The 70,741-nt window shown below is 41.3% G+C and overlaps 5 protein-coding genes across 6 annotated transcripts in view; all 5 read right to left on the bottom strand.

The window, feature by feature from the left end:
- The window catches only part of LOC144519953 (sulfotransferase 2B1-like), a 9,669-nt gene extending 4,185 nt beyond the window's left edge, over positions 1 to 5,484 (bottom strand). Inside the window, exons 1-5 of one of the 2 annotated variants that reach the window (XM_078253498.1) lie at positions 5,138 to 5,484; positions 2,631 to 2,839; positions 2,395 to 2,521; positions 2,105 to 2,199; positions 868 to 1,048 (exon numbers count right to left, since the gene is read on the bottom strand). In XM_078253498.1, coding sequence (XP_078109624.1) covers positions 868 to 1,048; positions 2,105 to 2,199; positions 2,395 to 2,521; positions 2,631 to 2,839; positions 5,138 to 5,276 — 751 coding nt within the window. In that variant the 5' untranslated portion in view covers positions 5,277 to 5,484. Of the gene's footprint in view, positions 1 to 867; positions 1,049 to 2,104; positions 2,200 to 2,394; positions 2,522 to 2,630; positions 2,840 to 3,234; positions 3,439 to 5,137 lie in introns of those variants that run through there. The other variant, XM_078253499.1, reaches the window with a different exon arrangement.
- A 7,752-nt stretch (positions 5,485 to 13,236) lies between these two features.
- LOC144519954 (sulfotransferase 2B1-like) lies at positions 13,237 to 18,282 on the bottom strand. Its single transcript, XM_078253500.1, has 5 exons — positions 18,077 to 18,282; positions 17,841 to 17,967; positions 17,101 to 17,195; positions 13,861 to 14,041; positions 13,237 to 13,575 (listed from the first exon to the last, which is right to left on the bottom strand). The coding sequence occupies exons 1-5, from the start codon at positions 18,272 to 18,274 to the stop codon at positions 13,460 to 13,462; spliced, it is 717 nt and encodes a 238-aa protein (XP_078109626.1). The 5' UTR covers positions 18,275 to 18,282; the 3' UTR covers positions 13,237 to 13,459.
- A 14,764-nt stretch (positions 18,283 to 33,046) lies between these two features.
- tmem147 (transmembrane protein 147) lies at positions 33,047 to 37,158 on the bottom strand. Its single transcript, XM_078253502.1, has 8 exons — positions 37,074 to 37,158; positions 36,404 to 36,506; positions 36,050 to 36,119; positions 35,839 to 35,904; positions 35,576 to 35,712; positions 35,401 to 35,485; positions 34,911 to 35,032; positions 33,047 to 33,871 (listed from the first exon to the last, which is right to left on the bottom strand). Exons 2-8 carry the CDS (start codon positions 36,478 to 36,480, stop codon positions 33,751 to 33,753), a joined length of 678 nt encoding a protein of 225 aa, XP_078109628.1. The 5' UTR covers positions 36,481 to 36,506; positions 37,074 to 37,158; the 3' UTR covers positions 33,047 to 33,750.
- Positions 37,159 to 37,968: 810 nt separating this feature from the next.
- Positions 37,969 to 40,987, bottom strand: LOC144519039 (C-type mannose receptor 2-like). Its single transcript, XM_078251920.1, has 4 exons — positions 40,901 to 40,987; positions 40,318 to 40,499; positions 39,581 to 40,217; positions 37,969 to 38,547 (listed from the first exon to the last, which is right to left on the bottom strand). The coding sequence occupies exons 1-4, from the start codon at positions 40,985 to 40,987 to the stop codon at positions 38,350 to 38,352; spliced, it is 1,104 nt and encodes a 367-aa protein (XP_078108046.1). The 3' UTR covers positions 37,969 to 38,349.
- Positions 40,988 to 42,861: 1,874 nt separating this feature from the next.
- Positions 42,862 to 58,542, bottom strand: gapdhs (glyceraldehyde-3-phosphate dehydrogenase, spermatogenic). Its single transcript, XM_078253503.1, has 11 exons — positions 58,492 to 58,542; positions 48,714 to 48,773; positions 47,119 to 47,215; positions 46,673 to 46,779; positions 44,907 to 44,997; positions 44,657 to 44,775; positions 44,468 to 44,549; positions 44,181 to 44,332; positions 43,909 to 44,071; positions 43,494 to 43,591; positions 42,862 to 43,350 (listed from the first exon to the last, which is right to left on the bottom strand). The coding sequence occupies exons 2-11, from the start codon at positions 48,740 to 48,742 to the stop codon at positions 43,281 to 43,283; spliced, it is 1,008 nt and encodes a 335-aa protein (XP_078109629.1). The 5' UTR covers positions 48,743 to 48,773; positions 58,492 to 58,542; the 3' UTR covers positions 42,862 to 43,280.
- Between the last annotated feature and the right edge of the window lie 12,199 nt (positions 58,543 to 70,741).

Below are 70,741 nucleotides of genomic sequence, written 5' to 3' on the forward strand. Positions count from 1 at the left end.
TTACCTTCCGCTTTCTTTGTGTTAGTATTTTAAACTCCGGTGGATTTATGAGGACTATGGTTAACTGCTCCTCAGATCTCTGCAGGGTAAATCCAGACAGCTAGCTAGACTATCTGTCCAATCTGAGTTTTCTGTTGCACGACTAAAACAACTTTTAAACGCGCACGTTCCACCTACTTTTACATCCCGAGGCTATTTTGCAGCGGCACCGTGGCTCTGTCTGGCGCTTAGTAGGGGTGGGAATCACCAGAGGCCTCACGATACGTTATCATCACAATACTTATGTCACGATACGATATTATTGCGATTTTAAACATATTGCAATATTCTGCGATATTTTGCAATTTATTACCGTTTTTCCAACTTCAAATTTTTCCCAATTTCATATTATGTCTCCAAAATGAAACTTTGTCAACATCTGTTTTATCTAAAAAGATCTATTTATCTATCTCTGTTTGTTCATCTCACTTCACTTTTATTGCTGCAAAATGGGATTGTCAAGCAGACAAACTGACCAACACATATATAATAAAATACTTGGCGTCTGTGTATCGATACACTATTGCCATGAAAAATATCGCGATACTATGCTGTATTGATTTTCCCCCCACCCGTAGTGCTTAGCGCCGCCCATGACGATTGTAATTGGTTTAAAGAAATGCCAATAAACCGGAGCACGTTTTTCTCCCATCCCGGAGTGCTGTGTGGACTAGCCAGACCCTCTTCCGCAGCGCTGTGGAGGAAGGTCTGGCAACGCAAGACTAGTGTTGTACTAAACTGACCTGATCAGCTTCAAGTTAAATGCAATTCAAGGCAAACTGACGAAAGCAGAGGAAGTGAGGATGGACACACGGCACGGAGCCTCACCTTTCCTGAAGAAGGGAGATTTGTCGGGGTTCATGTACTCCTTAGGGACCAGGCTGAAGTTGGACATTTTGTTGGTCTTCATGGTCTTGAAGGAGCAATGTTCTGCTATCTTCTGAATGACTTCTTCACTCAGATTACGGCCCAGGAAATCTGAGATACGCCTGACAGCTGCAGGGAGGTCCTAAAGAGGGTCACATGGACACATGTTCTTTCATTTATGTGAGGCAACAGTTTGCCTTTATCTTATAATGTACCTTCTCTCATGAAGAACTTTATTCATGATCCATTGTGAAGTCCTTGACAATGAGCTTAAGTGTGGCTGGTCATATTTAAGCAGCTTTAGTTACGGCTGGTCTACACAGGAGTCGCAGCTTTTTTCCATTCGTCACGTGTGTGATGGAACACACACTAATCAATCAATGGTTGTCTACACAGCCTACTCAGGTAAAGTTTACTCTTGCAATGGTTAACAAGACATTTAATTTTGCAATTGGCTGGTAACACTGTCAATCTAACTGCCACATTGGCAGGTAGCCAATGTAAAGAGGCCAGCTGAAACGAACAACCAACAAAAAGATGAGGATGAGTCAAAGAAAAGTAAAAGAAGACGTTTTAATTCAAAGTGGACAATTGGTGACAATGGCAAGGTTCGTGAGTGGCTGATTTATGACAGCAGTACAGAACAAATGTACTGCAGTGACTGTCGTGTGTATGGCTCAGAGAAAGCGAAGTCAAATGTAATCGGGACTAAAAACTTAAAATTAGAAGCAATTAAGGACCACGAGTCATCAAAAAGCCACCTACACACGATAAGTTGTAAACTATCAAAGACTGCGCGTTCCCGGAGGAGACCGCTGCGGTCAAGTCACTGACGTCCATGAAAGCAGCACAGTTTGAGAGAATGCGACTGCTGTTTCGGAACGTCCATGCGATCGGAAAGAAGATGAGGCCCTTCTCTGACTACGTTTGGATGTGCGAGTAAGTATTAAACTGTTGGTGAGATGGGATAATGGAATGGTGAGACTGTTGGATGATGAGATAATGCAACGCTGACGTAGGCTACAGTACAATGACTGTTGCACAGATGTGTGTACGTGTGCATGTTGGGAGTTGGGAACCGGTGAGAAAATGTCCGGTACCCGGTAACTTTACCAGTAATAATAATATAATATTAATTTTTTTCTACAAAAAAAAAAAACTCAGCAGTAGGCCATGAAAGTTCTGGGGAGAGTTTTACCTTAGCCATTTCTTCATATGTGATGTACATTATTCTGTCTCCCAGCTCTGTGTCTCTCCAGCCCTTCACATGGTCTGTCCATTTTCCAAACAATACTGCAGACAACAGACCACAGTATAAATGCAAACAACCACTGAGCTACTTCAGCAGAAATGACATACAAAGATGACTTTGTCTTTCACAATCCAAAATCGGTTCACATGGTAATACACCAAAATGCTGAACCTCTCTACTGCCGAAGTTCATACATTTTTCAGAGTAAACTCTTTATGTGGGATGAGACCTCTGACCTCTGCCCTCAAGAAATTTATCCATGAATTCATCAAAGGTTCCTGGATCCTCGAGGAATTCGGCCATCTGATGGAAGAAATATGAAGACACCATGACGTCCTTAGGGTTCCTCATGACATAGATCACCTGTGGCAGAGACACGAGAGACTAATTCAATACCATAACAGGGTAAATGTGTCTTATTAATTATGGAATGAGACCACGGGACTATCACACAAAGCCTCCACCCTTTTACCTTGGCTTTGGAGGTATGGAAGGAAGGGGGCATGAGGCGGTAAGGAAAATGTGTGACCAGCGCCCGTGGAGATGCCAACTGATCCACAACCATTGCTAATCTTTTCTCCTCCAGCCAGGGGACCCTGTCCCAGTTAGGAATGGTTTGGATCGGCGTCAGATCCCCCCCATTCAGCACCAGTGGGAGGATCTCCTGCATCCAGATTGTACCTGCAGATAACAATAGAGCATCAGATAATACATACCAAGACTGCTGCACGGATAGGCCTTGGTTCCCATGACCATGAATAGTAATAGGGAGGTATGGAAAGTAAATTGATAAATGAGCAAAAGAGCACATTCCATTTCATGCAGACATCACCCTCAATGACTGACAAACACACACACACACACACACACACACACACACACACACACACACACACACACACACACAATGTGCTAGTTTTACCATAATAAGTTCTAAACCTTGGAAACATTTCTAAGTCTGCAACTTGTTCGGTTTTTTGTTTTAATGTGAGAACTGATCATAATAAATACACTAATTTTATTTTTTACCATGACTTCGGTGAGCCCAAAACAACTCGTCTTACAGAAACACTGACCTGACTTCGGATACACGACAGCCGTGACGTCTTCGTCTTTAAACGTGAATTCACGCGCAAACTTCAAGCTCTCCAAGGAATGAGTCTCTTTAGGAAGCATAAGTCCATGATACAGCAGATACATCTCTTCAGAAGACATTATGTTGCGAGGATTAAATCAAAGTAGCACCGATAAAACACGAAAAGAGGAAGCGCCCTGCTACATTCATGGTATGTGGGGAAAATCTCAATTGAGACATAAACGCAAATAAAAAATTAATATAGGCCTACTGAAACTTCATGACCCCCAATCTTGAGCCTCCAAACTCCTCTCATTGTTGTATTGTTTTTTTTATATGGTAAGTTGTGTACTTTTGTAGGCTACTACGACTACTTCAAGTAGCCTAAGTAATTTGCTACTGAAGCACAAGTAGCCTACTTTAAAGTTTTGCCGCAACTCTTTAATGAATAATCAATTAGTAACGCGTCTGTGTCGTTACTATACCTGAGCAAAACCAACTGACTGCACTATTACCATTTTTAATCAAACAATACTTTTTAAAACTCAACTTTCCGAGAGCGACCTGAAGGTAGCACAGTATTTTTTTCTGGCCAGTGCACAGAGACTGATTTAACCTGTTTAACCCGTTTTCTGTTTACAGCTAAATACTTTGGTTCAAGTCCCCATGAATAGGTCCTGAGCATTTGTGTGTGTATTTCAGGCCTGTGTGTAGTGATTTCTAAATGTAAATGTACATTACATGTAAATTGTAATTTCCCCAATGGAGAGCAATAAAAAGTATATTAAAAAAAATGTAATTAAATATGGAGGGGCCAACCGCTAACTAGCTTAGAAAACTGTAGGCTTTGTGAACCAGTGGTTGTCTCTTTCATTATTATTTTATTTACAAAAAGAGACAACGTATTTAAATAAAAACAATAGCCTTATTGTTTTAGCAATTCAAAGGGATAATTAAAATGAATTAAAAGAACATTTGTGTATCCCCTTTGACTAATTTTCTTTATTAGTCCCTCCGTGGGTGCTCCGGGGCTCGAGCACCCACGGAGAATACCGAGCACCCACGTGTCAGACTGCCAGTAGGCTACATACCTTTAAAAAAATAAACATTGCAGTTGGCGCTAAGGAGCGTCTGTCATAGTGTGATTGGTTATGTCGCTGTCAGTCCCCTGCTCCACCAATCACAGCGTTTCTCGTATGAAAACGCCTCTTTAGTGACCCCGCTCCATCGGGCGTTCGATAGCACCTGTATGAGCGTTCGATAGCATAGTGGCGGTTCGCCACGGTAAAAAATGTATCAGAAATAGGGCAGACGCACAACAGGGTTTCGGCTATGTACACTGCGCACCACCGCTCCTTCAGCTGTTTATGAAAAGTCATAAACTCGTAGCGCCGTCTGCTTAACTGAACTCAAGCGAACTGTCATCCGCTCTCTATCCCCCTAGGGTGAGCAGAGCAACTTGAACAGTGACAGGACGCCATCACTCGCGAAGTTATCTCAACGAAATAAACGACAGGGCGAGTACTACTTCAACGGCGTGCGCCCGTGAGCACCCACGGAGGAAAACATAAAAAACAAAAAAATCGGCGCCTATGAAAGCCACACCAAGTAGCCACAGAACCAGAGCTCACAGAAATAGTTCTCTTCCTCAGGCAGCACTGATGCTTATCAAACACCTGATGGATCTGTATTTTTTTTGTGCTCTAAGCATCTGATGTATAGTGCAAAGGCACCATAACATGGCCACTAATTTTATCTATAATTTATTCAAAACATAAGGCCTAAAGTCTACACAGACTTTGATTTCATGATCAATTGACATCATGCTCCTTGTATGTGTAAACAGGGGGAACAGATGAAAAGAGACAACAAACAAATATGAGAATTAATACTTTGTACTGTACCTGACTTGGGGTAAGTCACAGCAAATACATCGGTGTCTTTCACAGAGAAATTTTCGGCGTACTCCAAGCTCTCCTTGCTGTGAGCTTGAAGGGGCAGTAGAATTCCGTGGTACTGAATGTATTCAGTTGAGGACGTCATGATTGTGCCTGGCTCAGGGTTTTAAAGCTCTGTTAGTCTGGTAGCCTACACGTTGCTCCTTCCTCTCTCTCTCTCTCTCTCTCTCTCTCTCTCTCTCTCTCTCTCTCTGAGGTATTCTTGGAGTTTCTCTGGTTACCTATAGTCCCTTTTCTCTGAGCTCCTCATTGTTGGCCAGCTGGCAGGGCTGTACCACTTTCTTTTCCTTGTACAATTTTTTGTACAACTCTGTCCTGCAAATCATCAGCTGTTTTCTAATTCAGGGGTGGAACTTCCATATAAGATGAGGGCTGGGTTTAAAGAAACAGTTTGCCTCATTACCTAACCCTACCTTGTGTCATCTTCCCGTCAACCTTGAAAAAAAACCACTTTGTTTTTTCCAACGTTTTAAATTGTAAAAATTTTTCTTCTACACATTTTCAGCGCTTATTTCTACGTCCCATTGTTTCTGATATAAAACAAAAATTAAAAATGGGCCAGTGTGACCCAAAGTCAACACAAGGGTTAAGAATCCCCTCTGTGTAACCCTGGGTTTCCAGGATAAAAAAAGAGGTGCTAAGAACCCTTTTCTTGACACAAAGCATTGCAGGGTTGGTGCCACTGACCCTAGAGTCACACTCCACTAATTCTATGGAATTGACAATGTCAGGCTAATGTCAGTGTGTCACGGCAAATGTCTCACTCTTACAAGCAAGCAGGATTTCAGCAACCACACACAGGCAGCAACCGTAAACAGAGAAGGTAGTGTTCATGTGTATTAAGTGACAGCAAAGCCTATTGTGGCATTTCAATAATGACAGCTTTGTTGGACTCCAGGGACCCCAGCCTACATTCACACTACTACATTTTTATTTTAAACCAGCGTTTTAAACCAATCTCTGTCCTCACAAATGTTTTAGCACTGTTTCAGAACTAATCTCTGTTCACACTAACATGCCTGAAAAAACATATCACAGACCGCTGACTTATACTGGGCATGCATGTGCTGATAAGGCTGATTACGCTGCTGGGCATGGGATTTGTAGCAAATGGATTGAATAATAGCTTGTCTCCTGCTCATGTAAGCAGTAGTAGCACTATAAAATGCAGAATTTCACTGCACAACAGCTGCTACCACCGATAATTAAATGTCGTTTGTATTCTTTCAGGAAAAGGATCACGTAATGGGGCATGATGAATCAGGGAAGGACACATCGTAATTGACAAGACTGAATCAGGGAGCAAGCGTGAGAGTCCGTGTCATCATTTCCAAAGCTCTCCATGGCAGAGTTGTGTGGAATTGAGGCGTAAACCTAGCAAAAGATGTGTTTTAAAATGAAAACGTAGTAGTGTGGACATCCACGTTTTCGAGAGAGGAGGAAAAGAGAAGCAGAGAATGCAGGAAGTGTTGCCAGAAAAACGGGGTGAAAAACATGTTCATTATTATATTAGTATTGTTCATTGTATGGAACGTTTTATATCTATGGGGAAAAACATGAGGTGTGATAACACAGGAGGTGTGTTGTGTGAAGAGAAGGTAGAATATAAAATATTTGGAGCAAGACCCCTGTGAAAATAACTAGTTTTATTCACTGCACATGACTCAGATTTAAATTAGTTTCTTTCAGAAATGAAGATTTTTGCAGCATCCCCCCTCTGTTGCGAATATTTTCTCCTACTCTAATAATTGTAACAACTCACACAACACAAACACTTTTCACTGAATTGTAAATTTTGTTAGACTAGAATAGTGTTATTTCACACACCATAATTCGCCGCCTCAAGTCATTTCAATACAGGAGAAGGCGGCAGAGGGGAAACAGTTTTGATCATGGTAGTAGAAGCGGTTAGCTCTGTCTCCCAGAGTTCATTGTGCTGAATTTTTGGTGCAACCTCCGCGCGGTAGGAAACATTTTGAAAGAGCTTGCGTTTTGGGAAAACACTCTTGCAGGTAGGTGGTTGTCAGGGTGGTTGCCAGGGGGCGGTGTGAAACCAGCTTAAAGTTTTTTCGAAACCAAGTTCTCTGACACACCTTAATCTCTTTGTCTCCCTTTTATTTAATACTTCTTTTAGGTGTTTTCATTCCCTCCTTACCTCAAGTGTAATAGTAGTAGTGTGAGAACTGTTTACCATCCATCTGTAAATGGCAGAAATACATTAAGATGCAACAGTGAGCCACACTTTTTGTTAATACAGCCTATCTCCACTCTTACCCGGCGAAAGAGAAACAGGCTGGATAGTCCGGTACACTGTTGTTTCCACAACAACAAAAACACAGCAGTCTCTTAACAGTGAGCCACACTTTTTGGAATTTTTTTTCGATGAAAGCATATTTCAGTGGATTTAAGGGACAGGAGAGGGATGGGAATACTTTTTAGTTAACATACAGGGTGGGTCGCTGAAAAGCCGCCCCAGAGCGGAGGTTGACTCCACAAGGGAGACACCAGAGTTAGCAGGCCTTTAGTAGCGGTGTGTCTGTTATGAGCCCAGGTTAGCTTAGCATTGTAACACAATAGAGTAACGTGAGGTATATAAATTAGCTGGATAGATGGTTAAACGTAATTTGCTCTTACCAGTGTATCGCCGTGTGTATTTTCTACATAGAAAATCCCCCCCAAAACATCCCAGTCCCAAGACTTTTTGTATTAGGCCGAAGTCTTATTCCTGTGTTAAATGCTCTATCAGATTATATTGAACATTTCAGTTAACCTAGTCTCACCAAAACCAATAATTTTGTCATTTAAGTCAAAGTGATTTCACAAAAGATTGTATCTGATCTTTATCTCATATAAAACACTGTGCCAAACGACTTTAACTTCTTCACTTCACTTGTTCAACTGACTTTAGCAGTTTAGACCAGTCACTCAACTGTTCTGCTGTTATTACAGATAGGTGAACTAATCACAGACATTTGCCTCATTCATGGTCTCATGGTGATGTGCCGCTGCAGAATGAAACACTGGTGAGTAACTGACCATTATATTAATTTACATATTAATGGGAGGTGCCAGAGTACAGTTCTGGATTGTTCCGGCCCACTAACCCCTGGTTAAATGATTAAGAATGCAGCTTTGCAGTTACTCCGAGTCCTCTCAGTGATGCATGCGTGGTTCAGTTGCAGCTCCCCCTACCCCCACTTTGTGAAAACACTCTTGCAGGCGGTTGCCGGGAGGCGGTGTGAAACCAGCTTAAAGTTTTTTCGAAAACAAAATTCTCTGACACACCTTAATCTCTTTGTCTCCCTTTCATTTAATATTTCTTTTAGGTGTTTTCATTCCCTCCTTACCTCAAGTGTAATAGTAGTGTGAGAACTTTTTACCATCCATCTGTAAATGGCAGAAATACACTAAGATGCAACAGTGAGCCACACTTTTTGGAAATTGTTCACAAGTCCGTGTTAACACAGCCCATCTCCACTCTTACCCGGCGACAGAGAAACAAGCTGGATAGTCCGGTACACTGTTGTTTCCACAACAACAAAAACACAGCAGTCTCTGAACTCGCGTTGGGAGTTTCGTTGAAGTTGGATGTAGTCCAGTTTTTGTCTAATGAGCGGACACTTGCAAGCAGGATTGATGGAACTGGTGGCCGGCTAGCGTTAGCTTTCCACCTAGCTAGGTTATACTCCAGCCCCCGTTTGCGTTTCACCGCTGAGGATGTCCCCCCGTGATCGCCCGCTCCGGCCGCCGCAGCTGCTGCTGCTCGCTCCGGCCACCACTGCTGCCCGCTGGTCAAACTAACCTGTACGGCGGGCCACAGCAACCTCTTATTTCTGAACATTCATCTCTCCCCCGCCCCCCAAGGGCCGGTGGTCTAGCATCACATTAACTGTACTACTATGCTTAGCTCCGTATGTGTTAGCTCAAGCTTGACGTGCTTCGGTGATATTTTGATTCAGGTTTACACAATGTGCATATGGCTTTCGACTTGTCTACGAGCCGTCCGGGAGTTTTGGAAAATAAAAAGCACCATTCAGGATTTCATTGCTGCTGTCTTTCTTTATCATGCCTGCAGCCTGCAGCAGCAGGATGTGTTACGAGGAAGTGACAGCTTGATGATAAGTAACGGTGCTGCAAAGGGTCAAAATAGTAGCCTGTTAGGCACGACGCAAAGCCGAGTGAAGTGTAAAATAAATTAATAAATGCCTGCATGCGATTAGGCCCTTAATCACATCGCGATTAACACGTTAATGCTGACAGCCCTAGTACAAAGATTATATAACATTTTACCCCACTCTCCCTGCGAACCCTCCCAGTGGTGGGAAGTAGTCCCACTCTAGAAGATCAAAGGCTTTCTCTGCGTCTAGAGAAAAAGACAGCACAGGCTGAGTCAATGTCATTTGCAGCATAGTCTACTGTATATCCACGACGTTCTACTTCCGGGATTGCTCCTGATTTCACTCTATTGGCTGGATGTCCGTTACCTTCTGCTTTCTTTGTGTAGGATTTTTAAACTCTTATGAGGACTATGGTTAACTGCTCCTCAGATCTCTGCAGGGTAAATCCAGACAGCTAGCTAGACTATCTGTCCAATCTGGGTTTTCTGTTGCACAACTAAAACAACTTTTGAACGTACACGTTCCACCAAAACAAGTTCCTTCCCAAGACGATTTTGTAGCGGCACCGGGCCTTCTGCCGATGCTTAGCGGCGCCCAAGACGATTGTGATTGGTTTAAAGAAATGTCGGGTGCCCGGATAGCTCAGTTGGCAGAGCGGGCGCCCAGGTTTCCTCCTCAACGCAGCGGGCCTGGGTTTGACTCCGCCTTGCGGCCCTTTGCTTCGTGTCATTCCCCCCCTCTCTCTCCTTTCATGTCTTCAGCTGTCTTGTATACTAAAGGCCTAAAAATGACCCAATAAATAAATAATCTTTTAGAAATGTCAATAAACCAGAGCACGTTTTTCTCCCATCCCTGAATGCTGTGTGGACTAGCCAGACCCTCCTCCGCAGCGCTATGGAGGAAGGTCTGACAATGCGAGACTACTTGCAGCATGGATGACATATAGCAGATGGCGCATGTTGTTTGGTGGTGGATTATGTGTTTGCCAAATTACAGGATATGCTTGGACAGACTCAGAAAAGATGGTGAATCTATTTCTTTTCGGTACATTCGGTCGGTAATTAGAGCCGCATTGTTGTGTTTTCTTATTTCCTTCTTTTTTTGACAGAGTTCTGCTGATACAGACACAAGCTCAGAGCGGGACTGTGCGGCGAGCGGTTTAAAAAATTAAGAAGTTCAACCTGTCAAAGACAATGATGGTGTATCATGCCATCATTGAGTCCATCCTCACCTGCTCCATCACCATCTGGCACGCTACTGCCAAGGACAAGGGCAGACTGCAGCGTATCATCCGCTCTGCTGAGAAGGTGATTGGCTGCAATCTGCCGTCTGTCCAGGACCTGTATGCCTCCAGGATGCTAAGGCGGGCAGGAAAGATTGTAGCCGATCCCTCTCACCCCGGACACAAACATTTTGAACCCCTCCCCTCTGGCAGGAGGCTGCGGTCCATCAGGACCACATATTTTTATTTCATACATATGTCTGTACATTTTTGATGCTCAACTCAGGGACAGATTGTCTGAACATGGGGTTTTTCAGCAATGGTGCACACTTGGAAAACCGTGTTCCGACTACTGTTGTTAATCTTAGCTACTATATAACTCAAATGAAGATAGCGAGTTAATACATCACTGGAAAGTATATCAGATGAGCTCCTGCTTTTGGAGTGACTATTGCAGTGCCAGTCAAAACGTGCCTGTTTGGAACGGGCTTGGCCTCTGGTACTGCTGCTTGCAGCTTTCTCCAAACCAATAGTACCCAAATAACTGACAGAAGGCCCTCAAAGCAACCCCACTGTATACTATACTGACTTCCTGTGTACTTCTACTTCAGAAAAAAACATTGTACTACTATATTAAGCTGAGAGAGAAATGTTACTGGTAAAGTTGCAGATTCAGATTTTACTCACAAAATGTCACAATATAAAAATATGATGCATTATTATTCATTTTAACTATCCAGCATTATATAAGAGTTGAAAAGGTCCACCTTTAACAGACATTAAGTACATTGCTGGATAACTCCACAGACTGTATATTAAATTCATATTATTATTAATAACATAATATATTAATAATATACAGTCTATGCTCCCGTCTCATGCCCTCCCGGCTGGTGCCATCCCAGATCTTCGGCTTTTCAAAATAAAAGCTCGCGTCTGGTCCGCTATGTGTTTGTACTTTGGTGTTTTGGATGTTTGTGAACTAAACAGTACGGCAATCATGCTAATGAATACAGTAACTTTTTCAGCAGATGTCTTACTTACAACACGTTGGCGTTAGCAAAGCAGTTTTGTGTTTATATGTGCGAGCGGGATTTATTCAGATTGATAAATCCCACGGTAAATTGGCTGGTTTACTAAACAGGGAGGGACTATAAATCCTGTTTGTTTTTTGTATTTCAAGAGCGAATTGCTCCGCAATATGAATACAGATTGATCACTTATTTTGTTGGTAACTGTTGTTGTATAATCACAATAATACACTTGAGGAGGCCTATACTTCAGTGATGCGCCTTTCGGACCTCGAAATTAAACCCTCTTGTGTAATATGGCTTAAACAAACGTCAACGTTAAACGCTGATGCAGTTTTAAATGTTTTATTACCACGAGTTTACAGACGTCTCTGCTGATTGAGTATCACCTGTGACCTGAGCCGAGACACACCCACCAAACGAGAGAAAACATATCTCAAACATAGACTTAATATTTACAGTCTATATGCTCTCTCTCTCTCTCTCTCTCTCTCTCTCTCTCTCTCTCTGTGGTCGAAAATCAAGCTGTTCCACTAGCTGCTCCCTCTAGAGGTCTGGAGAACTTCCGTTGTGTAATCTGGATGCTGCGTTTTTTATGTTGCATTTGTTTTCTGGGTTTGCGTGCTTTTCTTTTTGCATCGTTTCATATTTGCAGCGTGTTTATGTATTTGGTTGTGTTGTATGCATTTGCAGTGCTTTTGCTGAATGCTGCGCATGTGTTGTCAAATTAATGAAGTTTGTTTTTTTTTTTGCATCGCTTCTTTTTTCGGGGTTTGCGTGCTTTTCTTTTTGCATCGTTTTTTATTTGCAGCGTGTTTATGTATTTGGTTGTGTTGTGTGCATTTGCAGCACGTTTGCTGAATGCTGCACATGTGTTGTCAAATTAATGAAGTCGTTTTCTTAATTTGCTTGTGTTTTGTCTATTTGCGTGTGTTTTCTTAAGTTGCAGGGCGTTTGCCCCTATCGGCCACCGTAGAAAACACTGTTCACAAACTGCTCCAAACAGCTCTATTGTAGTCCAGCCTTTACTTCCGTGACGAATGTGTGTCACTTTGTAAAACACGTTATAATGCATTTCCTAGCTGCTAGCGTGGCACTCCCTCATACTCTGCTTCTTCTGGGTAGTAGTCCTTAACTAGGTACTGCGCATGTGCGACTCCCAACAAAGATTGAATAGAAGTGAGATGCCTCACTCTGTAGCTAAAACAGAGAGCTCAACACACAGGGTGAAAAGAGGAGCTGCAGCAATGTGCAGTACAACACAATTCTGATATAACCTCTAAATACAATTATGAACCTGAAAATGAGCATAACATGAGCACTTTAAGAGAACACCTAAAGAAAAAAATGACCAAGTAGATTCAACTTTACTCTAAGTATATACTTTACCAATGGATGATAACAGTGTACTGAGCCAACTAGGAGGTAGAGTAGGGCCCTACCGCCTCATATCTATGGTAGTGATAACAACTGATGACGGCCATTCAACGGAGTGATAACATTTGAAGCGGTGTTTGTGTGTAAGTATTTTTTTTTTTTTTTACATTTTATTAAGAGCATGTGCAAATTGTAATTACCTGTAGTAACAAACACCACATTAATTACTTGTTATGAGTAGTTACACACTAAATAGTTGGACAAATATTTGAAAGTGAACACAAGGCAATTATGCAATTATTAGCACAAAAACATATTTTCTGTTTAATAACATGTATGTTTTGCTATAATGCAAGTCATGGTTGTTTTAACCATATTCAGTGTTTTTAAAATCAATGAAATGCTTTTAGTCATATGCCTAGTATTAAAACCAAAAGTAAATTTTGGCCTAGTTATCACCGATTTCCTACTTGATTTTATTTCTACAACTCTTTCCCTCTCTCTTTGCTTTGGTTGATGGTCAATCCATGCTCCATGGCAGAGAGAAGCTCGCACTCTCCAGCTCTTTGCGAATGGCCGATGTGAATCTGGCCAGTTGCTCGGAGCTAAAATGGTTTTCCCAGTCTCCGGCAACACCTAGTACGAAAACACACACACCAAGACAGTCACATTAGTGCAATGATTCTCTGATGTGAAAGGAAGTCAACTGTTTGGTAGGAATCTAAAAATACAGTCAGACATATATATGGAGACTGAAAATCTATACTAACATATCTGATTAAATCTCACTCCTAATAACTCAATTGGTGTTGTACTAAACTGACCTGATCAGCTTCAATCCACTCAGACCGTTAAATGCAATTCAAGGCAAACTGACAAAAGCAGAGGAAGTGAGGATGGACACACGATACGGAGCCTCACCTTTCCTGAAGAAGGGAGATTTGTCGGGGTTCATGTACTCCTTAGGGACCAGGCTGAAGTTGGACATTTTGTTGGTCTTCATGGTCTTGAAGGAGCAATGTTCTGCTATCTTCTGAATGACTTCTTCACTCAGATTACGGCCCAGGAAATCTGAGATACGCCTGACAGCTGCAGGGAGGTCCTAAAGAGGGTCACATGGACACATGTTCTTTCATTTATGTGAGGCAACAGTTTGCCTTTATCTTATAATGTACCTTCTCTCATGAAGAACTTTCTACATGATTTCTATATGATTAGGGCTTTTGTTAAGCCCTTGACAATGAGCTTAAGTGTGGCTAGTTGTATTTACAGTTAATAGCATTGCATTGCTGCAGCTTTATTTACGGCTTGTCTACACATGAGGTGCAGTTTTTTTTTCCAGTCGTCCATCTGACAAAACAGATACTTTCTTTTTTTAATCAATGGTTGTCTACACAGGCCATGTATCGGGTAACGTTTTACTCATGCAATACGTGTTATAGCCGCAACCAGAAGTCTAATTTTAGGATTCATTCCTTCAGTTTTACATGGATAACAACAGTGAAACATTGTGTTAAGACTACTTTCCGTGAAGCCACTGAAACAATGCAATGTCAACGTGTGTCTTATAAGAGTTAACAGTGTAATAGTTGTGTCTTACTGTGTAAAAGACACCATCAATCAAAATATCAGTCACAATTATAATACAGCGGAAAATACATCAATATATGTAACAAGTTTATTAACTACTGAACTGACAGAAAATTGATGTCAGGTTTGAATTAAATGGATTTTTTACAGATTTTCCACCAGCTTTGCATCACAGCAATGTGGGTAGACCTATGTGTAAATTATCTATGCTAAACTTCCCTCTATCTTGCCGGTGTTGTATTGAACTCTGTTTCCCCGTCGAGATCTGTTCCCCCCTACCTAAACCTGAACCAAACCTTAACCCAAACCTGACCTTACTACAGAGGGGGCGGGGCGCTACACATTTTAACAAGAGGCAAAATGGGGGAACAGACTTCGACACATCACCGGCGCCCTGCGTCCTCTGGCGGATTTTTGGTGGCTCGATGGCTGTTGCTCGAACTACAGATTGTATTTCCGCATACCGACACAAAGAGTATGGGAGCGGATCTAGAGAAAGTCGCCCCTCTCTCTCTCTCTCTCTCTCTCTCTCTCTCTCTCTCTCTCTCTCTCTCCCAAACTCAGACTGAACTCAGATAAAACTATAAAACTAGGCAGTACCGATCAAATATAAACCAAGATTCTGTACTGTACTGTATTGCCTCTTTCTCTCCTTAAACGTTTTCAGAAACATATTTCAGTCTGTTTCTTGGGCTGGACAATGATTCAATATGTAAATGTTTTGTCTTTCAATGGAATCTTATCGTGAGGAAATCATATCGGGCTCTGGCTCATATTTACAGTTAATGTGTCGGGCCGGGCTGGGCTCGGACACAACGTGCACGGGCTCGAGTAGGGTCAGGCTTGATTTTTTGGGCCCGATCTAAGCTTTAATGTAAACATAGCTGGTGGTGCTCCACGGCTGCTGTTCTAAGAGATAACTTGTTAAGATAAATGGTCAACCTCCTAAGAAGCTATGTGCTGGGGAGAGATGTGTATAATGGGCTTATGGTGATGTCATTTATACATGTTTATTTGGTTTACACTATTTTATTATAATTTGGTCGTTGGTCTTGAATATTGTAGTTGTTATGGGTCAGCTTCTGTTTCCCCGTCCTGCCTGTTATCCTCTTCCCTTTTCCCCTGTGTTTCTGTCTGTGTGTGTTTGTCTTCACCTGCTGTGGGGAGAGGCAATCTCAAGAGGATCTAGGCCAAGGGGCGTGGCCGCTCGCTCCTGCTATTTTATCTAGTGCTAGTGGTTTTTCAACAGAACACAGACATATTTCTGGGAATTTCTCCAACGTGGGTGTGACATAGATTAAAAACAGGATTTAGAGGAGGAAGAGAAAGAAAAAAATTTCCTCCGCCTATGCGAGCTATGCGAGCTATGCGAGTATGCGAAAGCCTCGAAAATACAGATAACGGACATATTTCTGGAATATTACCTCTCAAAAAACACGGGTGTGACAATAGATTATCCATACAAGGACCACGTCTGTGAACTGGTCAGATTTAGTCTGTGAACTAGATCAATAAGAAAGACAACATCTGTGAACTTGTCAGATATTTCTGTGAACTTATCAAGAGACAGACTGTGAACTGTCCCGGATTTAGCAAGGTTTACTGAGATTAAACTAAGCTTTGTAGCGACAGCTACATCGTAGTAAAAAGTAGAACTACTGCAATCTTGTAATGGGTAACGAAAACACCAAGTAACCGGAGCCTTTTTTTTTAATATCATTTTTACCTGCTCTTTAATGTTTTAATTTGTTTTTTTTTATCGTTTTCTAACTGCTCTTTAATGTTTTATGTCTAGCACTTCGAATTGCCCTGTTGCTGAAATGTGCTATACAAATAAAGCTGCCTTGCCTTTCCTTGCTCTGTTCCAGCTCAGCTGCAGTACATTCCACAAATCAACCCAGCAGAGCATCTACCTGGGCTGTTTACCTCTTCAGCACCAGATTGTTGCAACCATACATGTGGTTACTTGACTCTGTGTGTCCCACTAGTGATTCTGCTCCTAGTACTCCTGCATTTTTGTTGTTTGTTGTTTTTTTTCCTTGTGCTCAAGTTCATTTAGTCTCCTCTGTTCAGATCCCGTTCTGAACCTGTTACCTACCTGCTGCTCTCCTGCTGTGACCTGCTTGCCTGCTGCTAGCTCACCTCGCTGCTCAGCTCTCATCACTCTCTCAACTGACCCCCTTGGTGAGTCAAGACTGGACACTCACTGTCTACCTACTTTGAGTCTCAGTTCTGCCGTGGCTTCACTCCAGTCTGCCTCCCTCCAGCTTTGCTCTGGAGCAACTCAACCCAGACCCATTCCACTCTGCACATTTGTAGACTGTTCAAATAAATATTTAAACTGTTTCTCAGAGTCTGTGTTGTTTGTCTCTGTGTTCTGGGTCAAAGCGGGAGCCTAACAGTAGTTACTGTTTCATCTTTTCTTGATTTTTTATATTTTTTTGGCTGGGTGGGTGGGTGGGTGGGTGGTGATGATGGCTGGGTATGTTCATGTTGCAAATTTTGTGTTTTAAAAATTGTTAATCACAAAAACTCAGCAGTAGCCCATGAGAGTTCTGGGGAGAGTTTTACCTTAGCCATTTCTTCATATGTGATGTACATTATTCTGTCTCCCAGCTCTGTGTCTCTCCAGCCCTTCACATGGTCTGTCCATTTTCCAAACGTCACTGCAGACAACACAGACAACAGACCACAGTATAAATGCAAACAACCACTGAGCTACTTCAGCAGAAATGACATACAAAGATGACTTTGTCTTTCACAATCCAAAATCACATCCAGCTCCTGTGCATAGGTCATGTTTGTTTTGTTTCTCACATTCAGTGTACACTTCGTGTTTAATTTTGAAACTGTTGCAGATCACTTGTCTTACGTTTCTTTCTGCCTTCCCACATGTGTGATTACCTGCCCCCTCCTAATGGGTTCCACATGTGTCTAATTGTCTCCCCTGCCCTAGTGTATGAATAATCACCCTGTCATTGTCATTTGCCACTTCGTCTTAGTACCTCTGAGTCTAGCGGTCCAGCCTTTCTTCCCAGGGTTTAGTTTCCAGCGTGTAGTTCTGACCATTGCCTGTGTTTCAACTTTGACTCTGCCTTGAAATTTGGAAACCTTTGTCTGTGTTTTGTACTCTTTGTACAATAAAAGCCTTTTACATCTGAACCACTGCTGCCGACTCGTGCATTTGAGTCCTCTGTCTGAGTCTTGTGACAATGGTTCACATGGTAATACACCAAAATGCTGAACCTCTCTACTGCCGAAGTTCATACATTTTTCAGAGTAAACTCTTTATGTGGGATGAGACCTCTGACCTCTGCCCTCAAGAAATTTATCCATGAATTCATCAAAGGTTCCTGGATCCTCGAGGAATTCGGCCATCTGATGGAAGAAATATGAAGACACCATGACGTCCTTAGGGTTCCTCATGACATAGATCACCTGTGGCAGAGACACGAGAGACAAATTCAATACCATAACAGGGTAAATGTGTCTTATTAATTATGGAATGAGACCACGGGACTATCACACAAAGCCTCCACCCTTTTACCTTGGCTTTGGAGGTATGGAAGGAAGGGGGCATGAGGCGGTAAGGAAAATGTGTGACCAGCGTCCGTGGAGATGCCAACTGATCCACAACCATTGCTAATCTTTTCTGCTCCAGCCAGGGGACCCTGTCCCAGTTAGGAATGGTTTGGATCGGCGTCAGATCCCCCCCATTCTGCACCAGTAGGAGGATCTCCTGCATCCAGACTGTACCTGCAGAAAAGAATAAAACAGTGGTGGAATGTACTCCATACATTTACTCTATTGTACATTTCATGCCACTTTCTACTTCTATCTTGCTACATCTCAGAGAGAAATACTTTACTTTTCACTCCACTACATCAATCTGACAGCTTTAGTTACTAGTTACTTTACAAATTAAGATATTTGCACACAACATACGTTTATAAAATACAATGTTTTATTATAAATTAGACTTACCAACAATACTGTATAGGCCTACAAGTACATCTGAAATGAAACCATTTAACACAGAACTGTTTTGATCGTTTTCAGTTTCCAAAATATGACAATTTTTCAGCATTGAGTAAAAAGAGTTAATACTACTTACAAAGTCTCTGTGCTATATTTCACTTTGATAAAGGATTACCTAGAATGAATTTACTAGTTCACACATTTTTAAACCTGCTCTCTGGACCATGTGTGTAATACTCATTATTAACAGTAACATTAACCCTTCCATGTAGTGAAGTATACAGATTTTAAATATGGGAAAATCAGACTATTACTGAATCCGGAGAGCTATTATATTAGGAGTGCAAAGAAGCAATATGGGGACATAGTAGAGTCTATCACTACCACGACTACAACAGCAGAAACATGTGAGCTGGACTAAGAACCATCCCAGACTACAAGAGGAAAACCAGCAGTCCTGAGGTAATGTCTGCCTCTCCGCACCCTGGTCGGGGTCTCAGTGTGTGTGCAGACCAACTGGCAGATGTCTTTTCACTGCTCCAGTCTGCAATCCCCATGTTTCAAAAGGACCATTGTCCCTGTCCCCAAAAAGACCAAATCCCTCTGCCTGAACCGCCCAGTAGCACTCACCTCTCCCATCAAGTGCTTTGAGCGGTTACTCAAACTCTTCATCATCTCTCCCACCAGAGAGTTTTAAAAAGAATGTTTTGTTTAAAATATCGCCAAAAAAACCCCACTTATCCGAGAAAGAAGTGGAAAAACGGTATTGTTCGTCGGATTCTCAAATTTCCGAGCATCCATGAATGCATCTAGCAGCACAAAGACTGCAGACTGCCTAGTGTAAAGTTTGTAAAATAATTCTGTGTGAATGATGTGCAGCCAAATTATTTTCCTGTATGGTATAAACGTAGCCTGGATGCCAGCCGAACTTAGCCCCGCCCACAACATTCGAGGTCGGGAAGTTCTTCATACATTCTGACTAGAAACCGAGTATGACCACGTCAGGCTAGTATAAACGTGTACCATTGGGGAAATGTTTTATTACCCGAGTCTGTTCTATTTTTGTAAAATAAATTATCAAAGAAATTTAACTTTTGTTTTTCCTTTTTTTTATGTTTTATGACAGTATAACTGTGTTATACTGCTCAAAAGACATTTAGGAGCTATTCCTGCTTCTGGCCATGGTTGTGCTTAATTTGAGATGCAAGACATGCAGATAACATAGAGTAAAAAAATGAGCCCACAGTGAGTAACAATGTAGATACTAGCTTAATAAACATGTGATTGTTCTTTTAAGTAAGCCTACTTGTAGAGACAATAAAATCTGCGAGTCGGGCAGGCAAGATGCTCCGCTTCTGAGACGCTCCCAGTGTGGCGATATTGTGAAGGTGGAAGAAAGCAGTTTGGGAGATGTTTTTTATGTGAGGTGCAAAGGAAAGGGTGCTGTCAGGGTGACACTGAGACTCTTGAATTGGCTAGAGAAGGGTACAGGGAAACCATCAATGGATGTTCGGGGCTTTGATGTTTTGGGCTTTGGACATGGTGGTTTTTGAGCCAATGAGCTTCAGAAAGTTCCTGCTCATCCAGCTCCTGATGTCCTAGAGCAAGGGTTTTCAAACTTGTTGTGTGTGTGGACCACTATTTGTAATCAAAAATTTTCACAGACCACCTCATAATACACATAATAAAATATGTCTACACACAGTCCTACCTGAATTAATCCGCACCTCTTAATAGATCTACTAGCACTAAAACTATAACTGGTCATCGCATCAGTACAGGCTTGTTAAAAGAAAAGTTTAAAGAAAAGAAATGCGGCACACAACGGCTGCCACATATTTAATTTATTTATTTACTCAAGCGCCCGAGCGGGCATAATCAGGTTCATTTGAACAACAGGCTTATTTCCATAGCAATGAAGTATTAAATCTATACAGTAATAAGAACAAATAGTCAAAATTTCAAAACCTTTGGCGATTTTAGGGCATTACTAATCTTCAGAGTTTTACAAGTCCTCAAAAAGTAGAAAATTGAAATTGTGAAATTGTCCACTTAACAGCACATCCGCAAAACATTTCAGAAATGCGAGATCAAGAAACTATCTGGAAATTAAAATAATAATAGGACTTATTCATTAGGGCCCGAGCGCCAGTGGCAGATCTAGAAAATTTTACATGAGGTGGCAAGGGGTAGCGAGAGATCTTGGCAGGGTGGCAGGGGAAGACGGTACATGGGAACCCCCATATGTAAACACACTGCTATGCCCTACTATGCCCCGCAACACCCTGCTACGCCCTGAACTGCTACAACTATTATTTCTAGTCATAGTTCCATTATCTTTGTTGTTACTATAATTACCACCGTTCATCATACCAACTGGTATAATTATTATGAATCTTAATTCTCTTAATCTGTATCCGTCTCTGTGTCCCACCTGGCAGCAGCAGATGGCAGCCAACCCAGAGCCTGGGTCTGAGGAGAAAATGTTGGTAACATTATGAAGTCTATGTTGGCTTTTTTGAACTCTTTGCATGGCCCAAACCACAGTTTGATGCGATGGATTGTTTTTACCCATCCGGGCAGATGCTCTGTTAGCATCAGACTCTTGAATGTTGTGCTGTACCACTGTATAGATTACTGCAAGGTGATGTATGTATGTAAAGCTGTTCTTGCCTCGAAAAAGAACCAAGTGTGGTTCTTTTTCAGGTCCTTAGACGAACTAGAAGTTGTTTGTGTTGTTACAAAAACCAGATCCAGTTGTGTTCAAGATAATCTTGAAGCTCTGTGACTGGAAATTGAACCCGGATGGGTGCTGTGCGAGCATGACACTTTTTTTTAAACTGCATGACACTGTTCCCCTGCACTAATAATCATTATAAGTCATATCTCTGACTCAACTAGTTCTTACAGTAAGTGAGATACATTTCAATGGAATTTAGCCAACTTGTATTGTATTGGAGGTGTTGTGGGTAAATTGATGAAACACTGTTGAAGGAGGGTACCCACCTGATGACCTGAAGAAAGCACCTTGGGCCCACACCACAAAGCTCAGTGGGTTGGACTTGTAAAACACGAGTGTTGGCCATCACCTCAAATAGGCGGCTGGGACTTCACCCAGTCATTGAGGTGAGAGCGATGATCCCATCGTATTTTAGACATTGATGTAGCCTGGGATTATTGTGTTTTGTTCTCCACTTTTAGAATAATTGTCAAACTTAATTATCTTGATGAAATAATAACATGAGTGATAACGATGATAAAACATAACTCAGCAACAGCCCAACATTACACTGTGGACTTACTTATGAAAAACAAAAAATAAATAATGTATATCATAGTGTGAATTTTTCCGAGAGCGTCTTGAGGGTAGCACAGTATTTCTTCCTGATCAGCGCAAATGGGTAAGAAAGAAAGCCCCAAGATACTGATACAACTCCCTGCAGCACGCAGCACGCAGCTCTCGGTAAAGTTCTAAAGTTCTTGACTGCCCGGTAAAGTTGAAACAGTGAAATGGCAAACGGACAATTTGTTATGTTGCTCCTGCTGACTAGTTGTCAAATTATGGGACTGTATAACTTATTTGTGGCCAAAAAAGCCGTGGAAGTAGGTTGGTCTGTTGAATCGGCTGGGAACGCCGGAAACAAACATTCCAGTCTAATATCTGTTGGACACCATGAACTGTTTAACAAATTAATGACCGTTCTATCATAGTTTCCATAAGCAACGTAATGCCAAATGCAACAGGAGGAGTATTATTGGGGAAAGACGCTTACGGTACTGTTTTTCACAGAGAGTTTGCTTCTGTGCGGAGATGTTCACCCATGCCCTGGGCCACCCACCTGTAAAACACCTAAGTGTCCATGCCCGAACTGTGGAAAGACTGTGAGAGTGAATGCAAATGCAATTGCTTGTGATTTGTGCGACGAGTTTGTTCACATAAAATGTGCAAACATAGACCGTAAAACATACATTTTGGCCATAAAAGCTCAGACAAACATTCAGCTGGTGTGTAATCCCTGTTGCGTTATGGAAATGTGCTCCCCCGATATCCTGGATTATAAACGAGAGGATACATCTTTCGTGGAGGAAGATAGTGTGATCACAGAAGAAATGTCCCTGGAATTTTTAAACCAAAGAAGATTACATTTTATTCATCTGAACGCAAGGAGCATACTTCCCAAAATGGATGAAATAAGGAAATTCACTGCAAGGACAAAAGCTGCAGTGATTGCCGTGACAGAGACGTGGTTGGATAGCTCCACTGAGGATAAGGAAGTTGAATTGCCAGGCTTCTACTGTTACCGGTGAGACCGCAATAGGAACGGAGGAGGGGTATGTCTTTTCATCAGGACTGTCATTTATCCCATGCTCAGAAATACAGATAGAGACACTGGAAGCTGCCTGGGTTGAAATTCGACTGCCTAAAACAAAGCCTATTGTTGTAGGCGTGTGTTACAGACCCCCCCAAACAAAATTACTTTTATGAATTTTTAGAATCAGTATGTATTGACAGTAATGTGTTGATGGAGAGAGAATGCATTGTTTTAGGTGATTTTAATACGAATTTGCTGATGACCACTAAAAATGGGCTGTTTTTACATTACTGTAAAGTGCTTGGTCTGGAGCAACTCATAATGGAGCCAACCAGAGTAGATATGTACTCTAAATCTATTCTGGATCTGGTGTTGGTTACGGACAGAAACAATATCAGCTGCTCTGGGGTCTTGGATATTGGTATCAGTGATCATAAAGTTATTTTCTGTACTCGCAAAATTTCAAAAATTAAAATAGGATCAGGGTCTCATCATTCCTTAAAAATAAGATGTACAAGACGATATTCTAAGGAGCTATTTGAGGGTAAACTGGCAGGAACTGGAACAGGATTGGAGTACAGTTACTGACAGTAATGATGCAAACCGGGCATGGGAATTGTTTAAGGGGAAGTTCTTAACAGTACTGGATATGGTTGCACCAATGAGAGAAATTAGAGTGAAACAGAAGAGAGCCAAATGGATGACAACTGAAATTATTGATTTTGACCACCACTATTTCAGGAAGTACAAGAAGACAAATATGCAACCTGATTTTGATAAATATGTGTATAACCAAAACCAAGCAAGATATCATATACAGAAGGCTAAGGCTGATATCATATATAGAAGGCTAAGGCTGACTACTATGCTGAAGCAGTGACAGAGAATATTCACCAACCAAAGACATTATGGAAAATCCTTAAAAATGTAGGTGCAGGGAAAATAATGCATTGCAAATGCATTGATAATGCTATTTGCTTTGACAAATTGAGATGAAAAGGGCCAGGGTACTCCCCTTGTTTAAGAAGAACAGTAGGACAGATATGAAAAACTATAGACCAGTGTCAATACTACCAAGTGTATCCAAAATACTGGAGAGAGTGGTTTTTGATCAAGTGGAGAGGTATTTGATCCAGAATAATCTGTTATATGACCTCCAATCTGGATTCAGATCTGCTTACTCCACTGACACATGCCTCACTTATCTGTGTGATTACATCAGACAAGAAAGTGAAAAAGGTAACTATACTAGCATGGTGTTACTGGACTTACAAAAAGCATTTGACACAGTGGACCACTCTATTCTTTTATCCAAATTGCAATGCATGGGTTTTGGAAAGGCTTCTTTAAAATGGTTTAAATCATATTTATCAGAAAGAAATCAAACTTGTGATTTTGATGGAGTCCTGTCTGAACCCATGAAAATAACTTGTGGTGTACCCCAAGGCTCGATATTAGGCCCTTTGTTATTCCTTATATATGTAAACGACATGCCAGCTGCAGACAAATGTAAGTTGTTATTGTATGCCGATGACTCCTCACTACTAGTGTCTGGAAAAGACATCTACCCATATTGAAGACACTCATAGTGGAGAGCTGAAAAATGTAAGAGAGTGGCTGGTCGACAACAGACTGTCACTGCACCTAGGGAAATCTGAGTTCATCCTATTTGGCACCAAACGTAAGCTACAAAAGGCACCTGCACTAAAAGTCACATGTAACGAAAATGAAATTGAAGCAAAGAATTCTGTTACATATCTAGGTATTACACTGGACCAGACACTGACAGGATATTCCATTGTAGAGAAATTCGTCTCAGCACTCATTCAATGTCATTTTGACTATGCATGCTCAGCATGGTACAGTGGTCTGACGATGAAAATGAAAAACAAGATGCAGATTATGCAAAATAATATGATCCGCTTCATACTGTCTAAACCTTCTAGGTATCATGTGGGAAGAAATGACTTTAAGAGGGTTGAGTTCTTGCCTGTTAAGCTTAGGGTTGAACAACTTAAACTCAATCATATGTACAGTATTATTAATGGTGTAGCCCCAAAGAATTTGGGATTTCAGATTTTGATGGTGCACACTCAACATGCCCATGAGACTAGGGCCAGTGTCTGTTCATGTAAGGTGCCATGTGTGAATTATTTATACAGGAATTATTTTATGGAATAGTCTTCCACTTCATATCAAAATGGCAGTAACGAAAAGGCATTTAAGATATAAAGTTAGGGTCTACTTATGGAATAAAATAATTAGGGGAAAATAAAATCTAGACTGGGGACAGGGTAATTTATTGCTTTGTAGCTCATGGTGTTTTATCTGGTATTTTGATGTGTAGTTTTTTTTATTTTATTTTTTTTTTTTTTTTTATTGTTTTAACCTCAGAATGACTGTATGTGTTTGCATGTGTTGTAGGTCCTGTTCTCTTACATCAGGGACAGCAGATGTAACAGTGTCTCTAATACAAATATGGAGAGGTTAATAGCCTTTAACTTGCATATTTCACAGTAGGCTTTGTGAACCATTATTTTATTCACAAAAAAAGAGAACAAAGTATTTCTTCCATCTGATCAGTGCTGATATGGGTAAGAAAGAAAGCCTATAGATTACAAGGGTGCTAATACTGACGCATTAAAAAACAGCTGAAAAGATACAACAAACAGATATGAGAATAAATACACTGTACTGTACCTGACTTGGGGTAAGTCACAGCAAATACATCGCTGTCTTCTACAGAGAAATGTTGGGCGTACTCCAAGCTCTCCTTGCTGTGAGCGCCAAAGGACAGGAAAATGTCATGGTACTGAATGTACTTGGTTGAGGACATCATGATTGTGCCTGGCTCAGGGGTTTAAAGATCTGCAAGCGAGTAGCGGTCTGTTGGTTTGGTAGCCCACACGTTGCTCCTTCTTCTCTCTCTGAAGTATTCTAGGAGTTTCTAATTCAGGGGTGGAACCTCTTTATGAGCTAAGAGCTGGGTTTAAAAGACTAGTCTTATCAGACTGGTTGGATGTTTGTCCTGTCAATATTTGTTAGCTATGTCCTTGTACTGTCTCTGTTTGCCATGGTTTGTCATGGAAAATCTATAGTAAAAAAGTATATCAGATGAGCTCCTGCTTTTGGAGTGACTACTGCAGTGCCAATCAAAATGTGCCTGTTTGGAACGGGCTTGGCCTCTGGTACTGCTGCTTGCAGCTTTCTCCAGAACAATAGTACCCAAATAACTGACAGAAGGACCTCAAAGCAACCCCACTGTATACTATACTGACTTCCTATGTACTTGGAAAACAGTGTACTACTATATTAACCTGAGAGAGAAATGTTACCGGTAACATTGCAGATTCAGATTTTATTCCAAAATGTCACAATTAAAATATAATGCATTATATTAGAGTTGAAAATGTCCACCTTTAACTAGTCCCACATTGCCAGACCTATCTCCACAGCATTGCAGAGTATGGTGTGGCTCCTTCACACATACAGTTGTGTTCAAAATAATAGCAGTCCAACATCACTGACCTCATAAATCAAATTTTTTGGTAGAAGTGATAGTTCCACATGGCAAATAATTTACTGGTAAGTGTTGTATGTGAGTCATAGAAAACCAACAGACCCAACAGTCATGACATGCATGCTGCTTATTCTGTGTAATTGAATCTGTAATTGAAAGGGGCATGTTCAAAACAATAGCAGTGTTGTGTTCAATTAGTAAGGTGTGAATTCTGTGAAGAAACAGGTGTCAAATATGGCCCATATTTAAGGAAGGAAGGAAGCAAATGTTGTGCATGCTGGTTATAGTGCATTTCACACTGAAATACTCAGCAAAATGGGTAGTTCCAGACATTGCTCTGAGGAACAGCGGACTTTGATTAAAACGTTGATTGGAGAGGTGAAAACATATAAAGAAGTGCAAGGCTGCTCAGCCAAAATGATTTCAAATGCCTTGAAATGGCATCCAAAGCCTGAACGACGTGGGAAAAAAACGGTCAAATACTATTCGAATGGATCGAAGAATAGCCAAAATGGCAAAGGCTCAACCAATGATCAGCTCCAGGAAAATCAAAGAAGACTTAAAGTTACCTGTGAGTACTGTTACGATCAGAAGAAGGCTATGTGAAGCAAAGCTATCAGCTAGAAGCCCCCGCAAAGTCCCATTGCTGAAAAAAAGACTGTATGTCTTTTCTTATGTATGACTGAATGTACTGAATGGGTTGAAATTTGCCAAAGGACACATTGACTGGCCAAAGGAGAAATGGGGCAACATTCTGTGGACTGAGGAGAGCAAAATTGTTCTTTTTGGGTCTAGGGGCCGCAGACAGTTTGTCCGACGACCCCCATGCACTGAATTCAAGCCACAGTACACTGTGAAGACAGTAAAGCATGGTGGTGCAAAAATCATGTTATGGGGATGTTTCTCATACTGTGGTGTTGGGTCTATTTATCGCATACCAGGGATCAGTTTCACTACATCAAAACACTTAAAGAGGTCATGTTGCCTTATGCTGAAGAGGAAATGCCTTTGAAATGGGTCTTTCAACAAGACAATGACCCAAAACACACCAGTAAGCGAGCAAAGTCTTGGTTCCAGATGAACAAGATTAATGTTATGGAGTGGCCAGCCCAATCCCCAGACCTCAATCCCATAGAAAACTTGTGGGGTGACATCAAAAATGCTGTTTCTGAGGCAAAACCCAGTAATGCAGAGGAATTGTGGAATGTAGTTCTATCGTCCTGGGCTGGAATACCTGTTCACAGGTGCCAGAAGTTGGTCGACTCCATGCAACACAGATGTGAAGCAGTTCTCAGAAATAATGGTTATGCAACTAAATATTAGTGCAGTGATTCAAAGTAAAGCAAACCCTTGAGACATTTTTCAGTTCATACAGTAAATGAGTTTGTAAATAAAAATGCAAATACTGCTATTTTTTTTAACAGCCTAATATTCATTTTTCTTCACTTTCTGTAAAGGTATAACACAAACTTGATCAATTTTGGTCATGTTTTGATTTGGAATTGAATGTGCAGTGTTCCCAATGCATTGATATTATGGAATTAAAAGCTATTCTAAGGAGTTTGAGCATTATTCACTTTTTTAAACACACTGCTATTATTCTGAACACAACTGTACATTCCAGGATAGGAGAAAAAAACACTCTGGGTTGACTACAGTTGTGGATTGTTCCGGCCCACTAACCCCTGGTTAAATGATTAAGAATGCAGCTTTGCAGTTACTCCGAGTCCTCTCAGTGACGCGTGCGTGGTTCTGTCGCAGCTCCCCCTACCCCCCGGACGGCTCTGAGAGCCAATCTCCATAAATATGCATAAATCAACCACTGGAACCAGACCGAGGACTGAGGGCGTACTCACACTTGGCCTAGTGTCAGACTCGCGCTTGGGCACGGTTGTGCTTTACTGCACAAACTGCATCAAATTTGACACGGCAAATCATGGGTTATCTAATATACCTGCCAAGTGGGAAGTAGATTGGATGAAGGTTGATTTGAATGACAGACAGAGAGAGAGATTTCTGCCTTTATAGTTAGATATGTATGTGATTCACATTAAAATATCTTTGTCATGATCCCACTAACTGTCATAAAGCCTGCCCTTTTGCAGGTTTGGGTTTAAGGACTTGTTGCGCTGACAACCGTTCCAGTTAGATTTTAAACCAGCTTCGAAGTCACAAATCCAGACTAAACCAACTCTCGACTCGTCTGAAGTAAATAACTACAGACCCGTCTCCCTTCTTTCATTTCTATCCAAAACTCTTGAGCGTGCCATTTATAATCAACTCTGTACCTATCTCCACCAGAACAACCTTCTTGATCCCCACCAGTCTGGCTTCAAGGCTGGCCACTCAACAGAAACTGCCCTCCTTACTGTCACTGAGCAGCTTCACATCGCTAGAGCAACCTCTCTCTCTTCCGTCGTCATCCTTCTGGACCTTTCTGCTGCCTTTGACACAGTGAACCACCAGATCCTCATTTCGACACTCCAGGATCTGGGTGTCTCAGGCTCTGCGCTCTCTTTGCTCACATCTTACCTGACAAACCGAACCTACCGGGTAACTTGGAGAGGATCTACCTCAGAACCTTGCCCACTCAAAACTGGGGTTCCTCAGGGATCAGTCCTGGGTCCCCTCCTCTTCTCTCCGTACACCAACTCTCTCGGGTCTGTCATTCACTCGCACAGCTTTTCTTATCACAGCTATGCAGATGACACCCAACTTATTCTCTCCTTTCCGGAGTCTGAAACTCAAGTAGCAGCACGTATCTCGACCTGTCTGACATTTCTTCTTGGATGTCCACACACCATCTGAAACTCAACCTTGACAAGGCAGAGCTCCTTTTCCTTCCAGGGAAGGGCTCTCCTACCAAGACCTGACTATAACAATTGACATTGATAGTCCCCACCCAGACTGCTAGAAACCTGGGTGTGACACTTGACGACCAACTCTCCTTCACTGCCAACATTGCTGCAACTACCCGATCGTGTAGATACATGCTGCATAACATCAGAAGGATACGTCCCCTTCTAACGCTGAAGGCAGCTCAGGTTCTGATTGTAGTCATCTCACGTCTAGACTACTGCAACTCCCTCCCGATTGGCCTGCCTGCATGTGCCATCCGGACCCTGCAGCTCATTCAGAATGCAGCAGCACAACTTGTCTTCAACCTCAAGTTCTCTCACACTACAGCGCTCTTCACTGGTTAGGGGCCATTCGGTATTCATGAAAAGAGCAAAGTGGCTTGTTTGGTGCATATTTATCCATGTAGCTCTCAGTCTCAGCCCCCTAGCAGATGGGTCTGACCGCATACGCGGAGTTTGCTGGGGGGGTAGGAGGCCCCCCTGATGGCTCAAACGGGTAATTGCATTGTTTAAAAAAATTGTGGAATAATTACGTCTGGCATGACCAGATGTTTTATAAATATTTTAAATAACTAAACTAAACAACTAAATGGTGGTAGGTAATACATCTGATTTCATATACTGCTTCAGTAAAAAAATATTATCTGGCTGATGATGGGAGCAGCAGGACGCAAAAAACTAAACTTACTGTTGCACTAGTCTGGACATCTTGCCGTGCCAACGTTGCAATAAAGGTTTCCTAAATGCCATAAATAAATGTGATGTCAGCTTACTAATTGATTGCGGGTTTTGTGTGGATTTGGACTTTTATACGTTTATTCCACTTTGTTTAAACGGCGAAGCGGAGAGGCCTCGTTCACCTGTTTGGAGCTGGCTGGTGAATGTGACCCTCGTATTGGCCTTGCTGGATACACCGTGATCCTTTCTGTGGATCTACTGATCACTGTGGATTGCTTTTTTTCCCGTGTCATTGGATTAAATTTAAAAAACATATGTGTTTTGGAATATAATGTTCAGCTTCGGCACCTTTACCTATGTGCTAAAATATACAATGACTGAGGAAGCCTAGTGACAAGTCCATAGCAACCAGTGTTGAATTGTTATTTCCCAGTGTCCTTTGCTGAATGGTCTCAATGTTCTATTGTTATTATGTGAATACTAGTTTACTAGAGGAGGAACTTAGTATTTGAAGTAATGCATGAAGTGTGCATTTAGTTTCCATGCTTATTGTGTTTCCACAACAATGTTAGTGAGTAAATCTACTGAAATGGCCACCACACCATAACAGAGGAGTGTGATGTGTAAGATGAGAATGCAGAGGTTAACTTCTGTATGTCATGGCTGTAAAAATCTAATGGTATCTGTACTTCTTTGCTAAGTGCAAACTTGCACGCAAGGGGAGCATCATGCCTCTTTTTCATATCATGTTGGAGGGTCATAGAAAAGTTATTACTGGTGAGGGGAGGGTCAAGTCTTTTTAGGTTAGAGGCCACAAAACTCCTCCGGTGGCCCTTAATTAAATAACGAGCAGTCCCTTACCAATTGCTGCCCGGATCTACTTCAAGACACTAGTACTTGCATACGGGGCCACGAACGGATCAGCCCCAGCATACATCCAGGACATGGTCAAACCCTATACCCCAACCCGCCCACTCCGCTCTGCATCAGCCAACCTGCATGCTGCCCCCTCACAGCAAGGGACAACTAATCACTCAACGAAATCCCAACTGTTTGCTGTCCTGGCTCCCAAATGGTGGAATGAGCTCCCTATTGACATCAGGATGGCCGAAAGCCTACCCATCTTCAACCGAATGCTAAAAACACATCTCTTCCGACTACACCTCGGATAAACATGAAGGAGATATATATATATATATATATATATATATATATATATATATTTCTTGAAGCTGCACTTTCATATGGCTCTTTGTAGTTTTGCTTATTTAAAGCTAATGTACTTGCACTTACTACTTGTTGTCTGGAGTTTGCACCTTCAGGGTTGAAAGCACTTAATTGGAAGTCACTTTGGATAAAAGCGTCAGCTAAATGACATGTAATGTAACTCATCAACATTCTAATCTGAATAACTCGACTATCCACGTACGAATAACGGGCCAAATGTTTGCCGAGCAACCTAAACAGTCTACAGACGTAACTCTTAAGAGAGAGTTTTGACTTTTTATTTTGTTTATACTTTAAGGCCAAAGCAATCATGCAACACATAATACAATTAGGATATTGAAGGAATACAATAATCCACCAAAAAACATAAATGAAGGATAAAAATGTGTATGATTAAAACCCACCAACAGTATAGCCTAACTGAATAGATGTACAATACAATGATAGACTACATTTCTGTCCCTTGAAATTTCTTGTGAAACGAGTTTGGCAGACTGAGACTCACAGCTGTTGCCTGGCTCTGACTCATGAAAAAAACACAAGTAAAATAAAAGACACTGCATAAACTGCGCTACTGTGTGTTTATTTAAATATAGGTAGGATACATGTAGGCCTAAGAGACTGCAATATAAGCCTGTATTACTATTAGAACTATAGCATACATATGTCAAGGATGTATACATTAGATAAACTTCAGCTGGAGTCATCCGATTTACCACGGCAACACTGTTCACTACATCAGTGATCTCTTTCCATTCCGCATTCTTTCTACAGCCTTTAATACCAGTTTTCAGGCTGCCAAATAGTACACACATTAGTGCAAATGAACCTGAGATATCAGGGTTTCAATCTCCACCTCTGAAAAGTGCCACTTCTTAGCCGGATTACGTCTCGCCATGTCATAAACTGTAGGGGCGAGGCCTCAAAACCCAGAACATATTGGGGCGTGATATTTAAATTACGATCGTTTCCAGCTGCTGCATTTATCAATGTACGACCATTCTTACGCTCCGACTGGTGTGATACGAACGTTTCATGAATCACACGTGAAGCCTGTTGTAAGATGATTTCTGCGCTCATATCTGCGCTGGTTTCTACGTTAGGTTGATAAATGAGGGACAACGTGACGGTGAGGCAGCGCCGATTAAATATAAAAAACACATTTTTATTTAAGATTGGAGTTGGATTTTACAAGGCGTTTACAGAACAATTATAATTTAACAACTATAATTAGTAAACGTTATTCCCACATTTACTTTCTGCAGTCTGACCTCAGTTCACCACCTCACCATCTGCGTCGCCAATTCCCATTGTCTCCAAAATGCGCGTATGCATGGGTCAGAGTTTGCGTGGGGGACCGCACATTCTCCCGTCAAGTTTGTGTTTTATAAATCACAACCATTGCGTGGGAAGTGGCGTACGCACATTTTCAGCCCCGTTTTGTGCGTACGCCACGTTTATAAATGAGACCCCAGTTCTCTTCCTCAGGCAGCACCGATGCGGATCAAATACTTGATGGATCTGTATTTTCTGGTGCTTTAAGCATAGGCACCAAAACATAGCCACTGATATTATCTATCATTTATTCAAAATGTAAGGACTAGGTCTAAGACAGGTCTAAGTCTACACAGACTTTGATATCATGGTCAATTTACATCTACATATCACGCTCCTTGTATGTGTAAACAGGAGGAACAGCAGAAAAGAGACAAACAGATATAAGAATAACTGTACCTGACTTGCAACAACAGTGGTCAGATCACGGTGTTCCAAGTATGCACCGCTGCTGAATAACCTAATGCATGCTCAGATAATCTGTCCCTGGATTGAGCCTGTAAAATGTTGAAAAAAGTAAAAAATAATTTTCTTAAATATGACATCTCATCATTCATGACAGCCATTAAACATCAAAGTATAAACAATCAAAAACTCCAGAGAGCAAGTTAAGACAAAAAGACATTTATTACTTTAATGTCAACATCATGTTGTCATAATTCTGAGTGGATCTCAGTTTATTCATACTGCGGGACTGTTTGAGTTAAACTTTAAATCTTCAATGCAATTTCTTTACTAATTAGAAAAATCGTGCTACAGTTACATTTAACTACTGGTATATAAATAAATTGATAAATTGGTGGCCACACATTGAACTATCAATGAACTATCACTGTCATTAATTTGTTATAAATTCACTTTGCGATTTCATCTAAGCATTACGCCGACACATAGAAAAGAATAATGTTATATATAAAGTCTCAATTCATTTGTGGTACAAAATTCACCTAACAAAACCAACACAGCTGAGGTAAGCCAATGATATAACAGAAGCTTCCTGATGTCACCACTCAACCTGCAGCTTGGACTGAAAGCAGACAAAGCTCCAGCGCATGTTTCCCATCAATGGTCCGTTTAGACTGATCAAAACAAACCGGAAGAACTTTAGCGTACCAGTTGGTAGCTTAGCCATGTTTGTAAATCAGACCAGTCCAGCTACCCAATATCAACAAGCCTTTTCAGTAGTCTTTGGTGTTGTATGGTGGTATTTAGACTGAAAAGGTATCGGGAGTCAGCTTCTATCTATCACAACCCGGGTCCAGTCTGGACCAAAAAGACTGCTGCAGGCTTATCACAGGGTGCGGAGTTGTACTTAGTTGCTGTGGACCAGAGTGACGAAGAGGAACAGTGAGCAGAGAGAGATGGCACCAGTCAGCACAGCTTTCACCAACAACACTGTCCAACTGCCCAGCAGGAAGACATGGACAAACAACCTGAAGCCACAGAGAGAAATACAATGTAAGTTACAATGTTAAAGAACAAAAACTGCAGAAACCATCCATCAGAGCAACAGAGTGTCAGAGACTTTAGAAATTCCCATCTCTTCCACTCGTGGATGCATAAGTTTCTCTTACTTGCACTTGTATTTTACTATTCATATGTTATGCAATTATTATTATTATTGCTCATGTTGTTGCTGTTAACTAGTGCCATCCTGTGGTTCACAAAATAATGTGCAGCCACCACATCGATGGCCAAAACTACCTTTTTGGAAAAACACATTCACTTTCTGTCCAAAATTAGATGAGAAGATTAAAAAGGTATAATTTGCAGTGCTTTCCTCAAAAACGATGTATAGACTAACACAAAAGTAATCCCTATCAATCACTTCTGACCCACTAGAAGAGTGTGTGGTGGTGTGTCTGTTACTGCAGAAAGCTTGCCCTCAGCCTGTATTTTCTCTCTTTTTTATTTTGGTGAGTGTGGGACGTGTCAACAGAGAGTCTTTGGGTCCCATGTAGGTGTGAAACCCCCAGCCAATAACAGCGTGCAGGTTGTGCTGCCCGTTCTCATTTTCAACTGCCGCTTTGCCCCTCAGCGTCTCATATCGACGCACAACTCTAACTGACACAGACGCACAGAAACAGACAGGATAAAGCTCTGCATTCACTCATAATCCGACAATGTTGCACCTTCCCGTGGAGCTGTGGGTGTGTTGAATTGTGCGTTAGAACATAACCACTGGCAACAGTCCAAAAACATCATTTTATTCCTCGGCTTCACTGCTTTGTTCAGCACTCCCTCTCCTCAATCACTCTCTAGTTCGCTTGACCACAGCTGCCTTCTCTCTCTGGCTATGAGCGGGGGAGGAGGGGCCAACACTGTGTTTTAGTAAGAGAAACTCACTACATATTCTACATTTAATACCGGTATCATCTCTTTTGTCCGTCTGTGTACTGTATGTACGTTTGATGGTGTGTGTATATGTTTCTGTTGAGCATATAAATGTGTGTAAACGTGTGTCAGACTTACTCCATTAGGAAGGCCTTGTAGACACAGAGAGCCAGCAGCACCGTAACAGGAAGCCTGAAGCTCTTAGGAAGGTCGTATCGTGTGAACATCCACACCACTGCTGCCATGGCGATATAATGGACCTATAAAGACAGAAATAATTTTTTTTTTAAACACACTCAGGTCCCATGATATAAACATTTACATCACAGATACAATGACAATATAAAAGATCTAGGGATAGACAGAGAAAAACCACATTGAGAATAAAACATTTTAAAATCTAGTACAAAAACAAGTAATTATTTTATTATTTTTTATAGTAATTTTTAGTTATCATTTCTGTGACCGCACTTCTGAAAACACAGTGGAAGGAGGTGAGATGGGAGGATGAGAGGAAAAGGAGAGGCTGACATAAAAGACAACAGATAAGAGTGTAGGTCAGGGACAGAAGATTTGAAAATACAGGGGCAGACAGAGTGGAGTAGTGAGAAAGAGGACAGCTACTCACCAAACTAATGTTAGAGTCAAAGCTCATCTGGATGTATTTCCAGTCAAACTCAATCCCTCTGGCTCCCACCCACAGAGGAAGGCACCTGAAGAGCCATTAAAGGACACCAACAGTGAGAGTCATTGTTTATATATGTGCAATAATCTCCTGCAAGAGCAGCAGTGTTACTGCTTACCTGGACATCACAAGTTCTGCTGTTGCCCAGCCCATGGCAGCCACCATGATCTTGTACTCCCCTTTACCGGCATTACGAGACATCACAAGATGGAGACCCAACAGGTCTGCCATGTCCACTGTTGCCTTCATAAATTCCTGGAAAACAAACGCACACATTACAACCTCCTACACAAGCTGGTATTGTACTGGCTTGCTTTGCATTTGGCTAGTGGGTAGTTGTACAACAGATCTCTGTTACTATAATGAAGTAACAATACTCACCCCTATGAAGTCATAAACTCCAGCTCCTCCTTCCCATGTGGGGAAAAATGTAGCAAGGAACAGCATCTAAAACACAAAAAGATAGGCAAATCCTGTTAACACGCTCCAAAACACAAGGAACCTATGACATCATAGTTTGTGCTTTTTCCTGCAATCGCCCTTGCTTAAGTGTATGACGAAAATTAATGTAATCACCAGAAAGCTCACTCACCTTACAGAGTTGGACAAACAGGTATGTCGCTCCAGCCTGGACACATCTCCAGAAGGCATTGTACTCTGAGCTAAACATTGAACAAACAAACACGGGTTAGTGGCAGGGCTGTAAGAAAAAGGAGGCACAGAGACAAGGCAATCAAGGCAGAAATTGTAAATTTGAAGAGCATACTACACAGTTCTAAGAAGATTATGTCGACCCCCTCCCAAACCTCTCCCACACTACTAAGCAGATTATTGGCGCACGTTATTAATCTCGGAGCATACAGTATGTTGCTACAACATAGAAATACAAAGAAACTATGTAATAATGATGTAAAGATGCAGCTCCCTGATTCAAACAGAAACTCACAGGCCACTGCACTTGTACGTTATAAAGTAAGGGAAATAGGCGAGGGCAAAGCAGTTCCCGAAGTGAAACAGGGTCATGATGTCTGGTCACAAAATGCAGCTCCCTGGAGAAACAGAGAGAAAAGGAAGGTAGGACTTCACATTGATACTGTTAATATGGGCAGGCGCACGCGCACACACACACACACACACACACACACACACACACACACACACACACACACACACAGCTAGTGTTACCATAATAACACAGTCATTAACAGAGCGTGGGTGATGTTACATTGACGTTTTATACTGGAGCCGACTGGAGCTAACGTTACATTGATGCTAACAGATTAATGTATAGTATTTGCAAAGTAATAACGAGTTTGTCATCGCCAAGAAAAACGTTCAGCAGGTGTCATCTTTACATAATCAACAGAGCTACAAAGCTATGTAACGTTGAAGGCATTAAGGAAATGAATAACCTGTACGTTCAAGTTAGCAAACGTTAGCTAGCTAGCTAAACTACAATCCCGTCGCCAAGACACGCTCCTGTATCGAGCGAACAAGTCTCGAAAATACTTTATCGCTGTCGAGTGAGTTTCACCATGAACCATGTCTTTATTAATTTACCACTTAAGCCATCTGGCAGCACCTGTAAAACTGAGGCTTTCAGTGTCAGCACTTACTGTCTTTGAAGAGCTGAGGAGAAGCAAACTGCCGTGCTCGTTGAATGACAAACGGAAGTTCGCTTGGCTCAACCTCGAAATGCCTCCGACTATGTCACGGGTTGGAACTATATGTTCCATAAGATGGATAAAATTAGGTCAAGAATTGATTAGTGACACTACCTTCTGGGGTGCGTTGGGGACGCTTCCACATCCGAAATTAAAACTTACATTAAAACCAGTAAAAGACAACGTTATGTCATTATGTCATATCACGATATTACGATATCCAAAATCTAAGATATCTAGTCTCATATCACGATATCGATATAATATCGATATATTGCCCAGCTCCAGGTTATAACCACTCAAACAGTACTTTAAGTAGAAAAAAATAACATGCTCTTTTTTAACTTAGCATTTAAGTCATATTTCTAGCATTAAAAGTCACAAAAGTGCACTTTATATCAGCTGGTGTTAAAAAGAACTGGTGCTACATGTACAGGTTATTTGAATATCCAAATAATAACAATGTGTTTGTTTCTTCAAAAAACATTAAGTTCGTTTATATTAATAGAGGATTTATAGAGGATATATAGAGGATATTATATATTTAAAATATAAAGTCTGCATTTTCACATATTTTTGCAAATACCTTTAGGTGGTTGTTGAACTGAAAGGTGTCTGACGATAACCTTTTAAAAATGCCCTAAATAACTTGTACTGTTAACACATTAAACAATTATGAAAAAAGTAATTAATTTCTCAATATGGTTAGTATAACTTCAGTAATACCCATAGCTTTATTATTCTATCAAAATCTAAAGCAAATCTTGGAAGCAAAAAAAAAAACATTGAACTTAACATGATAAATTAAGCAATAGATTGTTTATTTTGTTTTACAGCATTGAGGGACAGTAAGGATTACACAAGCAAGTTAACGGTCACAAAACAAAACAAGAGGGAAAAGTTGTTTTTGTCACAACCTGTTTTATACAGTCTATGGTCACAACACATCTCTTTTTGATAAAGGTAAAAGAGAGTTAAAGGACATTCTCACTCTTTGTGTTGTTATATTCTTTCTCACTTTCTGGCAAATAATAAATCAGGACATATACATATCTGAGTGTCTTCTATTTTCAACAAAAGATGCTCACTAAAGAATATAGAACCTTGTAATAGAGAGAGCTCAATGTGTACCGCTACAGACAAAACAGGCTTTAACAATGGAGAACTGAAATGTTCTAAACCCTAAACATGCTCTTACTTTGTTTTATTAGCTACTATTAGATTACTATTAGATGTTTACTTTGTAACAGACAAAGTTTCTTCTTTCTGAGCAGTCCCTGATGATCCAGTTCTTCGTGTTGTATTTGGACAGGGTCCCACAGTGTTTCCACTGGGACGGACAGTCAGGCAGCATCCTCTGGTCTCCCAGCTGTTGTCCATCCGCCCACCACCACTCCCCTCCCAGGAAGCGCAGGCCTGTCCAAACCTGAGAAACACAAAGTAAGTTTTGAGTCCCCGTTGTAAAAAGGGTTGTGACTGCTTTCATTCACCTTATGCATGCTTACTTGAGGAAGCTGTACTTTTGAAAAGAGCCTTTGCATTTTTCAAACAGACAAACAACAACTTCCAATTCATATTTCTATTTCTTTATTCTGTCTCTAAATGTATAAAACCTTGATATTTTTTTGAAAGCTTTTAAAGTTTACTTCTTATCTTCTTATCTTCGATCTGTCTACCACAGAGATCTTCAACAGGGGGTCTGGGACCCCTAGGGGGTCCTCAGAGTCACTGGAGGGGGGCCTCCAAATTATTGTCAATTTTTGAAAGTTTTTTTCAAAAATTAAAATGTCTAAACATAATTCACACATATTATTAGCAAATATAAATCTCCACTGATGATAGGCTAGGTAGTCACTAAGATAGCCATACAGCCACATACAAGATGATTTATGCCAACAATTAATATTTTAATAGCTTAGTAGTCTATGCACTAAAAAGTTATGTGTTAAGGCTTTAGGCCGCCCTACATGTACTGTAGGCCCAGTTTAATATGCAACTTCATTTTATACAATATATGTAGTAGGGGGTCCCTGCTCCGTCTCTCTCTCAGTTAAGGGGTTCTTGGCTTAAAAAACGTTGAAGAACCCTGGTCTACCATATTCTGTCTCAATGATTTCCACAAGGGGCTGCAAGATAAATCTGGAGGATTGTGTAAGATGATTAAAAAGATTGTGTTATGATTGTGTTTTTTGAGGAATATTTGATGTTTTTTTCTTCTTTCTGCAGGCCTAAAAAAGTGATTAAAATAAACTATGAGATAAGGGAAAATCCCTCTTTGGTTGAACTGCACACAATATGCAACCTGACAAAAGTGGCTGCATTGCTTCACATTAAAGTGTTACAAGCCAGCACCATTTGGAAAACATCTTTTAATAACTTGATTCGTTTCAGGCCACTGTTCAGTGAAAATGACCTCTCTTTTTTTTCTAATGTGTTAACCCTGCCACCCATTCTCAAACCTCATTGGTCGTGGCTTTGTAGATCCTGTCGATGACATAGTTAGACAAGACGTTCAGGCTCAGGAGGTCATAGAGGTATCTGCAGGGCCTCAAGGAGTCCTTACACTGGGTTCCCATGCCCCTACAGTGCTTCAGGGCATCCTCCCATGTCTTGTTCTCATTCACCACCACCATGCCATCATCATAGCAGACAAAGCTATGCTTGTCGGAGCACTTGCTGCTGTGCCATGTTACATTTTTAGGATTAAAAGAGCCACAGTCAGTGGTGAGTGGCTCTCCGGGGGCCCAGTTTCTGTAGTCAGATGTCTGTTGTCCGATCCAGCTCCAGTTCTCACCAGCCTCTCGGTACAGTCCAATCCAGCCCGGTTTCTCAAATTCATCAGTGTTTGTTATGGTGATGGTGGCTAGGTCACCATCACTTTCACTCTTACAGTACTGAGAAGCGTTGTACCAGTTAAGGCTATTGTTGTGATGGTAAGTGCTTTCCTTTTCTGAGCAGTAGAAATCATATGCATCTGAACACGTCACACTGTGCCACTTTAAATCCTCTTTCACAACTGCACAGTTACTGCTGGGCTCTCCATGGGCCCAGTAGCTGCTCTGTGAGAGGTCGTCTCCTGAGATCCCCCTTCCACTTCTGAAACAAATATATATATCGCTTAGAAATGCATTTTACCTTCATTTCACAATAATGAAATCAACATAAAGTTCATTTTCAAACAAGGTAGGCTACTCACTTTACATTTATCCACTTCCAGACTGAGGCATTTTCAGGGTCTCTGAGTAGACCGATCCAGGCTTTTTGGACTTTAATGCCCACCAAAAACTCAGCCAGCTGGGATCTGTCCACTATGTTCCAAGTTACCAAGTCAATGTGGTTCTTCTGGCAGTACAGTCTCGCCTCTGTCCAGTTCAACTTCTGAGATGGACAGTAAATTGTTATCACTGTGGTAAATGCCTCGAGGTAAAGAGTAGCAAAAAACAGCAAGAAGAACATGAGCTCAGAGCTTCTCTTGTTTCCCATGACTGGTCCTGTCTTCATGTCAAGTCAAAGATGGGTCTGTTTGCAGAACCCTTATTAGCTAGGTCACGTCTTGGTGTGGTCAGTGGCTGGTGAGGAGCTATCACTCTGCCCTTATAGCAACTAGATACCTGACCACTCCCACATAGACCAACCCACCCATAGACACACCTCTCCAGATTCAGCAGACCACTATAACCTCTCCACACCAGCCCAGTGTTACAGTCCACATGGTGTTAACCATTACAGCGTCTTTATTGTATTATTAAACTTTAAATTGGGGCATCACGGTAGCTCACCTGGTTGAGCATACGCCCAATGTATGGATGCTCAGTCCTTGCCGCAGAGGCCGCGGGTTCAGTTCCAACCTGCGGCCTTTGCTGCATGTCGTTCCCCTTCTCTCTCCCCTTTCAAGTCTAAGCTGTCCTATCAAATAAAGGCCTAAAATGCCACAAAAAAATACAATAAATAATCAGGCGCCCGGATAGCTCAGTTGGTAGAACGGGTGCCCATATATAGAGATTTACTCCTCAACGCAGTGGGCCTGGGTTTGACTCCAACCTGTGGCCCTTTGCTGCATGTCATTCCCCCTCTCTCTCCCCTTTCATTTCTTCAGCTGTCCTGTCACTAAAGGCCTAAAAATGCCCAAAAAATAATCTTTAAAAAAAAGAAAAAGAAATACTATGAATTATGAAGATGCTTTATGTTTGCGCCAATCTTTCAGGTAGCCTAGAGCAGTGATTCAAAATCAAGGGTACTAGGATAAGGTTGGCGAGTGGCTTAGTCAAAGTTATACATAAAAAAGAAATTATTAAATGTATTATATTTATTATTTTTAAAAGGGTATTTAAAATACAACCACATCCTTCTTCTCCAGCCCTAAGTAAAATCTATTTTTTGCTTATCAAAATTTCCATGCAAATAAGTCATAACCAGAAGTCATTGGATCTAATTTAGCGACTAGCATGCTGTATCACAGCTTATAAAGACACATTTATGGTAAACACTCAAAATGTGGAGTGGTAAAAATAATCACAAAGAACCACACTGTTGGCTTGCTCCTCATGTCAATGCATGGTGTACTTAAAAACAAATGATAAGGACATTTTTTTTTTTAAAACAAAGTGGACCCAAATGCAATCATGTGTGGTGCAGTGAAAGGCTCCGTTTCTCTGGATCTGTAAGCGTAATGCAAATGTTCTACATTCAAAACTGTCCAGTCTCCATGCATTTTGGGGAAATCAGGCTGCAGGCAAATTACTTGATTTGAATCTTTTTAGTCAACATACGCTGATGTCCACATCCTTGTGCTGACCTCTGTCCATCTGGCTACTCTTACCTTGGTTTCAGCATGATGTCATGCATTCAAACAACATACTTTAATTCTGTCAATTAAAAAGGTATCACTGTGTGGCCGGGTTAGCTCAGTTAGTAGAGCAGGCGCACATATGTAGAGGTGTATGCCTCGACGCAGAAGGTCCAGGGTTTCGAGTCTGACCTGGATGATTTCCTGCATGTCTTCCCCCTCTCTCTCCCCTTTCATATCTAGCTGTACTTTCCATTAAAGACTGAACTGCCCAAAACAAATCTTTAAAAAAAAAAATAAAAAAAAATAAAGGTATCACTGTAATAGTATATGCCACCAGTTCATATTTATGTCCATAGTTCAATAGACTGGTGAAATGTGTTTCTATTGCAGTATGTTCAGTAAAACAGCAGGTGGCACTGCAGCAAAAATGATTATAAACGTTTTCAAAGCTTTGTATGTCACTTCCTTTTAAGAGTGAGTAATTTGGCCAAGGCAGGAAGAAGCATAATTTTACCATATTAGGATCAGATGCAGCTTTGATGCATTGCTGAGTGATGCAGTACCGTAAAAGAGGCAGCAGGTGGCTCTGAAGGTTCCCTCTAGTGGCTGCTCCATCCTTTCCCCACCAATGTCTCCTACCAGAGAATGACTCAGAGGAGATAGGGAATATGGTAACAGTGGAGTCTAGCCCCTAGTACAGGAAGAACCCATATAGTAAAATAAAAGGCTAATTTTCAAGAACACAGAGTTGATAACTGTGTGTAGGATTCCCTTTTTATTATTGCAATGCACATTTTTGGTCCATAAATTGCTATGATGTCTCCAGCCTTTACATGGATGTTATAACATTCATATTAACATCATCTCTCCATTTCTACATTTTGACAGTTTTGAGGTTGCATAGGACACAGGGAACAGATATGATAATAATAAAACAGGACAACTCAACAGTCCGAGGTTTTTCAAGTTTTATTTCTTTTTTTCATTACTCTTAAGCGGAGTTACACTAGCTCTGCCTCTCAGCGTCCTCTTTCCACTGGTGATTAAGCCTTTAAAACACACCGACAGGAAGATGGATACAGTAGTTACCATAGCACTGAGCCATAAGGACACATCTAAAGTGGCAGTGGGAGGTGGAGAGGGGGCACACAGACACAAATACTGTAACTAACCGATCATCTCGTCATTTAAGGAAAAAACAGATGAACTCAGAACACTCAAACACACTGGTGCTGCTGCCTACGTATACTGTAGTAGAGCTAAGGGCTGCGATGCTATGACTTGGCTATGGGTGTGTAAAAGAGATGGGAGGGTGTGGGAGGATGATTGGGGTGGTCCCTTTCCTGACTTCCTTTTTGGACAGGAAGTGTCTACTCCTTGGTGTGCATGTACAGCAGCAGGTCAGCGACACGGTGGCTGTAGCCGAACTCATTATCATACCTGGAGAGAGTGGGAGCGAAAAAAGAAGAAAGAGAAATTCATTGTTTGAAAAGACAAAACTGTGTTTTTTTCCTTTTTGTCTTTAGATGAACACTAACTTCCTGTTTTACATGTGAGACGGACCAAGACATTTGAAAACTAACCAGGAAATGAGCTTGACGAAGTTGTCGTTGAGGGAGATGCCGGCACCAGCATCAAAGATGGAGGAGTGGGTGTCACCGATGAAGTCAGAGGACACCACCTGCAAAACACAAGTCAGATTTACTGTAGTGCAGCCCCAGGCACAGCTTAGGCAATACATCAGCACATGCAAAATACAACCACAGTCAGTCACAGAGCTCATATTTTTGAATGTCTATTTCCATTTTTTTATTAAATGAATCACAATACAGGAATACATGTCAATATTAACCCATGCATCCAAATTAAATGTACAAAAGCAAATAACCCTCATTACCCCACATCACCCTATCCCCACAAACTTAAAATGTTAGTTCTAGCATTATTACTAGCTGTGTATTTGCTTTACAGTATATGTGAAATAACTTTGGGTGTTACCTGGTCCTCGGTGTAACCCAGCACTCCCTTCATGGGCCCATGTGCGGCCTTCTTGCAGGCTTCCTTAATCTGAGCGTACGTTGCAGGCTTGGACAGACGGCATGTCAGATCCACCACTGACACGTCGGCAACTGGCACCCTGAACGCCATGCCTGTCAGCTTACTAGAGAGAGAGGATCGACAAAACAGAGGTATTAGACCCGTGTCACCTTCAGTTCTTGCATGCATCTGCATCTGATTATCAAGATGATAACAAATGTGTTTGTCCTTACCCGTTGAGTTCGGGGATGACTTTGCCCACTGCCTTAGCGGCACCGGTGGAGGCAGGAATGATGTTCTGGTGAGCACCGCGGCCGTCACGCCAGGCCTTGGCGCTGGGACCGTCCACTGTCTTCTGGGTGGCTGTGTATGCATGTACTGTAGTCTACAGAGAGGAGTGACGTGTTACACAAAACATCAGTGACTCTGGCATTCATTTGAGAATAAAAATACAATACCATCTATGAAAAAGCCTCTGTCACAACAGTGGCTAATACTTAGAGTATCTACTGTGAATTACCATGAGAGCCTCCTCAATGCCAAAGTTATCGTGGATGACTTTGGCCAGGGGGGCCAGGCAGTTGGTGGTGCAGGAGGCATTGCTATCAACAGAAAGACAGACACGGTCACTAAGACTACCAGACTCACAGACACACACAAGTACATAGGAACATGTGTGAATGCATGTCCAAAACCAAAGTTATGTTACCTGACGATGGTCATGGAGGAGGGGTCGTATTTGTCCTCGTTAACTCCCATGACAAACATCGGAGCATCAGGTGAGGGGGCGGACACAACCACGCGCTGAGCTCCGCCCTGAAGGTGAGACTGTGACCGGACAGGAGAGAAAAGACGGCAAAGGTTACAAACCAGACCACCGTCTGTTTGTTTGTTTCTGTATATATTCATGTGTGTGTGTGTGTGTGTGTGTGTGTGTGTGTGTGTGTGTGTGTACATACAGAGGCCTTCTCCACACTGAGGAAGACTCCAGTGGACTCGACAACGTACTTGGCTCCAGCGTCGCCCCATGGGATCTCTGCTGGCTTCATACTAGAGTCAGAGAAAGAACAGAGTCAGTCTGAGATTAAATGATTATCACTACCGTTTAGGAATGTTAAATATTGGGGTTGATAAAGACAAGTAACACGCAAATATAACAGAAATAGAAACAAAAAAAACCCATCAAGTTACATACATCGAGAGAGAAGCGAGGGCTTGTTAGTACAGTACATCCTGTGCTTTCTAAATTAGTGTGCAGAGCCTCTCTGGATAATGTCATGCTAGTAATAAATAAAATAAAAGAGTAGATGGTGTGTTAAAATCAGGACACTCAAGGAGGGACACCTCAATAATGTATTGTCAGTGCTCAAAGAGGAACTCTCCTCTATAACCCTCCTTTTTGTTGCTGCTGCCTTTTGCAGAGAGGAGGCTCCATTACTGAAAGGACTAAAACAACTGCCAGTACAACGGGTGGAGGGGTAGCTATATGAGTGAGGCCTTAGTCAGCACAAAGCCTCATTCAACTCCATGAGCATGGAATTTACTTTTGATACTAAAGATCAGGGGGTTAAAATACCTTACCTTCAAAATGAAAAACTAAGTTCAAACAGGTGGTATCTGTTGGGGTTAAGGGGGTGGGAGTAAATACAAATCTTATCTACTGAATAGTTTGGTTGCAACCTTTATTTAATTCACATTGATGTTGTATTTAATTTAATTTATTCGTATTATTTATTTATTTAGTTTAATTTAATATTTTTTAAATGTGCCTTAAAAGGTACCTTAACACACAGCATGTGCATTAGGGTTGGGCATTGTTGGGATTTTAACGATTCTGATTCCAATTCCGATTCTTCCTTTCGATTCCGGTTCTTATAGATTCTCAATTCCGATTCTCTGAGGGGTGGAGATGAAATGGGTCACATGCTTATTTCACAAATAAGAGGAAAGTTTTATTTTGATTCAATGGTGGGTTGCAGTTTTACCGGGCTTTTTCAACGTAAAATAAAGCCACACTAGAGCGCTGCTTACTGTGCTCCATGGCTGCAACACAACAAGCGCCTGGCTGCTACGGAAACCAAAACTTGCGCATGTTAAATTTGGAACCCATGATCAGATTTGAAACCAAATCCTCCAAATGATTCCAATAAAGAAACGATTCCACTGGAATCGTAATTTTTGAAACGATTCCAATTAGGAATCGGTTCTCGATGCCCAACCCTAGTGAGCATTGTATCTATCCTGTGCGGGTGAAGTAACCCGGTGACTGGACCACAGGGACATAAGTAGGTGCTGGGAATCTGGTGTGTGAATTTATTTTAATATTATTTAAATAATTGTATTTATTTATTTATTTTTATCTTCCCCTTGTTTTTGAAAAGTTTGTTTTTCAATATCAACTTACTAACTTGTTACCTGTTATTATATGTACATTTTAATTATTTATTTTCTGTGGTTTAGGTTGTTGTAGACATTTTCAAAAATGTCTACAAATAAAACAATAAAAAGCATGATTCAAAAATAAATAAAGTTTAATAATGATTTGATGGCTGCTTCTATTACAGAGACCTCTCCGATACAATTCAAATTGTACTGAAGTGGCCCCTGATGAAATAATTGTTGTTGGCCTCCCTTAAGCTTGTTGCCAACAGTTACCATCGGCATCAACACTGCTGATATCTGTGCAGAAACAACCACTAACCACTAAACGTCATCCCTCACTTACCACTGGAAGACAGAGATGGCGTGTCCATCGACCATGAGCTTGCCATCTTCTTGGGAGACCTCACCATGGTAACGGCCGTGGGTGGAGTCATACTTGAACATGTAGACCTAGGAGGTGGGACAGGGATGGGAAGAGGTTAATAACAAAACTTCATGTTAACACTATAGTATTATATTTCATACACCTAACTTAGTAATCATAACACCTAAACAATCTTTCAATTTCCTGGGAGATTTGGGGAGTCCTGGGTGGTGTTTTAAGTCATCTGAATAAAGAATTACACCAAATGACAAACAAGATACTGAGAAAGCAACACTTGTCAGAGAGCAAAACTGTTCAGTTCAGGTATTAATAAAACGTATAAACTATGGACAGACGTTATACACTACTATACCATACAAATGTTAATCATTTGTAAGCAAGTATGTGCATGTAGGTTTTCTTACCATGTACTGCAAGTCAATGAAGGGGTCATTGATGGCCACAACATTGATGCCTTTCTGAAGGCAGGCCCTCAGGACCAGACGGCCAATACGACCGAAACTGCAGATAGAGATAGGGGGGTGGAGAGAGAGAGAGGGAGAGAGAAAGATTAATAATAGTTGTTTTAAGAAAATGGTGGAAAACTTCCACAGAATGTCGAACAACACCGGGGGCCTTATTCAAATCTTCTGACAAAGCCTCACACTGTGAAGTCATATCATTGCAGACTCCAACATAACTTCCAGTGGTTTACCTACCATAGGGAAGACCTGCCTACAAACCCCCATCAGCAGAAAAAACATGAAATCACGAGTGCTTCCACTCCTTTATTCCTGCAACTCTACTGCTGTTACTGTAGGCTATGATTAATGCAGGTTCACATTAAAAGCTTTTATTGGAATGATTTTATTGTAAAACAGACAGGATATGAATCCTTAGCCATGGAGCAATTTTTTGTCGAGCAGTTTATTGCAAGGAAGGAATGGAAAACAACCATGTAACCACAGTGAAGAGCTGCAGATGACAGGGTGAACTTCAAACCTCCAACGTGTAATTAAAGTACATCCTTTACTGTATCATTATTTACTGTAACAGAAGTCCATTTGTGCCGTTCTGCATCACAGTTGCACAAGATAGTGTCTCCCCTACCATTGTAGGGCTCGCCCCCCCTGAATAAAATAAAAAACAAATGCGCGGGATAAAGCTGTTTTCACACATACAGGCAATTTGCTTCTTGTTCCTCGCCTTAAAAGTTCAATTCATTTGAACTTAGGCTGGCTACATTGCACGTGTAACGTATGCGGAGCGGACGTTCCAACACTACGCTTTCACTATAATCAATGAAACTGGCTACAGCGGGCAGAGAGCAGCGCGTAAACGGTGCGTATGCACCGCGGAGATCCACTCTACTCTAAGTGTAAAAACAGGACATTCTTCTATTTAGATTTTTACACAAAAATAGATCATAAAGTATCATTATTTTTTTTTATTAAACTACTGATATACAGAAAATGACAAAATGACTGTGAATGAGCGTAATCGCATTTTCATTTGTTTCACTCACCTGTGTCCTCTGATAGCTGACAGTAAATCAACGTTTTCACAGCGCTGTGCCAGCTCCAAAAAACTGAAGAACAACAACAATCCCAAAAGCCAAAGCTCTCCGTCTCGCCTGTGATTCACACAATCCTACGCCGTGTGTGCCCAGCAGGTGTAGCCAGTTAAAACATACATTCACGGCACATACGCTCCGCCAACGGTCCGCATACGTTACGTGTTCAATGTAGCCAAAGACGCGCAATCCTAGGGGAAACCCTTATATCAAAATTTAGCATACTGTTTTTAAGGGTGGATTTTATGAAAATTATTTGAAAACTATTTCACCCTCAGTGCAAATGCAGTTTCACCCCTCTGCATAACCATTTACTAACCACCAGAACTTCGTGGAAATAGTAAACACCCATCCCCAAAATATACGTCACTGACATTCTATCCTAATCATCCTGAACCATCCTGTTTACAAAGTGTGTGTGTGTGTGTGTGTGTGTTTCAAACTCACCCATTGATTCCAACACAGAGGTCTGACATGGCTGCTGCTGCTTGGGGGGGATTAAGTTAACTGGAGGGAGAAAAGAAAAAGAAACCAACGACATTAGAAAGACAGCAGCAGCTATGGTTTGATGAAACTAACATTAAAATGCATCCAATCTCACTTAGTAATGTCTTCTAGCTGGCAACGCACTCAGTCAGATGACTTAACAATGCCTAAAATCACTAGAGCATAACCATGTGCAAACCATTCAAAGTATATGTGAGTGTTTGGGACTGAGACAAACTGCTGCCCTGGCAGCAGGAGGTGGCTTTAATCAGGTTAGTTAAGCTGTTGGCAATATACAATGAGTGTGTGTGTTCCTTTGCTGTAATGTGACCATGTCAATCTGCCATTTTAGTGTGAGCCCTCTGTTCATCAGTGTGTTTTCTGACCAGAAACTAGATCACAAGCTGACCGTGCTGCATGCCGCTATGGTCTGAACAGCCCAAATAGTTAATATATATATATATTTACATAGGGCCTAGTCTATTGTTAACATGGGCGCCGAAAGGGAAGCGGACAGCGCTTTGGGGAGCAACACTGGTGTTGTCACAAGTTTATTAATCGGTAGGAAGATTTCCTCACTGTGGCAGGATGCCCTAATTACCACCTGTCTTATCCACTGCCTTGCACCCTCCCCCTTCTTTTTCGTTTACACACACACACACAGAGTAAAGTGAGTGACATGCTAGCAGGAGACACACTGCCTTCATGTAGCTTTATGCATTTGCTCTGTGGAACAAATTATGTATCTAATCTGTATGTTATTTCCTTTTGTGTGTGTTTCTGTAAGGTCTGTCCTGCAATGCTACAATAACATGAAGAAAGAAAGACTGATAGCAGTAGCCTCACAGAATAGTATACAGGCGGTGTGAAGGATGAAAAAAACACCAAGGTGGTAAAGTATGTTGGCGTGCTCCTGAAGTTAGTATGACAAGTGGAGCTAGGTAAGGGTTGAAGTTAGAATATCAGACTGCTGCTGTGCAAGGCCAGTATTCTGTGTATCGTAAGTGACGAAAAAATACAGGCTGTCAAATAGAATGTTTTATGTGCATTCTGCAGGAGTACGGACGTGCTACATCATGCAGAAACATGTTTTGCAAACAATGGCAAGAAGGGAGGGTGAAAGTGGTCGGAATGTAATGCAACAAACAGAGACTTGTCTGCCGAGTGAACAAAGAGGAAGCCTGGCCTTGACTCAACAATGTGACCTCCCTTTACCTCTTCTTTCTTCTCCTTCTCATACTGTACACTCATTCGCCCGCTCCTGCTCTCAGCACCTCCTCTGTCCTCGCCTCCTACTTTTCCAGCCCCCATTTCTTCTAACAATTGCATCCCCTCTCCTTCCTTCCGTCACCTCCTTCATCTTCTAACTCCACCTCTTCCTCTCCTTTGCTGTCCTTGAACTGTCTATGCTAGAAGGGATACGCACTTATACAGTATTTAGCTCCAAATCTATACCAACAGAAAACTACCTAAAACTTTATTTAGGATTACAAGTAAATGTATCATTATATTTCCTTTGAGGTTTATTAACGTTCTACATATTTACAGAGATTTCTGTATGGAACATGTACCCAAAAACTTACTCATACTCATACTCATGGTAGCTCAGTAGCATTGACCAGGTGTTAGCCTAACCAGCAGCAGCTGTGTGTGTGTGTGTATGTGTGTGTGTGTGTGTGTGTGTGTGTGTGTGTGTGTGTGTGTGTGTGTGTGTGTGTGTGTCAGGGGCAGGTAGCACAGATTGTCCTTGAAACTGGGTGGTTGTCATTTTAGACTACAGTAATCTCCTAATCTGTGTGTGTGTGTGTGTGTGTGTGTGTGTGAGTGCATGTGTGTGTCCCAGTGGGGAGCATGTAGGACACGCCATCGATCTGGTGAAATGCATTGTGGGAGCACTTTAAATAGACTAAAAGGGTAACCAGATTAGGATAAATCGTCTCTCTCATTCTCACACATGCTCTAAAACATTAACACTAGCAGATAATCACTTGAAACCATTTTAACCTGGATTTATTTGCTTGTTATTAAGCACAAATAGATGTTGATGCCGATCTGATGCCAGTCAAAATCTATTTATTGACAGTCTGCCACAGTTTCAACTGTCAGATTTCTAACAGGGTCATTTGTAGTGCATACTTTTATGTGCCTATCTTTCAGGGTAGAGCAGCCATTTTGTTCTCTGCCGCTAACATCCATTATACAAGGTCAGCAAAGGAGAGAGAGAGAGGTAGAGAGAAAGAGGAGAGAATGGGTGTATACAGTATGAGCATGCCGTTCTCACATTTCTGCGTCTTTGTCTCTCCTTTATACTCAGTTACAGGCACTTTCTCCCTTTGCTCTCTTTTGAACTCTCCTTCCCCGTTGCCTCTTCACTTTAATACTATTTGTCTCACTTGTTGGCTTTATCTCTTTATGCTAAATAAATCTCTCTATTTTCTCTACCCAGAGCAGTTGCCCTGGGTTTTCCAACTTCAAATGGATGCTCTACTGACAGGTAGAACAGAGTGGGGCTATTCTGCTATAAAGCAGGTGGAAAGTCTGGACAAAGACTAGTGGAGCCACATAAGAGAGATCTGGTGGGACTCAAACCAAACGATGTGGCTCCAGATGTAGAGAATTCTACAACTTGACTATTCCACTGTGCACAGAAAATAATAGTTTTTAATTAGTTGAGTTGAATAAATGTATGTTTAAATAACCTGTCTTATGAAGTATTGGAGACTTTATATGGGGCAGGTGCACAAGCGTGTCTGCCTGTACAGTATGTACTTGCTGACACGCCCCCCTCCATGTCTGTTGCCAGGCAACAGTGTGGGGCTTTGGCCAATCAACGGGAGAAGAGAGAGCGGTTACACCGGGCAGCCAAAAACTGAAACACTGGCGCTGCAACATCAAACTCTACTGTGGCACCCCTGTTCAGCTTCCAAATGTTGTGCAAAATATGTTACTAATTATCCCACGTTTCTATATCGAGTAACATTAAGGTTTTCATGTGCAGTAAACTTTCTAATGCCATCTCCATAGCCAGCAGCTCTTCCCACTTCTCCACGTCACAGCTCTGCCTCTTTTGACTGTAGACCAACAGCCCCTGATCTGGATTCAGTGCACACTCTGTGACAGCACTCACACAGACATGTCCCAGCTCATAGAGGCAGCATTGTGCAGAGCAGAGCAAGAAGTTGCATGCTGTTAACTGCAGTTTGCAATCTGCTGACACTCATTAAACTGTAGGAAGAAGAGGCAGACAGACGGCCAGACATGTGAAGGGTAGCCAATCAATTTCCATCTCTCCGTTCAACCTTCCTCCCTCATCCTCACTTCTGTCTCACCTCCCTGGTCCATCAATCTCACATCTCCTTTATCACCAGCGTGGGGTCAGACCGAACCTACGAGTCACTTGACAAGGGGTGGGGCAACAATCTCCTCTTGTGATTGGTTAGACAAAAGGAGGAACGGCTGGTGAATATCACACCTCCCCTCCCCTTTACCCCACCACCCAAACTAATCATTAAAATTCAACACCCTACCTCCCTCTCCCTGTCCCCGCCACTCTTTGTCTGCCTAGTCCCCGTCATTTAGCACAACCCTACCCTCCCTCTGAGCTGTGACCCATTTTCCTCACATGAACACAGAGTTTAACCACGGGGGGGTGCAGGACAGGGACGCCGTGCCTGTGCGTATGCATGTGCACCGCAGGGACCACAGGAGGGAAGATGACTCATAACTAGTCGACCAGAAAAGGACAAAGAAAAAAGGGTGCATCAGGTGGTCAAATCTTAAAATCGAGTTTTGAACAGCACAGACTACTGTACATCTTTCCAACAGTATTAGGGTTGACATACGGATAGGACACAGACTAAAAAAAACATTCACATAATTCTTCATGGTGTTGTTGTGAGTGATGTGTGCTACTTATTTGGTATAGAGTGGTTGTTTTCTAAAGCTGTTACAGTTTAATAGTAAAACTTGGAAACAGCCTGTATTCATGTCAGGAGAGGCTACGTTTAGATAAAGCTGGTATACACAGTCTTTGGGTTGCCTCAGTTTGTGTAATAATTGGAAATTTGTTAGTGAGAGAATGAACTCACTGACTCTACCCTTGCTTTCCCTGCCCACTTTGCCATTCCCCTGCCTTCCTCCATACTCCTCCCTTCTTTCAGTGTCTTTTGCCTATTTAAACTTTCCTCCCGCTCTGCCACACCCTCTTTCTCTCCAGTATTTTTCCACTGCAGTGGGTTGATTGGCTAAAGGCCAGGCAGACTATCCAATTAGGTAATGTTCTCTCTTCTTGCCTGCCTCTTGGTGAAAAGAAAAAAATCAAATGCATTAGAGACTAAACAATAAATGCCAACGTTACACCCTTAGATGCACACACATTAGTGATGAAGTGGAGTCAAACTTTTTGTGTTCAACTTCAGTGAACTTTTCGCCTGCTCATCTTTTATTCTGCCTCCGCTGTAGCAGTATACCTGCTGCTTCCTCTCTTTTTATAGTCTGAGCGCTGAGGCAATGTCACTTTGCTGCTGTAAACTAGACAGTTAAATGTCCAACTACATCACATCACCAGCCACACACATGCACATACAGCACCACAGGCTGTGTGTCCTACTCAGCAGGCATGGTATCCTGCTGACAGTTACAGACAGATAAGAAGTTCACTGTTTCTATTAGACAATTCACCAAAGTCAAAGTATCTTTACTGTCCCTTACAGGGAAATTGGTTTGCAGCCAGGCTTTATTCACCTGTGGCAAATTAACATGATAAGCAGACACTGAATTTATAGTGCGAAATAGCTTTCATTAAGCTTTAATAATTAATGATAAGATAGATAAAGATGATTTTTTTTATAAATGTAGCAGTTGTATGTATTGTAGTTCATCAAAGACTTATTCATGCACAAAAACACACATGTGCACACACACCAACCATCATGAATTAGTAAAAGGTGTGCTGTATCAAACTGCAGAGGATTCAATGACACACACACACACACACACACACACACACACACACACACACACACACACACACACACACACACACACACACACACACACACACACACGTGAGCTTGTGTCAGCAGCTAGATGACAGAGAACCTTCCTAAGGCTCAGACCCTGTCACTTGTCTCCTCTCCTCTCCTCTCCTCTCTCATGTAGTAGTAGTAGCATTGTGTAAACTGTGTTTGCTACTTTCCTCATATCCTGCTTGCTGTACAAACACCTGCACTTTTGAATAACTGTATAAAAAACTAAGCAAAACTGCTTTGTTGTACAAATAAGGGCCTTTTATGTGTCAGTTGTGTATAGCTGTCCCTACTGTAGGGTTTATTTCCTTAAAGTTGCGACAGTTAGGTGCAGAGTGCTGAGTCACTCTGGAGTTCCTTCTCTCTTACACACATCCTGGACAAGATGGCTGGGTGATAAGTCAGCAGCAGAGCATAATGGCGTTCTCGGCCTAGAAACAACCACACCACCTTTAAGTGGAACACCTGTGTTAATCTAGGAAAAACAAGTCATAAGTCATAACCAACTCATAAACAACAAATTACTTTTATGTAAATTAGTCTCATGACAAAATTGGCTTTTAGTGGCACTGATTATTCACTAACTGCAGGATGAAGTACACTAATCTGTATTGAAGCCCAGCAGCCTGCTCTAAAGTGTGTACCAGAGGGAAGAGGAGGATTGTTTGGCATGTCCAACATGAGTAGCATGCAGACACTGATCTAATCGAAGAAGAAAAAATGCCTAATATACTTCTTACAGCAAGCACCTGAGAATCCAGTCCACATCTATGACGAATGTAATAGACACCCCATGGCCTATCATTTACACACATCACAAGTAGCTTGTCCACATCTCCTTAATAACATGGCTGTAGTCCTTGATAGGTGGGGATAACATATCCTGTGTGTACTAATGTGCTCTAATCTCATTGGCTAATAGTTTACTCCTTGCTCAGCGAAGGGGCAACATGCTGGTAACAGTGACTGACATTTCAGACATTTGGCCAACACCCTGATCGGCAACAAATACAAGAGCAGAATGAATGTCCAAGTAAAAAAATAATAATCATAATAATGCAATTTGCAAATGCATTGATAAAACTAGTAGACTAATTTCATTTGGAGATCTTAATGCAATTACTGTCATTTTAACATATTCACTAGACTGGATCTTGGACAAGTAACGCCTGCTCTAAATAAAGTTATACAGTACATGCGATTTAAGTTTAAGATAGTCTGTTGGAAAAATAAATCGAGAGGGAGGTTATTATCATAAATCATGTTACCGTAATTAAAAATACTGCAAAACCTATTTTCTGCTTGATGCATGACAAATGGCTGTTTATGTTCTTCCAAAACTATGATCATAGAGTATGAAGTCTGGCAGCACATAGAGCTTTGACCACAATAGTTAGCATCTTTCTGGCAGCACTGGGCCTGTTATTAGTGACCAGGGACATGCACAGACATTTTGGGCGGCAGGGGCTCAAAAAAAAAATATTTAAATTATAAATCATTATTTATTTGAAACAAAACGTTAAATATATTAACACAACTCTGACTACCTTAACAACTGATTTTATTTCCCTTGCGCAATTGTTCAATAGTTTTAATATATACTCAACAAAATAATCAGTTCACACAGAGACTTTTTAGTATTCACCAGGTTAATCACAAACACCAAAGCAAGCTGTTTTCTATGCTACTAGTTTCAAGTATATATTTAGAATAAGTGACAGCACCAAGGAGAGGGACATCGTTTCACTAAGAATTTGTTTATTTTGCAAATGGCAATAAATCATTTTAATTCTTTTGGTGCTATTGAAATAAATAACCCTTCAAAAAAATCTTTTTTTATAAAAAATCTCAATAAAAATCTTCACACTAAACTGAAGAAGGCTGTTGATGCAATTTTGTTAATTTTACAGGAAAAAACCCTGCACCAATAATGAAGAAACACTGTTATTATTAGATGAGGAGCCCACGATCCAAATAATAAAGTTACTGTTTAACGCAGGACACTTTTTTCATGTTGTGGTCAATTTAGAGATTTTGTTCTATTTTGCTTCCATGTCTTCTTTTACTCTATAATAAAACTTCCAAAATACACATTTAGATGGTATTTGTTTAGGCTGCATCTGTAGATTTCGTCTAAATTAATCTACATATTTAAACCTAACATTTAAGGGGGAAAAAACTCTTAACTCATTAACTGGGTCTTGTCAGATGTATGCATATTAGTGCATTTGAATTAGTTAAAGCCTAATTTGCATAACAATGTGGGGTTGTGATGACGTTATCAGACACAGATTTTACTGTAGCTGTTCACCTGGAGTGTCTCCATTAAGTACAGTACATTAGTCTGTAGGACCATGATGCCTCGGCTGAATGTTAGCTAACTTATTACATTAGCTAGTAGCTCATGCATGTTAGTGAGACAGAGGTTTACTATTTGTTTTGTCTTCCGACTAATTAGCTGTAAACTCGAGGCACTGGCTGCTTAGTCTTTTGTTCATCACCACTAACCTCCACACAAGCCAAGAAAAACTTTCTGGGGTAGGAGCTGGAAGGGACTGCTGCCTCTCTGCCTGCCCTCCTGCCTCTGTGTGCGTGTGTGTGTGTGTGTGTGTGTGTGTGTGTGTGTGTGTGTGTGTGTGGCGCATACTGCTGACGAGACGCATCACAGATAGATAGATCGATAGATAGAGATAGAGAGAGAGAGAGAGAGAGAGCCGACCTGATGTTTAGATTTTATAATTCAATAAATACATTAGTTTGACAAAGAAGCAAACAGTTGTGCGCAAACAGGAATATATATCTATATAGGCTATATTCATTCATAAAAAATGAATTAAAAAAGGGCAATTTCTCTCGAGGAAGAAAAAGGGCAGGTGCTCAAGCCCCTTTTGATGTCTATGTGTGCACGTGCCTGTTAGTGACCTTCAGTCATCCAGAGCCTGGGCTAAGAAATGTGACTCCCCATCCATGGGTACAGTGGGAAGAACCCTTTTTTTCAAGATGGTAAGGAGTTTGAGAATAAAGATGAGCAGCGGGTCAGCATCACTACAGCAGCTCTGGGCCTGCTGGGACCTTCCTCAGCTGCAGTGATAACCTTCAACAGTGAGACAAGGCCAGACATGGCTGCATCTGCATGTACCACACCTCCATCAAATGACTGCAAGGAACTGCAAGCAAATCGTGACTGCCACAATGAACAATACCGTATTATGTACTTTATTATTAATTAATAATATTGTTATTTTAAACGATACTGAATACTAGCATTCCCTTATTAATGTCCCCCCCATTGAACAAGGTTGACATTTTCGTTTTCTATTTAAATGCGTGTTGTACTTAAATACTGTATGGCTGATTAAGTAGCTTAATAAGTTGTAGGCTACATTAACTTTAGCTGTGTCGTATTGCTTTTTTAAAAAGCGCAAGCAGGCCTCTTTGCAACCCGCATCAACAGGTCTGTCGAGTCATGGAGTCAAACTGCGACACGATAATGCGACACTGCACTGCCTCTATGCCCTTCAAAGCCATCACAGGAAGGCTTTCAGCACGCCTCTCTCATCTTTCCACATGAAATAAAGCCAAGGTTATTCATCTGTCCCGTTTCGGTTATTGCATCACTCTGCTTCCCGTCATTGCGAGAGTTTAATTCATCTCTGAAATCTACTGGTGCAACGACGACAGACTTCATCATAAAGACCAGGGGAGGCACGTAGCTTCACCTCCATTCACGTACACTCATTCCCACAGTACACCGGCTTTAAACAGCTCCGTATGTAGCCTATCAATGTACAGCTTAACAGCAAACCGATTTCCATTCAAACTACATATAGATATAGGCCATTGTTAAGTATATGCGGTGATAGACGTTGATATTTGTGTTGGGTTACATAACATGGAGACTAATCCACTTCCGTAAAGATGCAGAAATGGGAGCTGCCAATGTCACGTTACCCGCTCAGTAGGACAATTTAGCTTCAGATGAATTCATTATGAATTGACCGTAATGAATATGTGCAGATTGTCTTTACAATAAGGAACCTTGTCATTGTAACGCTTCTGGGTGTTTACAGCTTTAGTGGATTTAGGTGTCGGCTATCTGATGCAACGAAACGACTCAGAAGGAAATTTTATACAACGACCGGGCCCTCTCCAGACAGCAAGGCCATGGCCGCATCCGCTCCCATCCTCGCTGTTCTCTTCCTGTACTAATAAAGCGTGCATGCTGCGAAGGAGGCTGTTATGCAAATCCAAACGCTGAATGAGCTTTAAGCTTAACTTCACGTTATTCCACAATCCACTTTCTCATCCTCTCGCCTGTCTCTCGCGCACGAGCGCCACTTTAAACGGTTAACGGTACGTGGCTGGTTAAAAAGCTGGAAATTCACTGGAAAGGCAACAGGATGGCCACTGGCTTCCGCCAGTCGTTTACGGCTTTTAGTTATGTCAGTCTCAGGAAAATGTGCGACGTTAATACGTCGTATGTAACAGTGAATGTGAAAAAAATTAAAACGGCATTAGTTTAGTTGGGGGTATGGCAGGCCTACATTTGTGCACCGACAAATAAGCTAGCATTTGAAACTGTAGTAAAGGCTGAATCGTGTGGAATAGTTTTAACGTCCTCAGTTTAAAAAAAAAAAATTGTGTATTCTAGCTGTTAGAAGGGCGGGCCTCTAAAGTAACACGTTGTACGGTAAATCAGTGTTGCGGCTTACCTGACGGCTGATGCTTCTTGAGTCTGTGTGCGCAATACACAGTGCCGCCGTCTGCTTTTATACAAGACACGTGTCTCGGGGAGCCTGGTCGCCACGGCGACGTGACGTCATGTCATCCTTTTAGGCTCCATTCGGAACGAGGGACTAGTCACGGCTGCTATAGTAACTCGAGGGATGAAGCACTGGTCTGGTTAACGTCTTTTTCACACATCTTAAACTCATGAAATAGACCCTAATATTTACCAGAGAGAGAGAGAGACACACACAGATAAGGGGTAAGAGAGACAGAGAGAGACTGGCAGGATGCCAACATGGAAGTGGTGGGGATGATGATGACGATGCATTTTGTCCTGTTTCAACCATGAAGCCCACATAATTGGTTACGCGCATGTGATGAAATTCTAGGGAAGCATAGCTTGATGCATGGACGACCATTATTTACACAGAGACAGGAAACTAGCAGCTGTAGATAGCAATAGTCAAAATAACACAGTATTAATCAGTAGGCTGGTCACTCTGCATGTGGCAGGGTGCTGTTGGACTGCATGGCCTATACAAGCACATGTTTTATAACCAGGTCCCCACTGTGCATTGATCTGTAAAGGACTGCAGACTGGAGAGAGAGAGAGAGAGAGAGAGAGAGAGAGAGAGAGAGAGAGAGAGAGAGAGAGTGTGTGTGTGTGTGTGTGTGTGTGTGTGTGTGTGTGTGAGAGAGAGGCTATGCCAATTGATAGATGCAGCCCTGTTATGTAAGAAGTCATGAAACTAGCATGTCACGTTCCCATGGAGTCAAGCTCTTCTGATGCTAAACTGGAGTGAATAAATGCCCTTAATTATTACAATATAAAATAAAGTAGATAATAAAAATAAGACTATGCATTTATACTTTATTAAACTTAGGTTGAATTGTTGAATGGTTATCTCCTCTCCTCTCCTCTCCTCTCCTCTCCTCTCCTCTCCTCTCCTCGTGTCACAGCACGTGTCAGACTGAGAACAAGCCTACGTGAGGGAGGATGCGTACGGTAGTTTAGTGCAACATGGGAAATCCCTGCAGTGAAGAGCAAGTAGGAAGGATCGCTCGTTGGCCAACATGATGTACACACACTGCACATCCCGTCTAGCATTTCGTCATCTACGGATGTAAGAGAACGGGTCATCTCTTGATTTCCGCATTGTAACGCAAGATTAGATTAAATAGTATATAGGCCTATCATATAAATGGTAGTTCATTAAATCATTTTTTTCACTAGTTTATACTATCAGCTATCCTAGCCTATGCAGCGCCATCTCCTGGACAAACTACCAATCTGCACACCAAGATCGGATTGCAATCTTCCTGTTTAAATTAGGTGTTCGAGATAAATAAGGGCTGAATGTTGTGCAGGGCTGTTTTAAAGTGGACATGAAACGGCCAGCTTTTCGACAAATGGTGAACAGAATGAAGTGTGTTGAAGCATATTAAAAAAAAAAAATACATTTTAAATTATAATAAATTTATGGCTGGTACTATAAGGTATGCTTTCGCTCTGGCTCGCCGCCATATTGCTGATGCGTCACTCAGTACGTCATACGGTTGGTTGGTTGGTTGAGTTGGAACAGTCAGCAGTCACAGCTTCTTTTTTTGCTAAAGAAACATTTTAGATAATATAGAAAATATGGCAGTATATAAAGCAGAAAGGTATTTTAGGGGTGTTTCTAGAAACCCAATATTTGATCTTTGTGTGACATCACCGTGTCGGACTAACAGTTATCAGTTTAGTCCATACAAATTCAGTCCGTTTAACTACGTACTGTGCTTTGTCAGAATTTGGACAGCATGTGTAATTGCAACAATTATTGTAAATCAATGTTACATTTTTGTCTGATTGAAAAGAAAGTGGATGTAGCCTACCATTTGATTTGGGCTTCAAGTTATTGGTCCAACGAACTACCAACAAGTCTGACTCAAAACCCCTCTCTTCCATATAGTCTCGTTTAGAAAGTGCTCGCTACAAAGCCTAGCATCCAGTTAACTGGAGGATTCTCTCGTTTCAGTGCCGCTAGCCAATGACGAAAAACCTAAAAGTGGACAATTTTTCCTTCATTTTTCACTCTATAAAATTCATTGCTGCATCCAGAAGCAATACAGAAGTGTCCTGCTTTGCATGCTTCTTAGTTTGAGGTCCTTTGTTCTCCATTAAGTCAGTTGTTGTCAGAGCTGTAACTAGTTAGCTGGTTAGCTCATGAAAACTAATATAGAACTTCAGAACCGGTTCCGAACCAACCAACAATATGATGTAACAACAGGCTAAACTATACTATATATACGCTCTAGGCTACACTTGTTTGAAATATGTCATTTAGATTACTTCTTATTTTAATCCAGTATCATGGACAGTATTAAACCTATAATATTTTTGATAGAGGGGGAATCCATCTTGTAAATTATGCTAACTATAGTGTTTCATTTCCACTTTAATGTCACGTTAAAGGGAGTCCATCGTGCATCCATGAAGCAATTTGTTTGTTAAAGCAGTTGGGTTATTAAATGTGCTATAATTATGTTTGGTCTGACCTCTGAGTCTCACCACTACGAAGAGGCCTTATTGTAGTCTAATATAAACAGCTCTGTACAAGATGAGGGAGGTGAAACAGTTAGTGACTGCGATAATGTAAATGCACTGGCTACAATGTCTGGAGGTACAGATGTGGGTATGTCCCATGGCTGTCCAGGGTGCTATATTAGGTTAGAACAATCACCTTGTCTGTTACCTTTAGCTTTAAAGAACTGTTTGTCCAAGGAACCATTTCCTTGATTAAAGTGAAGCAGCTTGACAGTTGAAACTCAAAATGCATATTTATTTAATACCACACTGGTCAGGCAGGGTCTTGGTGTAAGTATAATTGCAGGATAATATTCCCGATTTTTCCTAAACATTTTTTTAAATGACAACATAATCACTGGCACTGTGACATGGAGTGATCCAACTTGAGGGTCATGCAATTTATTTTTTGTTCAACAGGGGGCGATCTTGCCTTTACAGTAATACTGTCGTATGAGGGAGCATCAATTGAGGGTTAGTGTTTGTGTCTACTCATTTTCAGTTGAATCTAATGTGTTAATTAATGTTTCTACTATCTAATGACAAATATAATACATAAATAATAAAGCAGTATCTAATGAATGCACAAAACTATCAAGGTGTTGAGCTATTCCTTTTATTAAAGTGACTATATGTAACTTTTAAATGTTTCTAAAACTGTATCATTTTCATCTGATGATCATAAATGACCGTTAACAGCAAACGAGACTAACATTGAAAAGAACGCTATTTTTATATAGTTTTGCTCTGCTCGGGTCCGATTTTTCCCGTAAAGTCACAAAATGATTTAGACACCGCTACGAGCACACATTCTGAGGGGTCACAGATTTTGTCGAAACACCGGAAAAGCCTGTTAGTGTTAGTCAGTATGCAGGTAAAAGGTAGCAGGAGATCTATATAGGCCTAATTGTATTTTTATTTTATCTTAGAAGTTATCTGCTATAGTTATGGCTGATACTGGGGCAGGGCCATCACAGAAAAGAAGGAAATAAACAAAGAACTAAACGCTAAAAGGAAACGTGAAAGATGACACCGAAGTCACACTTTCAACAGAACAGACAGACAATTACGGGATTGTAAATGATTCAAAAACGTCCCGAATTGGCCCTTAGGTATGTAATATGACTCTTTCATACATAAATTAACTTTGGATTGCGCGATGTGGTTGTACACCAGTAGCCAACATTAAATTACGTCCCCCTTCCATTAAGCGCGGACATTTTATTCCTTTTAATCCTTGTTTGTATTGGCCTACTATTTTCTTTTCCCTTGTCCCCCTGTAGTAAGTGTAAAGTGTAATTGGGTTTTATGAAATGCGCTATATAAATCAAAGTTATTATTACGTTGGTTGCTACAACAATCTTTTAATGCTTTGGCTCGTGACCCGGTGACAGTGATACCCGGTTTAGCTCACGATACATCCAAAGTAGGCTAAGTTACAGTATGCAACACTTGAAATGCAACGATGCATCTGTAACTTATTCTCTTATTGTAAATAAATCATTTTCTGTCTGAGCAAAACATTAATCGCAACTATATGACCTCCCGGTAACGCTAACTCAGTAATCTACAGTGGGTAATACCAAAGCCCGTCTACGGAAAGCCGTTCCACTCCCTATTCAGCCCCATTGTACCTACTTTGGTTGCAGTTCCACCAGAGTTCCACTGGGGGTGATCGCGGTCCAGTGCAAAATGAATGGGACCCTATGGAGCTAGACGGCTAAATTTGTCTCTTTCGCCTGATTGTCGTTGAGAAATCTCAGATTTGATTGTAGTTTTTGCAAGTTCAACATGGATTATAGGTCAAAAGTTGAATGAACGAGTACTTATGTCCTTTCGATTTCTTACAGGTTGAGTCGTTGTTGCCCATAACGCGCTAGCATTCTGCTAATGAATGCTGATTGGTCAGTGAAGGACTGATTACGATCAGAGATCCCGCTTGACGGCATCCGAAACAGAACCAGAATGTCAGAGTGAATATTTCGGCGTGGTCTTTAAAACATTAGCAAACCTCTTTCTAGCACGTGTATTAACAGGGAGAGGCTAACCTGTCAGCTGTGTTGTCGATGCCTCGAGAGAAAAAAAAGAGCTTGCCGTAAAGCAGTATCTCTGGCCGTATATGTGTTTTGGCCGTATATGTGTATGTCGTCATTGACATTTTAAAAGGCTTTTTAGAACAAAAAAGCCACTTGCCTGGCCTGTGAGTGCCCCCTATATGGAACTCTGGTGGAACTGTAACCATTTCAGAAGCAGAGTGGAGTGGAACTTCTTCCCATATTAGAAATTCTTTGGTAATGCACATAAACTGTATATAAACTGGACCAACAGATCCCGTTGCTCTGGATTGAGACCAGTGAAGGATATTAGAAGCACTTTTCCGATGAGCGCTGAGCGTTACTGCGCAGCCTCCAACTGAGCTTGAAGACGTAAATGTGACATGAGCAACCTGTCTGAAAGTTATAAGTCTTCTGGTAGCTGTGCCAAGAGAAATCTCAATCATTCCCAATCTTGCAGAGACGGAGAGCGTATGTATATGTAAGGAGATAACATAGGCACAGGCTAATTACTGCTAACTAAAATGCTAGTTAACATTAGTAATTAAACTTAAACAGCTAATGTAAGTCGAAACTGCCTGCGAGCTTCTCCTGTACTATACGGTAATTCCTACTACTATGCGACAGTAGGTCGCTTGGTTATGACACAATCGTTGAATTACTGCCTTAAAAAAGTTTTAAATCATTTAACATGTTTGTCAGGGAATCTAAAAAACTGGTAACAGATAACAATTTTATAACTTTTTCACAACTACACTTTTTAAAATTCAAAACAGACCATTTTAATCAATCCTGAATGCTTCAGTCTCCCGTGGGACATCCATACAACTCTGGGAAGTTACCAGGAAATAAGAAAAGAAAAAAAAGCAGTTCATAGTTTATTTATATGTTATGATATGATATGACGAAAAATCCTTAGTGCATTCTTTGGCTTTGGTTGCCATTCATAAAGTCAAAACTTTTCTTTGTTATTTTTGGTTGTTTCTTTCCTCCACACATCGTAGGTTGTGTCTTGGAACGGAAAGCACCTGTGTAGCAGAACAAAGTATTTATTGATATTTAAACTTCCTTATATAAACTGTCAGTTGAAATGAGCCACTAGCCAAATGACAAATCTGTCATATACACCTCCTACCACTACTTAACAGGAAATTTAGGTCTGAGCAGAGGTGAGTGGGGGTGTGTGCAGATGTGAACATATGAGATTCAGGCTTTCCCTCATACACAACATTGAAAAAACAAACCATTTGTCATTATAATTCAAACTTTGAAAATAATTTCCACATGTTCCAGTTATGTCATGTGTTTAATAGCCAGAGCATTATGCCTAATTTTCACGTTTACATTACTCCATACACATATGATTATATCTTGTATAGTTTTTCTTCACATTCTCAACCCACTGAAAGTGATTTAAGACAACCCTAATGCTGTGAGCTTGAACAGTTCAACACACTGAGCCCATGGTACCATTAAAACAACCTCCTGACCCCCTCAGGCAGAGAGCTGGCCCTCTCTGATAATATTTTCATAGGCTGTGAATTATAAGTGTTTAAAGGGGCACTAATCGCAGAGTTACACTCATGCCAAGAGCTGCTTAGCATCAGTAAACCACACAGTCTGGATAGAGAGCCTAGAGGGCCAGGTTTTAGCCAAAGTTAAAACATTCATTATAACAATTATATTTTATGGCATATCTGCCTTTTAAGAAAGTATACAGTGGAAAATAAAAGGAAAGATGCGAAGGATAGGGAATGAAATACAGCAAAGATATCTTTAGTCAGATTTAAACCTTTGACACCACTTATACATACTGTAGTGTGGGCCTGGGGCTGCAGCATTTCAACATTTTTCCAAACTTTCTGGCAGAGCTTGAAAATGGTGGAAGAAAACGGTGGCCAAATGGTGAGAGAGACCGCTCGAAGGTAAAGGTCCTGGCTTGAATCCTTGGGCCCACTGAACAGCTAACATCAAGATTCTCTTGAAGACAGTGTTTTACCTCCAGTGTACAGAAGATTTTAAATGCCCAAATGAAAACACATCAAACACAGAAATTAAGTAAAATACAATTCACATTAGTTGTATTTGAAATAGAATTAATAGTTTTTCATTGTCACGTGAATTTTCCATGCCACATAAAAATCATATCACAACACAAAAAACAAAGTTAAGAGGGGTATTGCATTTCAGTGTTGTCCAGCAGAGAGCAGTGTACACCTGCCAATACTAAATGCAAAGCAATGTCATTAGTTTTCATAAGGGGATGCAAAGGGAGCCTTTTCTTTTTAAAGTTACAATCGCGGAGATCTCAGTTTCGTGCTCTGTTGCAGCACCTACAGTATGGTGATAAGCAGGAATTGCAGGTGTGTTTCTGGATCTCACTATCACTTATAGCAAAGACTGGGAAAAAAAGCATGGGCTTTACACACAAGTGAGTTGAAGAGCGAGTCTGCTGCGTTAGCTCCGCCTACCCTCTGGTGGAACAACCGCTGCTGGATGATGGAAAACTAATGTGCACTAAATGTGCATCGCTTGTGATTTTTCACGGGAATGTTGTCACAGGCAGCCAGTTTGAATACTGCAAATGCAATGGATTTTATAAGTGGGCCATAGGCTAAATCACCACTGGGATTCTCCAAGATGAATTGGCTGAATTCTGACTGCTAAGCTAATTATTAGTGTTAACTGTAAACAACTGGTTTAATGAAGGAGGATAAGCTAATGCTAAGTGATGGTACTGTATAGATAGTTAACACGTCTCCACTTCCTCCCACTGTACAAAAGTAAAGCCAAAATATCCCATTTTGTAGCCAGAGTCTGCGCAGTAGTTATTGGGTAGTGGACCTGCAGTATCGAAGTCCTGCCCATATACCCATATACCAATCAGGAATCAATCACAGCTGTCAATTATGACGTTTCACCCCATTTTTTTTCGCACCAAATAACTAATAAAAACCAAACTTATTAGTAAAATGAACTCTTAGACAAACATCAGCGTGATCTATAATGACAGAAACCATCTTAGGGAAAAATGTATTTGACGTGTACTTTGATTTTTTAATATGGCCCATGTCCCATCCGCTAGTCTCGCATTGCCAGACCTTCCTCCACAGCACTGCGGAGGAGGTTCTGGCTAGTCCACACAGCATTCCGGGATGGGAGAAAAACGTGGTCTGGTTTATTGGCATTTCTTTAAACTAATCACAATCGTCATGGGCGTTGCTAAGTGCCCGACGGAGCCACGGTGTCGCTGCAAAATGTTCCTGCTGTACCGGAGGCTGCATTTTCAGGACCGCATTTCTAGGACCCTAGTTTTTCAATACACCACTTACCAAATTGCATGTCCACAAATGTTTAAAAGGTTAATTTCACCCAAAAGCTACTTTCTGTCCATATATTAAAGTACTGATATTATGCTCATTTTCAGGTTCATAATTGTATTTAGAGGTTGTACCAGAATAGGTTTATGTGGTTTAATTTTCAAAAAACACTATATTTTGGTTGTACTGCACATTGCTGCAGCTCCTCTTTTCACCCTGTGTGTTGAGCTCTCAATTTTAGCTACAGAGTGAGGCATCTCACTTCTGTTCCATCTTTGTTGGGAGTGCAGTAGCCTGGCTCCGCCCTCCTACTTACTTCCGCTCAATTTTCATTTCCCTTCAGTACTCCGTCTGGGTTTGCGGTATATTCTTGGGTTTTTCCGGTCAAATATTTGTAGGTCCAATCAGCGAACAGAGGGAGTGGCTGAGAACGATAACGTTGAGGACGTGCACTAGAAAGATGCGAGCGAAGCCATTTGGTCCGTTGTGGCAGCAATGCTGCCGAATATTCAGAAGTTAAAGCCCGAGCAAGAAGAATCTTTGCTGAGTTGTGTTGGTGGCCATGATGTTGTGGCCCTCCTCGTCACGGGGTTCGGGAAAAGTTTGATTTTCCAGCTCGCTCCATTAGTGGTGAAGGAGTTGGCTAAGGCTAGCGATGCTAATGCTAAATATAAGCCGATAGTTGTTGTCGGTCTCCCCTCTTGTTGCACATGCGCATGACATACGTCACGACCAAACGTTAGCGATTGGTTATGGCAGATCCAATAGTTTTAAACTTCAACAGAGTACCCTCCTTCAAGGAAGTTAACACTTGTCAATGGAGAGAGGCCAGACTCTCTGTACAAATGAAATGTACGAGAGTTTGGTAGGACCAGGCTACATGTGCAGTACTTCAAGTTTAAAAAGGTTTTTCCACCAACATACTACTTTTTGGATTGGATCAACTTGGTTGCCACAAGTTGCATGTTGGGGAATTTGTGTAACTAGTACAGAGCCCATTGAAAATGTACCTGTTTGGAACGGGTGATTGCTTGGCCTGTGGTATTGCTGCTTGTAGAATTCTTCAAAACCAAATTGTACCCCAAAATTACTTACAGAAGAACCCCAAACCACTTACTCCACTGTATAGCCTACTACTGACTTACAGTGTAGGCTATGTCTACATCAGAGGAAGACATTGTAGGCCTACATACTACTGTACCTGACAGTAGTTACCTGACAGAGAATGGAGCAGATTCAGAATGTAATCACAAAATATCACAATGACAATGTGGAGTAATCAGACATTAGCCTCATGGACTCATGGCAGTGCACTACCCACCCGGCCCGTTATGAGAGCTAATCAGCACATATCTGCGTTCATCAACCACCAGAACCGGACTGTTTGTGTGTGTCTGTGTGCGCGCAGAGAGAGAGAGAGAGAGAGAGAGAGAGAGAGAGAGAGAGACGGTGTTGTCTTGTGTCGTATGATCGTTAATACAGGTTTAGTGGCTTGACGGTTAACGGTGAAGTAGCGGATTTGATTCGCGGGGGTATTTTGGCGACGGTAATGTCATTAGTGTTGTAAGTTAGCAGTAGACTTAACTAACAAGAACCCAGGGAGAGTCTGATGAAAACTGCTGTGTCTGCCCGATTCAGCTCGATTCAGAGATTTTTTCACATTGCACAGCGCTGTGAAGGAATAATCTCCGAGATTACGTTATGTTCTGCCAGCTCACAGCAATTTAATACAATAGCAGGAAAAGAGTCAAAGGCTGTAACACCCCCCAAAGTAGTGCTACTTTGCACATTTTTGTGGGTCTGAGGTGTATTTCACATTTTAGCTGCCAAAGCTCTGCTGCTTTCTTCGACCCTCTCTGTCTCTGGTCCTGCGCTGAGCTCAGCAGAGCTTCTTTTACCGACGATATCTTTTGCATTTCTAATCCAAACAACGTGGCACCGCTCTTACTCGTGCCCGTAGCAAGACACTTGTCAAGTTTGAAATCCATCGGACTAACAGTTTGAGAGATATGCGCATAACACACAGACACACAGACACACAGACAGACAGACAGACGTTCCTGCAATTTATAGATAGATTAGCATACTTAGCTCATTAAAAGGTCAAACAAAGATGTACTTTTTTAAATCGATTTTAATTGAAAACAATAATGTATTAAACAAATAATAAAACCCACCCCCGAATAAAGAAAAAAATTCTTCACATAATAAAACACTTTCAACAATCTCAATGATTCCTGCAAGAGAGAGAGAGAGAGAGAGAGAGAGAGAGAGAGACCGAGAGAGAGAGAGACCGAGAGAGAGCGATAAAACAATAGAAATTACATTTTTATTAACATTTGACTTTTCCTGACCCTTCAATATTGAAACCCACATTGTGAAGTAGGTAACAACACTACCTTTTAATTGAGTGGTCTTCCTTCTTTTCTCATTTGTTTTTCCAATCGTCTGCAGAATTCCTCCACTAACCCTGACCCAACATAATCACTGCTAGGTACTACAATGAACATTAAACATTTCACGTACACTCAAGACAGTGAAGACCAACCTAAGGACAGGCTTTAATCATCTTTTGAAGTAATGTGCTGGCAATAATTAATTATAGTCATTAAGTTAACAAGTAATATAATACACCTAGTTGGGCTCACCAAAGATAGCTAAAACTAATGAAACCGTTTGAACTTGATTTAACAAATTAGGCTAACCATCGCTAGCTTATGGTAGCTTGCTAACTGTTACACTTTGGCTAGACAGCAACGTTACTTTACTGTCTAATTCAAGACACCAACTGTTTTAACTGTTAGCGTTAAACAAATAAAAAAAAAAAAAACGTTATTTACAATCAGTAGTGTTACTCACACTTGGCTTGATGTGCTCTTCTTCCATTTTTGATGGAAATGCGTTTTATGAACCCCGCTCACTTTCTTGACAAGACCCGCCCTCTAGTTAGGGTCCTAGAAATGCGATCCTGAAAATGCGGTCCTGAAAGTGCAGCCTCCGGTACTGCAGCTACATGCTACTCATGGTGCCTCTGCAAATTAGCCTCAGGAAGGAACTTGTTTTTGTGGAACATGTGTACGTTCAAAAGTTGTTTTAGTCGTGCAACAGAAAACTCAGATTGGACAGATAGTCTAGCTAGCTGTCTGGATTTACCCTGCAGAGATCTGAGGAGCAGTTAACCATAGTCCTCAGAAATCCACCACAGTTTACAATGCCATCACAAAGAAAGCGGAAGGTCACGGACATCCGGTCGAAAAGGACATCTGGCAGAATTTCCTGCGGCACTGGAGCATTCCCGGAAGTGGAACGTCGTGGATATACAGTAGACTTCCCATGGGGGGTGGGATTTACTATAGGCTACTGAAGCTGGCCCCCAGGGGGCGATGCATCAACCCTTGGTGTAGAGCAAATCAGGCATGTACCCAACTGTATGCATGTCGATACAAAGTATTCTCACTCAGCAGCTTTACAGAAATAGACTTTTTATGATAACCGCTCATGTACATCAATTAGCCCAGCCCTGTCTACATTAAAGATGTAAATACATGTAAAAATATAAGTTGAAAAGTAATTTTGAATGTGATTTCATAAAACACTCAACAACTCACTTTGATCTCACAAAATCTGGATGGTGGAAAAGTGAGCAATGACGACCATCAAGTTGGGCCTCTGTGTGGATCCACAGGCTCCAGTGGTTTGGTTGTGTTGAAAGAAACTTCTCCCCTTCTCCCACAGCCGCTCTCAATGTCCTCCTGATTCACTACAGCAGAAACAACAACCTGGGGCACCTGAAAAATGTACAGCTATGAAGCTTTATGCAGAGAATGAAGCAGGAGCTGCAGGACCTCAAGCCAGCCGTTTCCTCAGATGAACACCAGTGCTGTCTGCACACACACACACACACACACACACACACACACACACACACACACACACACACACACACATATATATATTTATATATATTAGGGCTGTCAAACAATTAATTTTTTCTTAAACGCGATTAATTGCTGAATTTCTATAGTTCATTGCAATTAATCGCATGTTTTATCACATGATTAAAATTCTATTATTTTGCATTTCAGAACTGTTTTTAAGTATATATTAACAATGGAAAGCAATTCTTACCAGTGTATCTTGATTGGGAATCAAACGAATGCAAAGAAAATTACTTTATAAAGTTGACTTTAAGATTTGTATTTGTTTATTATTTATTTATTTACTGTAAACAAAAGAAAATGTGTGAATCTAGTCACACATTTGAATCTAGAGTCAATATAGTGTGCAGTAACTC

This window comes from Sander vitreus, chromosome 6 (assembly GCF_031162955.1).
Source record: "Sander vitreus isolate 19-12246 chromosome 6, sanVit1, whole genome shotgun sequence".
NCBI classification, from domain to species: Eukaryota; Metazoa; Chordata; class Actinopteri; order Perciformes; family Percidae; genus Sander; species Sander vitreus.

Excerpts from the sequence above, each read along its gene's own strand:
- LOC144519954 (XM_078253500.1), bottom strand. The coding sequence starts at position 18,274 with ATGCAGGAGATCCTCCTACTGGTGCAGAATGGGGGGGATCTGACGCCG. Across the intron at positions 17,968-18,076 it reads TCCATACCTCCAAAGCCAAG|GTGATCTATGTCATGAGGAA; the intron begins GTAAAAGGGTGG and ends TCTCTGCCACAG. Across the intron at positions 14,042-17,100 it reads CATATGAAGAAATGGCTAAG|GACCTCCCTGCAGCTGTCAG; the intron begins GTAAAACTCTCC and ends GACCCTCTTTAG.
- tmem147 (XM_078253502.1), bottom strand. The coding sequence starts at position 36,480 with ATGACCCTGTTTCACTTCGGGAACTGCTTTGCCCTCGCCTATTTCCCT. Across the intron at positions 35,713-35,838 it reads GAGTTTATGACTTCATAGGG|GAATTTATGAAGGCAACAGT; the intron begins GTGAGTATTGTT and ends TTTGTTTTCCAG. Across the intron at positions 33,872-34,910 it reads TACAAGGCCTTCCTAATGGA|GTTGTTTGTCCATGTCTTCC; the intron begins GTAAGTCTGACA and ends CTGTGGCTTCAG.
- LOC144519039 (XM_078251920.1), bottom strand. The coding sequence starts at position 40,987 with ATGCAGCAAAGGCCGCAGGTTGGAACTGAACCCGCGGCCTCTGCGGCA. Across the intron at positions 40,500-40,900 it reads TTGGGCGTATGCTCAACCAG|AAGTTGAACTGGACAGAGGC; the intron begins GTGAGCTACCGT and ends TGTCCATCTCAG. Across the intron at positions 40,218-40,317 it reads TGGAAGTGGATAAATGTAAA|AAGTGGAAGGGGGATCTCAG; the intron begins GTGAGTAGCCTA and ends TATTTGTTTCAG.
- gapdhs (XM_078253503.1), bottom strand. The coding sequence starts at position 48,742 with ATGTCAGACCTCTGTGTTGGAATCAATGG. Across the intron at positions 46,780-47,118 it reads TCATTGACTTGCAGTACATG|GTCTACATGTTCAAGTATGA; the intron begins GTAAGAAAACCT and ends CCCACCTCCTAG. Across the intron at positions 44,776-44,906 it reads TCAGTGTGGAGAAGGCCTCT|TCTCACCTTCAGGGCGGAGC; the intron begins GTATGTACACAC and ends GTCCGGTCACAG.